At 35.5% G+C, this 72,089-nt stretch overlaps 2 protein-coding genes and 1 pseudogene across 3 annotated transcripts; 2 read left to right on the top strand and 1 right to left on the bottom strand.

The window, feature by feature from the left end:
- Positions 1 to 1,361: 1,361 nt before the first annotated feature.
- On the top strand, positions 1,362 to 3,147 carry LOC120274536 (E3 ubiquitin-protein ligase RNF115-like). Its single transcript, XM_039281077.1, has 2 exons — positions 1,362 to 1,612; positions 2,790 to 3,147. The coding sequence occupies exons 1-2, from the start codon at positions 1,407 to 1,409 to the stop codon at positions 3,109 to 3,111; spliced, it is 528 nt and encodes a 175-aa protein (XP_039137011.1). The 5' UTR covers positions 1,362 to 1,406; the 3' UTR covers positions 3,112 to 3,147.
- An 18,139-nt stretch (positions 3,148 to 21,286) lies between these two features.
- LOC120274616 lies at positions 21,287 to 23,529 on the bottom strand (annotated as a pseudogene).
- Positions 23,530 to 37,666: 14,137 nt separating this feature from the next.
- On the top strand, positions 37,667 to 39,628 carry LOC120274816 (protein indeterminate-domain 12-like). Of its 2 annotated transcripts, none has more exons than XM_039281349.1 (3): positions 37,667 to 37,906; positions 38,015 to 38,408; positions 39,067 to 39,628. In XM_039281349.1, exons 1-3 carry the CDS (start codon positions 37,849 to 37,851, stop codon positions 39,479 to 39,481), a joined length of 867 nt encoding a protein of 288 aa, XP_039137283.1. In that variant the 5' UTR covers positions 37,667 to 37,848; the 3' UTR covers positions 39,482 to 39,628. The 2 variants fall into 2 exon arrangements, with proteins under 2 accessions (XP_039137283.1, XP_039137282.1); XM_039281348.1 differs by having other exon boundaries at positions 38,009 to 38,408.
- The last annotated feature ends 32,461 nt before the right edge of the window (positions 39,629 to 72,089 follow it).

Here is a 72,089-nt window from a genome sequence, read left to right as displayed (position 1 = left end):
AAATAATTATGTATTTTATTTTTATTATTGTACAATAATTATAACTATTTCATAAAATAATATTTAGTATTCTTTTATATTTACCAATACAATTAGGGATTGTTTTGCATATTTCACACGACAACATGATCCTTATAATCATTTATCTAATCTTCCATTTGATGAAAAAGTTGGTAAAAAGTAACAAAAAAATATATATATTTTCGAAGTTTCCATTTATTTTTTCATAATGGGATGAGTGTATATATAAGGGACACGTGGAAGAAGGATAGATTAGAAGCATGGTAAATGGTGTTCTTGATGGCGTTGCTGATCCCAAATTCTTTGTGCGTTGTAATAAAGCGTTTCCATTCCATTCCATTCCATTCCATTCAAACCCGGGAACCTGCAACGAAACCAGCATTTCAGAAAAGCAAGCTACCGCGAAACTTCACAGCTTATAAAATTGCCCCTAAAAGTTAAAGGTAACTTCGAAACTGCCACTGATTGTAGTGTGACATTTTAGACCCGATATGGACTCTCAGAATCCGATTCTTTACACCCGATATCCCTTTTGGATCCGAATTCATTTGGATCAATTTTGTTTTGGAGTTTTAAATTTAAATAGGTTATTTTATCCTTATAATCCAGAGTAATTTTATTTTTGATTTTTCTTAAATAATTTTTAATATATATATATATATATATATATCTAAATATAACTGTTTTTGCCTCTGTGTTCTAAAAGCATTGTATAATATTGAAAAAATATTATATATAATATTGTTAACTAGGTCTTGATGCTTATCGTATTTATAAAAAAAATTATAACGGTAAAAATGGGTGTTTAAAAAAAATATTTACTATAAACCATTTTATTGTGGAATTAGGAATAATCGATCAACATAATTATTTTAATAATATGAAAAATTCAAATAGAAAAACAAATTTTCATGCTCTTAATATAATACAGTAATCATTTTTATATAAATAAAATTAAATAAAAAAACTTCAAAATTTTACTCTATTGGATTGATTTTTTACATTATTTTTATTTAGATTAATATTTAAAAATAAAAATAAAAATAAATAAATTCCGGTTTTATTAAATAAAATGAAATACAAGAAATAATCAAGATTAGAACCTTTCATTTAAAAACAAACAACAATAATAATTTGATTTTTATAATATTAATAATAAATAACCCTGGAAATAACCCAGTGGCATTCTCGTAAATATATCATTATCCAATTTTTATAATATTAATAATAAATAACCCTGGAAATCACCCAGTGGCATTCTCGTAAATATCTCATTATCGAAGGGCATTTATGTTAATCTAACAAAAATTTCAGCTATAAATTGATAAGCTTCATCGCGTTTCATTCACATCTATCTTTCGTTTCTTCGATTTCATCAATCAACGATGCTTCCCGGAGTCGAGCTTGCTCGCCGGAGAAGGGTTCACCACCACCACTACGACCTCCCCCGGCGAGCTCCAGCCGATCCCAAGCCGGTGAGATATGCGGCGACAGCACCGACGCCGCCCGATCGGTCGGACATGGACGAGCCTGCTCTTCTCGCCCGCGCTCGCCTCGAGGAAAAGCTCCGGCGTTTCTCCGGCCCTCCTAGGTTCGTTCCCTCCCCTTTCCACCGTCCGATCCATCCGATCCACGGTTCCGATTCTCCGATCCTATCCACTTTGTCGCTAGGGTTTGATCTAATGTTTTCATATTATGTATATATATAAATTTGAATAGAAATCTAAATATTTATACTTATTTTAGAAATTGAAATAATAATCAAACTTTTGCACTGTTTTTTTATTGCACAAATGTTAAATTTTTCCCTTTTGTATGGTTTTTTTTTTGCTTTGATTTTATCACCTGAAAGTTTTTTTTATTCATTTTGTAATTTACTTTTTAAAAAAGTATTTTTTTATTTTTTTAATAAAATTTTGTGTGAGAGATTTCTATATATTAGTGCTACTGTCTTTGGTTATATCACCAGAAAATTTTTATTTATTCCCTTTTCAAGGCCTTGTTCTAATTTCATGTAAAAAAATTTTTGATGAAACCCTAAAATTTTTGGGAAATTTCTTGTCTAGTTGTATGCTTGCCACTTGGCACCAAAAATCAGAATACATCTATTTTTATTGTGATCTGATTAATTGTTAATAAAAATTATATATTTTTCTGTGATTTAAATAAATTATCTAAAAGTTTTAAAAAGAGAGATTTTTTATTTTAATGCATCTGTGATAGTGCTTATCTCTTTGATATATCACTAATTAAGAGTTTTATTCCCTTTTTTTTTGTTTAATTGTTTGCTTTACTTCATGCAAAGGTTGAAAAACCTAAATTTGGATATATACATCATACAGAAGTTGTATTTATTCTGATTCTTTAAACTTTAAGCATGTCAAAATACACAATAAGAACTCCATTTGGAAAATTTAAATTTGTATGATTTTGTATAATACCTCATACTAAACTTTTAATCTTTAATGTATGTATATATTGAAATGCATAGTTCTAAATTTCTGTGATTTTGTATAAATAAATTATCTGAAAAATTTTAAAAGAGAGACATCGATTTGTATTTTATAGCCAACGATCTCTTTATCTAATAGCACCAGTCTCTTGCACCGGGTGTTTCCGGGGACAGGTTGAAATCTTAGCTCATAATACAGGGCGGTGACATTTCTTTAAAAAGAAAATTGCAAATTTTTTTTTTAATTTTATTTTATGACATTGGATAAAACATTATGCTAAAGTTTTAATATTTTTTTTCATGTTTGAAATTACAGATGGAAGAATAATAATAAAGCAGAAGTGAGGAATGAAAGAGTAGAAAGAGAAGCAGAAAGAAATAGTAGTGAAGATCAGAAAGTAGGAAGCACAAGTTTGGTGATGTTAAAGAGAAGAGATTCAAGAGTGAATGTTTGTGCAGTGTGTTTGGATGAAGTAGAGATGTTGAGGAGTAGTGTGCAAAGGATTTATAAGAAGAAAGAGATCATTAAGTTACCATGCTCTCATATATACCATTCTGATTGCCTCCTCCCTTGGCTTGCCAACAACTCTCATTGCCCTTGTTGTAGAACCATTGTTCCATCTTCCTTTATTCTTTGATCTTTATTTTATATAGATATATATATCTTCTGTGTTTTTTGTGGATAAACCTTACACTTGAGTGTTGTTGCTTGTATTAGTAGGTTTATCAAATTTGGGTTGGTTTCCAAATTATGTACATATTATATAAGTTTTGATAGATTTTAATATGCGAGTAAAATTATAATTAATGAAAATTTAAAAGAATTTTGTTTAGATTTTTTTTAATATTTTGTCACGTTTGTTATTTAAAAGTAAAATAGCTAAAAGTCATAGGCTCTACACCAGTCCAAACATAGGACAAGAATCTAGTAAAGAGGATAGACCTAGCTCTCACAATAATTTTTTTTAAATTTTTATTATTCAAATTAATTTCATAATTTTTATTGGTATGGTGGTTTGTAAACAAAATTTTAAATGAGTAATATTTATTTTTTTGGAAAAATTAATTGAGAAATGATGCTTTTTTAAAAAGAATAAATGAAAATTTTAACAAATGCTTGACAATCCATCAAAAATAATTCTTTTGGTAAATATAAGTTTTTAAATCAAAATTTAAATTTATTATGGCGGATCTGTTAAAATTAATGTAAAAGTATTACTTAAATAATTTATTTCCTTTATTGTATTTGAAAATTAAAATTTATTTACTACCATGATTATTCTCTGTGTTTGGTTGGTGGTTGTTGCATAATGTAGATTACAAAACCATTGTACTAAAATTACAAATTATACACTTTGATACAAATTTGGATTTTCAAATAATATCAACTAAAATAATAGTGTTGACTATGATAATAATTATTTTTATAAAAAATTATAAACAAACCATGAGTAGGATTTGAAAACATAAAATATTTTTAAATAGAGAGAAATAAAATTTTAACTATTTAGTTTTGTATTCCATCCAATCTTTTTTACTTGTCATGTTTTTTTAGTTATTTTAACTTCATTTAGAAAATTTGTGAAACATTAAATATTATTATTTTTTAAAAATTTATTTTGTATATTTAATATACTTATACAATTTTCAATAAATAATATTTAAATATATTTTTTAAAAATATATTTTTAAATAAGGGTAATTTTTGAAAATTAATATAATTTTTATAAATTTTAGATTACCAACTAATTTTAATGAAAAATTTTTCAATTCTAGTGATTTAGTTAAAATATACAAATAAAAAGAGACAGGTTGAAGTATAATATATGAATTTAAAATATATTACAGAATATATCAAATTGGATGTCAAATAATACACTAGTGAATTTTTAAAATATAGTATTGAATTTTTAGATAAAGTTTTGCATTTAGTACATGAACCAGCAAAAATTAAATTTAATTATTAGTTTGGGGAATTGAGAACTAATTAACTCACGGTTTAGGCTAATGATGAATAAATGACATTTTCTTGGTAGGGGTTGGTGGAAGGTCACATAAAGAAGTCACGGAAGAAAGAAATAAACATTTTTGTGAAAAATATTAATGCACCACCAACCAAATGGTAATTAGATGAGTACTTTTCAAATATTGAATGCATTAGTTGATGCTTTCTTGTGTTTCAAGCCAAAATTCCCTCTACCAATTCTAAATTCAACAATATTTATTCAAAACAAATAACTTGTAAAATTAATGACAACCTAATAATGCAAACCAACAAAAAAACAAGGAAATTATTTGATTAATTATATATTTTTATATTTTCCAAATAATTTAACATATTTTTATATATAACATAATAGTTTATCAAATATTGATTTATATAAAAGTTTTGAATAAAATTAAAAAATTTAAAAATATTAATTTTGATAATTACAAACTTAAATAAGTTAAAGCATATATATATACACTAATAAAATGGAGTCAACTTAACAAGTACATGTATTCTTATTTTGAGTAAATTTTAGAATTTAATCTCGAATCTTTCACAAAATAAATAAATCTTAGAATTAAATCTCGAATCTTTCACAAAATAAATATTTTACGTACCTAAAAAAATCTGACATAAATATTTATATATATATATATATATATCAGTTAATGGAGGGAGTATATCTTTTTACATGGCTTTTAGAAATATCTTCCGACCAACAAGTTTAGTGAGTTGGCTCTAAGAAATTGATGAGTTAAAAGAGATTTAAAAGAAAAAGATAAAAAAATATATGAAAATAAAATAATATGGTAAGAGTGGTGGATGATAAGCTTAAGTTTAATCTATCATGCAAAAGAAAGCAACTCCACTATTTATGCATAAATAAATATATGGCCACTGTTTATCCATGAGCCTGATCTCACCAACACCAATAAAGCAACCCACTAACATCAATCATACTTCCCACCAGCGTATGTTGTCAAAATGATAAACGCAATTTTACACATATACCCTCATAAAAGTGAATAATTGTTTATACTCATTTATTATGCCATAAAAAGTACAAGAGTTGTAGGGTTTTAAATGAATAATTATGTTTTGTGAAAAGCTTGGAGACTCTAATAATTCATTAAGCTAAATAAATGATTCTCAAATCTAATTTTGAGTTTGTAGGATAAACTACTTTAACATGAACACCACCAAACTTGACTCATAAAAATTCATGAATAGCTCGTTTACTATTACACATTAGCTACTATAGTAATTCAAACATCTTATTTACTACTACAGTTGTTATTAGAACATTTTTATTGAGCGGTCTCTAATCAAACTTTTAACACTTAAACGCTCCATAAAGAGCCATGGAGCGTTTGTTGGCTACCAAATGCTTAATTGTCGACTAATCTCACTAAATAACTAATTATTTTGTGTAAATTATTTATAATTATTTTTATTAAATAATTAATTATCATTTGTTCGATAACTATTTTTATATATTAACTAATTATATTTATTAAATACTTTTTTGTTTAAATAAACTAATTATTATTATGTATATATTTTTTAAAATATTTCAATAATATATATTTTTTTAATATGTTAACTAATGAGAAGAGATTCTATGCAATCTGGACACTAAGTCAGTCTGTATCTCCTAAAATGAGGAATTTGCTGCCCAAATATTTTTGGCCATGTCGAGCTCTAATCATCACTACTTCCATCGCTTATAATTCTATTCTTTTTACATTTTATTTTCCAAAAAGCTTTATCTAAATCCTATCTTTTACTAGATTCAATTTTTAAATCTAAGATGACTAGCGTGCCCCTCTATTGGCATGTTCTTTACGATGTCAAATGCCGCACGTCCGGACACTAGACTTGGATACTAGAGCTCCGACAATGCATCATGCTCTGTTCTTCCATCTCATGAAAGGCGTCAACGCCATCATCTCCCTTCAGCATTTAGGATACTATTCCTTAAGTTATCTTCCAGTCATTGAAGACCCCAAAATGAAGGATTCTTTGAACATCTCTCGAGGGACAACCCTCCACTCCCTTATGACTAAGAGCAATCACCAATGTGAAGATATGCCAACATCCCTTGAAGACTAATATTTTAATATGTTTTATGTATATAAATGTTTGTTTTTCTTTTAGTGTAAAAAGAGATGTGATGTTTGTTTGTTTAGTGTGTAAAATAGGCTTGTAAAACAATGTATGCACATGTGGCACAGCGCATTGTAGCATCCCGTAGATGAGTGGAGAATATATGTTCTCCCTATCGGGTTGGTTGTGCCTTTGAACTTACTTTGAACTCCGAATGATGGATTTACACTCTAGAGAACAAAATAAAGTAAAAGTTATGGTTGGGTTGGGCATGGGAGATTATAAAAACTCGGGTGATTTATTGCTAGAAAACTTGGATCTCACCGGTATTCGTGAGTCTTCACAAACACACTAAGGCCCCTTTATATGAGCAAGGAGGGGCTGGATAAGGCTCAAGGTTGCTTCGAAGGAAGCAACTGAGTGACCAACATAGACTTGACTTAGTGATGTGACAGGAGGACATATATCTCCACTATCTACAAAACGCTACATTGTTTACAAGCTCTATTTTATACATCATTTCTCTTTCATAAAGAAAAACAAACATTGTTGTTAGCGACTTCTTTTAAGATTTGTAAATTTTTGTTTTCACTTTCTACGAAATACCCAAGTGATAATGGTGCACTCAAACTCAATTTTTCTCATCTCTAGATCTCTTAATCTTACCCTCTTTTCATCTCTTCCCTTCTCAGGATCTCTCTAGCTCCTTCCCTTGGGATCATCTTAATTTGATCATCAAGCTTTTGAAATTTGCTAAATTTACAGGTAGTTCCTTTTTTTTTCATTATTACATTGATATATTAAGTTAGTTTTTAATATTTTCACTCTAATATTTTCTATTTTGGTAATATAACATTCCTATTTGAGCAAAATATTGATTTTACTTGGTATCATTTTTCTCTATTAGATTCAGTTAATCCATAATTCCTATATTATGGAGATAGAGAAAGAAGAAAGAGTTCCATTGGTATAGAATTCCAATGATATTTTTGATGAAATTAAAGTTGGAATGAATGTGCACTATGAAGGAAAAGCTTAAGATCTTTATAAACGATATGATCTGAATAAGGGGTTTATTGTTCGAAGAGGCATCAAGCGTCATAGTTTGGGTGAATCTATAAGTCAACATGATTTTTTATGCTCAAATGCAGGGTATTGTGAACATGCCAATGTTAGTGAAGTGAAGAAATTTAATTGTTTGGAGATAAGAAAGGGTTATGAATCTAAAAATTCTATTAGACTGAAAAGAAAAAGGAGAGTTTGGATAGTTTCTACTTCAATATGCATGATGATAACTCAATGAGCGTCAACTCTAGAAGAAAAGGAATCAATTTTACGATCAGAAGAACATTTTAGAGGGCATGGCAATATTCTTCCTTTCAATGGTTGTTGCATAGACCTCAAAACAAAACAAATTCATATCATTTTCTTAGAAAGGGATTGATTTGAAAAATATCAACTTTTGGCAAAAGCAAGATTGCCATACTTTCGTATGTAATTGAAAGAGAAAATGATTGGAAGCCAGTGGAATGTCACAAGCACATATGATCAAACGTAAGTGTTGAAAGACTCAAATATATATTTAGTTCAAGCTCGATCAAAATAACTGCTTAGCAGCAAATTTCTCCTTGGAGGATGGACAATCAAAATCGATTATGACTCTCTGAGATAGTCTTGTGTTTGTACAACATATCAAACAATAAACAAGTTTAACCTATGGTAGTGCTCTTCAGTTGTGGGAACTGTCATAAATCATTGGAATAATATGTTATTTGGTTGGTGCATTTTATTTTGATGAGCATCCATTGTTTTATTTCAGGTTTTCGGCTTCTATTTGAAAGACTGTAGCTTTCATGTGATACCGAAGCAGCCAAAGTACTTTTCATTGATCAAAATCAATGTTAGCACATCAGGATTAGTATTGGCTCCAAGTCATCTTATAGATTGTGTATGTGGCACATTTCCAATCATGCTAAAACATCTTGCTGACCATTTTGCACCCTGAGCTAGTTTAAAGCACACTCATCAAATGTCTTTCGACGTGAAATTGAAGCGGAATTTGACATAATTTGACCGCTATACTGAAACAGCCAACCCTGAAGATCACCCTTGGCTTAAGAGATTGTATGAACTCTGAGTAAAATGGGTGTCTTGCCTTAGCATGGATATTTCTTCAGCTAGAACAAAAATCCACCTGAGGAGTCGAGAGTTAAGGACAAAGATATTACATCAAATTAATGATTCTTCAAATGTCTCTTATTCAAGTGATATAACATTATGAGGAGGAGGTAAAGATATTTTGTTAAGAAGAGTTAATCAGACTGGCGTAAAAGTGGAGCACTAAGAAAAGTTAATGGTCGTGGCATTTTGAAAACATGCTTCCAATGTTTACACTCTTTTACTATGTTCAAGAGATGGAAGAAGAGCTGATGGATAGCATTGTCAAATTCTGTGCGAAGGGAGAAGCCATGAAATATATCAGTCAAACTCGAGGATAGCCATGAGAGAGTTTATTTTCGTGGAAGTTTTCGCTTTCAAAATGCGTCATATCTCTGTAGTTATATTATGTTTAAGACTCTCGATTGTTATGTTGTCATGCCTTACCGTACCGGCATTTGTCATGAATAATGTGAAAAGATAAGAGCTACTTAAATCATATAAATTGAAGAGATAACTAAAGAAGCAAAGTCAGTGTTTGTAAGTGATTTTAATGTTGAATTAATGAATGAAGAAAAATCAACTTGCTTCTTACAACTTAGTAAGCTAAATTACATTGGTTACAACCTTTTTGATAAAAGTTCATTGATTCCTAAATGTACTAAAATTGTAAAAGATCAAAATTGATGGATGCACTACAACTAGGAGGAGAAGGCTGAAATGATCAAATCTCTTGAAAGATGTGAAAGACTTGGAAAATTTCAGTCAAAGAATCATTCAAGATGATGTTAGTGACGATGCTAATGGGCGGGTGTGCAATTCACAATTCAGACGATGCCTGATCTGATCCCATAGGGCATGTTAGAACGTATAGGTCAAGAAGTTCTCTGAATGAAAAGTCAATTGGAGAAGAATCTAAAAGAATAAAAAGAAAAAGTAAATAGCTCCCAAAATTCAAGGAAAGACAAAAGAGAAAATTGTAATTATATTCCTTAACTTATATCTCCTTACTTACTCCCAAGTAATCTTCTAACAAAGAATTTCATAGTGCTAGGAAATCAAATTATTTTTACAAATGGGGTTCTATCGTGGTATTTCAACAAAGTTATAGTTTATTCCTTGCGCTCGAAGAAAGCCCCGTAATCCTTCCAATACAAGAATTTCTATAGTGCTAGAAATCAAATTATTTACAAATGGGGGTTCCACGGTGGTATTCCTGTCAACAAAGTTTATGTTTATTCCTATGTCAAGAGTTTCTTATCTCTCCAAACTACCATAATTAGATTTTTTATTTATTTTATTAGGTATCTTAATATATGTTTCTTTTCAATTATGATGACATGCTTCATTCTATCTTTAAAATGTAAATAGGTTAAATTTTTTGGTTCTCATCAACAATTTATTCATCTTTTACAAATATTTATGAAATGTTTTGTAATTTTCTTTAATTATATATCTCATTGTTGTAGCACTTTTTTTTTTTTGGGGTCAATGCATACAATTTAATGAAATGTTATATAGGACTTTTCTTCAAATTGGGGGTTCATTCACAAAAGCTAACATGAGTTTTAGAGAATGTTGGAAGAGAAAATCTCCATTTATTAGTTCGGTAAAAACATGGTGTTTTTACTGTCGTATAAAATTGCTTTTATGAATTGTGTGTGGAAATTTCCTAATTGCATGGTACTTTTATGTGCTCAGACCACTCACTATGTGGGTTGAACATCAACAAAAAGTGATGGAAGATCATGTGGAAGCATCCATGTATTTTTAAACCTTTATAAAGAAACCCATCATTGTTAAGTTGGTGTTGTATTAATTGTAATGCTTTGCAAATGCATATGCATAAATGAAAGATTTCAGTTTATTTTGAATTAAATTTTGTTTTTATTAATATATACACGAAGAATGGCATCGTTGCTTCACTTTGTGGGGTTTCAATCTTTGAATATATTGATATTAATGAAAAACTTTGGTTGTTGTATTGGGTTATGCTCTCAATTTATGAGCAGAATAGTGGTATGATTGTTCATGCTTATTGTTTAATGAAGAACACAATTTTCAATTTTTGTTGATGTCGGTATTGACCGCGCTTTTCACACAGATTTGTAATTGTCACAAGGATGAACATTTAAGAATTAGATATTACCAACTATCTATGAATAGAGTTAATGATCAACTAGCTGAAATTGGATCTAATGGAGTATGAGTTTCACACCAATATGAGTTATATCTAATCTGATTTAATGGAATATGAGTTGCTACAACATATGTATATAACTATCCATAGGTATTTTATAATTGATTTTCTTTTTGCTTATTACTCTCTCTCATCTCAGTAGATACTAGTATTTATAGTATAATAATTTCTTTGTTGCATTTTGATGATAGTATTAAGCTAAAGGTTTGATAGTTTCTATAGCATAAGAATTTTTGCAGCACAAGTCTTTGTGTATTATTTATTGAATCATCATTGCTACAATTTGTTCTTCATCACTGTAGCAGGTTACACTATAATTTCTAATTCTCATTGTTTTTAACTTGTATGAATAAGTTTTTCCATAGCCTTTTATGATTTAAAACTCTTATTTTTCCCTTCTATTGATATGATGGCAAAAGCTAATGTTGATTATATCCCTTTGATGACATCATTTAATAAATTCGATGTTTGATGATCTTTTATTGATTTCAACTTCTAGGTTTATTGAAAGATTTGGCACCCATGTTATTGTTGATACAAAAATGGGTGGGAAGCATGTGATTTATATTAGACAATAACACTCATCTAATCTCCAACATGTTGAAGTTAAGAAAAGGTTAAAGGAGATGGTTGATAAGAGGTTTCTTGATGCAAGTGGCCAATATGGTGTAACTCTAAAAAGCTTATGGAATGGCAAGTGTTATTTCCCATATATTTAGCCTTTCTTGTCTTTACCATTCTGAAAAGAGACAATTGCTTTTAGGAAAAGACTAGTCCAATTCTTCTTTGATTTATTAATTTCACTATCACAATAAGTAGATCCAAAGCTATTAATGATTTACCATTATCAACCTTTTGCAAAGCAACAATGAAGAAAAATTTATTATGAAATCTAGTAGATGTCTTGTTATAACGTATTGTGTTTGATATTAATGCCATGATGTTGTTCTCCACTAAATGCAAGAAAATGGTTTATTTTGCTAATCCCTACATTTGACAAGTTACAATTAGCTAGTTTGAGATAATCTTTCGTTTGCATATTAACAACAATATTCTTTTCGAGTAGATTCTTCATTCTAAATTTTTATCCATTTATCTAATTTGCTTTTGCTACTCAATATTTGTTTTTCTCAAGAAAAAGATAATAGTTCTTGTTGTATTTATCATACTATTACGAAAGTTTGATAGTTTTGGCAAGATAAGGTTTGTTGTATTTATTATAGTACTTGTATCTTTCTTTTCATGATGTAAGCTATTTGTACAAAGAATGACAAAAATTCGAGTTAGCGTTTCAACAATGTTACTAGCTTCTTCATATCAATTAGGATTATATATATTAGATGACATCATCATGGTAAAAATCATCGGCCTCAACAACTCAACATGAAGAGACAAAACACAACTGACAGATCTTTGTAAGGAGGTGAATTTGTCAAACAATCTTTCATTCATCATTGTTTATAAAGTTTATAATGCACATACAAATTTGTAAACATAAATTTAATTTTAATTTCATATGTTGTGGAGTTCCACATGATCAGAGTCACAAAACTATGAGATAATCCAATGGCAAAATTTTCATGGTTTATCAATGCCATTCTCATTGTAAGTGCAAAGGTGTTACGCCCATTATCAATTCCAACATTCACAAAAAGTGTGTGCAACCCCTGTAATACAACATCATAAAACAAAAATGAATGAACACAAGATTTAAATGGTGATGCGCCCTCAATATCTCAATTAATAAGAAGCATAAACCGCTCTAAAAATTAACTCCTTACTAAGATTCAAACAATAGGATTGCAATGGAGCAAAGAGTTAAAATGACTTTCATGCAATCTAAATGCCATAATAAGCAACATAATGCAAGCAAGTCCTCCGACGCAGTGACTCAAACATGAAGATCTAATACAAACCAAACCATACGAAATCAAAGTACTATCAACTCAAATGATAAAACACAAAAATAGAAGAACAAAAATTTGAAAAATTTAAACTTTACATACATTAACACCACCTCTAGAGAATCTTATGCATGTAGACGTCCTTGTCGATCATTGGCAACCAACATCAATGAAGTATAAACCAAAAAAAGAAAAAAAAAAAACAATAAAATCACATCTTTATGTATAACAAACTTGAAAGAAATAACATAAAAAAAATTCCAATTTTTATGTTGAAATTAGACTTGTTTATGCTAATTTAACCAGCTAGAATTTTCATATTAGTCTAAAATCATAAGAAGAACTTGAAGAACACCAAGAAAAAACCAAAAACAATATATTAAAACACAAAAAACTAGAAAAACCAAAAAAGGTCAGAAAGAAAGGTTAGATTCAACATGACCTAAATACAGCCATTGGCAGCGGTGATGTGGAGGATGGAAAGGTGGTTATAGATGGTGATCTAAAACATCAATTGTGAGTCTCTCCTATGTGCAAAGCTCCACCAGTTATAAGTTCTCTGACTAAACGATTGTGAAGATATCATGCTCATAGATCAAACGGATGCAACTCATCCTCCTGGTCCATCCTCCTCATTATCGACGACTCGTGAATGGCTCACGATGGCTAATCATACATGTGCCCAAAGGAGAAAAAATCTCAGAGTAAATAAATTAGGTTAAAATTTTAAGGAATAGGAAAAGGTTTAAACAAAAGTTAAAAAAAATAAAGAATTTAGAAATAAAAATGTGAAAGAATAAATTATGGCGGATGTGGAGTACATGGATTATTTAATAGCATGCCATAACAAAAAAAATATGATGTGGCAAATTCTCATTGGAAAGGGATACAAGCCGACTTGGTGCTTCGGTTGCATAGAATCAATCCTCATTAACTATTTTTTTTATTACCTAATTTTTAATAGATAAATATTTATTATTCATATATATATATATATATATATATGAATAATTGAATTGTTGAGTGAAATGATTTTAGGTCTCATATTATAGTATAACTATTACGAGAGATAGTCTGATAAATAAGAGTTAATGAATTGATGAAATGTCATATCCATCAAACTCTTAGATAGTTTAACCATTAAAGATGCCCTTATTGTATTACCCTGAACCTTTGGATACCTATTGAAAAATATATTCAGGGTATTACTACAGTTACAGTAAGATTTTTCTGTAGAGTAATTTTGTTGAAAAACCCCCAAGTAGAAAACTCAAGGACCTAAATGTGAAAGTTTCTAGAAGATTTTGGGTTCAAGAGTAATAGAAAAAGGATTGATATGAAATGTTTCTGAAAACTAAGGACTGAAAGGTAAGGCGAAAGGGACCTTTTTGAAATACTGTGCTATAATCCAGGGACCGTTGGACAGTTTTAAAAGACCTTTTGGCAACACTATTTCATAATTCAGGGATCATTGGTGAATTATTCAGGGACTGTTTTGTAAGACATTATATTTTCAAGGACTAACAGTAAATTTCAGCAAGAAAATTGAGAGAAAACCCCAGAATTGGATGATATTCTTCTCCCTACTCTACTAGTCACAAAGAATCCCTCGAGAGGTATGAATGAAGAAATGAGAAGAAAAAATGAGAGGTTTGACGGGTGGAGGATTTGGAGATCGTGCTTGGAGTGAGCTCACTTTGGAGGGATGGTTTGACTTGATAAGAACTTTTCTTGGTGTATTTTTCACATATGAATGTATGTATGCATGTATGTATGTATATATGGTTGATTTGATGAAGAAGATAATGGATTTGAGTAGAAAAATATGGTTGATTGTTATTGATGATGAATACTTCAAGTTGTTTTAGGAAAAACCATCAGTATTTGAGATGAATTCTGCTTTCGAATGGAGGATGAGAGTTTCGTTTCTCATCGTAGTACATCAGTAGCACCGAGATTAGGCTCGGTTTTAGCTGATTAAGTTGATGATGATGATGATGCTTAAGATGTTAATGATGATGGTTGGATTGGAATCGATCGAGTTAGCCAAGTCGATTTGGTCGGATCAAACCAAGCTCGAGTAAATTGGTTGAGTTGGGTTTGATTTGGTTGAGTTAGGGCTTTGATCAAACTCGCTGAAGAGAGCTTGATCTGGTTTTAGTCAAGTTCACTAAATGAATTGGAATTGGATTTGGATAAGAATTAGAGTTGGTTCAAGGCTGGTTGGCTAGATTGAGTTCTGGGTTTTAGTGAATTTTGAGCTTGATTCAGCTGGAATTGAGGTTGGTTCGTAGTTGGTCAAAGATGGTCTAGCCCAAAATCGAGTTGGTTTTAAGTGCAATCAAGGCTTGTTGATTATGCTAGATCAGGTTTGAACCGATTGGAGTGAGTTGGCCCAATTAGAGAGTATGTTATTATTTCTTGTATTTTCTTTTGAGTTTAATTGTGGTCATTAGCATGTTTTATTTATTTTTATTCTTTCTCATGTTAGGTGCTGATTAGGATTGGGAGGGAGTTCCAGGTCTAGTAAGAAACCCAAGGGAGACCAGGTGAGTTGGTTGTGGCTATTATTTTAAATAATTGAATAATTATTATTATTTTGAAATAATTATTTAATGGCTAGTATTTTTGGAAATAATGGTTTAATTACTTCATTTTATTATGTTTAATTGCGTATAATGTTAAAAGATACTTATATTTATTTGCCGTTGATGTGCCATGACAATCGTGATCGTATTGATACATCTGTTTTGTATAATTATACATATTTTCAAATAGTGGAAATACATGTATTTATGATTTAATTATTCAATTCATGTATTTATTTTTTTATGGTTACATATGCTTTGATTTAGAATGATTTGTGAAACCATGTGCGCATATTAAAATGTTTTACAGGTAATGTTTGTGGAATTGGTTTTCATTCTTGGTATAGGAATGGTATCATGGAATTTGGACTTTAGTAGTATTATGCATTGTTATATTTTTGGCATTGGCTTTGTGGAAAATAATGTTTATTTCTAATATGTGAATGCTTGTCCTGGATAAGGATCCTGTGATATGATTTATACAAATTGTATTATTGCTATATCTACTTGATGGTTTGGATGGTGACAGCGGGCTAAGGTCCGACTATTGCAGTATTGGGTCCCCACGGGCCAACCTTTAGAGGTGGCGTGGTGGACCTGAGTGTTGATTTGTCCCTGCTCGTGGGAGTGTAAAAGCCCCGATCGGATGTTCATCGGGATCCCGGGCTCACCTACGGGACCGATGGGCCAACGCTAGGTTATGAAGACTTTGGCGGCTCCCAACCTAGTCGTGACGACTGACTAAGTCGGGAAGAGCTTTTTAGGTCATGGATTTGAGGATGGTTTTTTATATTACCCGTTATTTTTGAATTGGATGAGTAGGGCGAGCCCGACTATCGCTCTTAGGAAGGGCAGTCTTTCACAAAAATTTGGATTTTCTGCGAAAATTGATTTGATGTTGATTTATGATGAATTTATGTTTCAAAAGCTCTTTAAAGTTTTATTTTGCTAAAGTTATGATCTTTGTGAAAGTTTGGAAGCTATCTGTGAAAATGGATCTTTATATACTTATGTATGCTACATTTGATTATTTGAAACTATTGAGCCACTATCGACCAACTGAATGTGTTGTAGTTGCAGGAGCAAGACCCTATTAGATTGCTTGTTCGAGTATAGAGCTAGTCAGGGTTGAGTCCAAGATTGCAATGGGTCCCTTTTCTTTCTTTTTGTTGGTGTCGTGATCTTGTAGCGGTTGTACCCCCAAATTTGAGGTATTATATTTGATGTATTTATGTACTTGAACCTGTAGTTGGTGTAAAGTTGTAAATTGGGATCTGTAAGTCTGATTTTGTTCTTTGACAGGGATGTCAGTTTCTAGTTAAAATGGATTTTTAACTGATGGGTGCCATATTTACCTCAGTAAAAGAGGTGGGTGTGACACTTATAGTTAAATTATTATAGCTATGTTATTGTAGGTGTTACTGTAGCTAAACAATATGAGCTTGAACTCTACATTTTCTAAACGAGCCGAGCCCAAGCTAGACAAATGAAGCTCCAAGAAGGCTCGGTTCTGGCTACCTATATTCATAAAATAGTGTCAAGCTCAGCTCAGCTCAATTATAACCCTAACAAATTCTTATATATATATATGTGTGTGTGCGCGCGCCCGCACGCGTGTATATATATTCCTCAATAGAAGTTTGAAACTACCTATATTCATAAAATTTTTGTTAGATAAATGTTGCCGCACATGCATCATACCAATAAATTATTGCGAATTCCTCTTATTACAACTATCTATGCCTTTTGGTTAGAAGCAAAATATTTTTTCTTAGAATTTTCGAATGTGTGAGATATAAATCTAATTCTATAATTCAATTTGTTTACAAAAATATTTGGTATCTGCCATTTTAATGAAATGGTTTTCCAAAATTAGGGGGTGAGAATATGCAGCTTGGAAAAGAAAATTTTTGGTATGCATTGTCATTATGTAATTTAGATCTCCACCAAAATAATATGAACAAAACGTTCATAAGATAATTGATATTGCAAATCAACTACTAGATATATTTATTGACATGCAAACCATTCAAATTAATATTTCAAGAAGTTATTCTTTTAGTGTAAATGTAAATAAACAATGTTTAAAGTGGGGTAGATTAATTGGTTCCATTGATAAAAATCTTTGAATGAGAAAGGGAGCAAGTAATCAAGATGACAATAATATGGAAGCAAGTCCATAAAAAGAGACCTAGATATAATTCATGAAACCCCAAAAGAGGCTCAAGTATCTAAAATTAGTGGAAATGATCTAGATAAATTATGTCAAAACTAGAATGATCATATTGAAAATGAAAAGATATAGTTGTCGATAACAGTTTTCCATACAATATAGCTATAAATATTTTAGAAGAAAATGAGGATTTTAAACTTGAACCTGTTGATGAATTTAGACGTAGAAAATGGTTAGCTAAAATGAAAAAACACAATCCAAGTGTAATTAAATTCATTTGTAAGATGTAAAGTTTTTGGACATATAGTCCAAATAGCTGAAGATATAAAACGTGAAATACATATGGTATTTGTACAAAAATGAAATTAGAAAAATGGAATCATAAGAATAAAGCATGACTTGTGGTACAAGTGTCTTCCTAAAGGCTTGCTACTAGTATGAAAAGGCATATTTTTCTGTGGTGGATGCAATCACTTTAAAATATTTTATTAGATTAGTAGGACAAGAGAAACTTGATATGCGTTTAATAAATATCTTTACAACTTATTTATATAATTCACTAAATAATAAAATTCATATGAAAATCCCTGAAGGATGTGAAATACTTAAATATGTATAAGTTTCCAATAAATTATATTAAATAATTGCAAAAATCTCTATACAAATTAAAGTAGTCTAAACATATATAATACAATCACTTTAGTGGATATTTGTTAAAAAAAAATTATAAAAATAACTCATTTTTTCCACGTGCCTTCTTGAAAGTGTTTGAATCTAAATTTATTAAAAATGTTGGATAAGTTGTGAATTATTTAAAGAAAGAATTTGAAACGAAAAGTGTTTGCAAAATAATAGTTTTTGTAGATGGAGTGCTTTAAAAAAAATATTTATTTTTTTATCAATTAACTTATAGAAAAAAAAATATATTTTTAAAGGGATTTTACATGGCTGAAGCACACACATTGAATACCCCAATGGTAATAAGATCACTTGATATGAATAAGAATCTATTTTGACTTGAAAAAATGATGAAGAGCTCCTTTGTTCCGGGGTACCTTTTCTTAGTGCCATTAGGCACTAATGTATCTTGATGATAATATACAATCCAATATAGCTTTTTTTTGTAAGCTTATTAGCAAGATTTAGTTCCTTCCATACATGAAAAAATTAGAATGAAAATGTAGGATATTTATCTAATTCGCATAAATCTGTATCTCAAACAAGCTATTTACTCACAAATAGGGATATAGTCATATCATATCATGACATTTAATTAAACAACTTATAGTTGCAACTTGTTGCAAATCATGCCGAAATAATTTCAATTCATGAAATAAATAGATAATATGTTTAGCTAAGATTGATAACCCAATAAATTCAAAATGTGTGATTTGGTTTTACAAAATGATATTCCAACAATACTATATGAAAAACTTTATTGAAAAGAGGTTACATTAAAAGACACAAAAACAAAATATATTTTACCAATATTGTTCGACGCATGATTTAAAAAAAATTAGTGATGTACACACGCGCATATATATATATATATATATAACAAGGGTAAAATATCTAGATAGTCATCTAATTATTTGAGTATTTCTATTTGGGTCACCAAATTATAAAAAATTTCAATTGGGTTACCCAACTTTAGAATTATAGTCAATTAGGTTATTGGTGCTTGTGTTGTTAATGGTGTGCTGATATGACGGTATATGTCACCCATTTTCTCGGCACATCAGCACTGTCACATGGCTACTAAAAACATCATTTTCCTCACCAGCACTTCCATGTAACTAATGATGCCTCGCGGAATACCATGTCACTTAACATGCCTATGTTAGCTTAGTGTGAAATAAGTGACATGTACAGCTAATGTGGTAAGAAATAGGTGACATAAATCACCATGTTAGCCCACCGTTAACGGTGTAGGTGTTCGGGTCCATTTGGATGACGAAATGGGGATGGGGATGGGAATGAAGAGAATAGAAGGGAGATGGGAATGTGGGGAATGAAGAGGATGAAAATGAGAACTTTATTTAGTTGGAAGGATAACGTTTTGGGAAGATAAAAAGTATGATGATGGGATGAGGAAATTACCTTCATACTCTTTATAATAAAAGAAATTATTTTTATGTAAAAATATTAAAATGGTTTTAATTTTTAATGTATTTCAAATGTGATTATTTATGTTAATAATATAATTAAATAGTTTAATTGTAAATTTATTTTTTTATTTGTAGGGAATGGTCAAGAGAGAGACATTGCACGCAGGTGAGAAAGAAGCTGTGAGATTTGAGGAGAAACCCCTATTCTATGATAATATGGGCCAAAATTGTAATTTCTCCCAATGGAATAACCATTCCGGCCAATATTAAGCAGAATGATATATTGGGTGGAATGGTTATTTCCTCTTTGGATGAATTGATAATCTTTTACAAATAGGAATAGATAAAGATGTCAGACAACCAAACAGAGGAATATTTTTATGTAAGTAATTAACCCTCTTTTGAGGGGATTCATTGAAGCCATCCAAACCGACGGTTAATGATCAAAATTAAATAATTGCAATGCTTTAGTTAAGTGACCAAATTAAAATTTTTTATAATTTAATAACTCAATTAGAAATACTTGTGGGGTGACTAATTAGGTACTTTACCCATTTAACAAATTCATTCAAGTGATGTTCAACAAAAACAGTGCCTACCTGTAAAAAACTGATATACAATATTGGAATGCATCAAAGATATGAACAAATATTATCATGAGAGGGAGTAAATATGAGCAATATTTCTGTTTCCTTTAATCAAAATTTTATTATATTAAGTTGTCATTGTAAGGTATTTAATAAAACAATCTACTATGCGAATTGTAAGAGGAGAATTTTTTAATCAGTAAGATTTTTCTTTTTTAATAGTTTTTACAAGGTTCTATTTCTTAGTAATGGTAATGAGGCACATCATTTATCAGTCATCACCTAAAAGGGTGTGTTACAAATATAAAATTTTATATTGATATCCAAACTTGATGAGATTAAAATTTTGGTTTTAGCGGATTTCATGATATTGATTTTATGATTTATACCAAATTTATGAGATTATCTTTTGTGATTTGAGTACTTATTCTTTAACTCTGGTCATTTTTTTTTTCCTTTACAAAAAACCCATAAATAGAGACTAAAAGACATTGTATTCACTCTCAATTACTTAAAAGCATTCTCTGCTTTTCTTAGTATTGTTTTCTCTACTTCTTATCCTTTGTTGAATTAATTTATAACACTAAAAAAATTTAAAGACTTATAGCCAATAAATCTTAAAAATGAAATTGTAGGTAACCCCAAAAAAATTCTTTCCATACCAATCTTGACTTAAACTCTTAGCCCACCCAAATAAACTTAAAAATATTAAATCCATTTATATATTCAAATTTTTCCTGCAATTGTGGTAATGTTTTTGTTGAACTAATCAACTTGATGGGAATAGGTATATAAGCAAAAAGGCTTAAGTTTTTAAGGGTATATTGATAATTTGAGGAGAATATATAAAAGAATAAAATCAAATCAAACAACATAATAACATGGAAACTAAAAATCCATCATTCCATTTCAAAGACCTAAATAATTGATGTTTTGAATTAAGAAAACAATTTCTTAGAAGAACTAATATAAAAAAATCAAAGCAAGTATACCAACATTTTCAAGAGCAGCAAAATACTTTGGCAGTTATGTACAGCAGCAACTTCTGGGAGATAACAAAATATAACCCAAACAGGCACTAAAGAAATGATCAAGTTGAAGTTAATAGTGTAGCTGAGCTAAACTTAAATTACATGGATGCAAATAGCTTATAATCATCGTACAAACTAAAGTCACATAATTCAAATCTAAATCCCAAAATGAATCTTCGGTATGCACCCTGTTTAAGAGGACATCCAAAGTATTCCAAGAGCTAAATAACAGTTCTAATGACAAAAAAAGCATATTAAATGAAAGTATAAACCGAAACGACAAAAGGAAAAGCACGAGAATATGAAAAACTAGAAAGCGCAGGAAATAAAATACCGCTCATTATACGTCCAACTTTTGGCAGTCGCCAACTACACGGAAAAGCGTCATTAACATCCAGTTCAACAAATGGACTTAAACCTCTGGCATTTTTCCCTGAATAGATATTTGTAGTTTATTGCTCTTAAAACACAGGATCCATGAGAGTACTTGATTCCTGTTGACCTGTGTTTTGTAGATACCCGGTCATCTCCATGGAGTACTTAGCGAAATCTTGGACAGAAGGTTCACCGGCTATTTTTTTCAGAAACTTGTTCATTCTCATGTGAGATCAATACACTCGACTCCTGACTTTGAGTATCTATCTTAGGCTCGACCGCTTTCTGTGTCTACCTTGAAAGTCCCTGGTTCGACTTCAACTCCTTGATTGTTTGTATTGTTCTGTGCAAACTTCTTTTTAGACCATTTCCTTTTGAATTTGCCCTTTCTTGGCTTGATACTTATTGGGGTGGCCTCACTTGGTTTTTCGGGCTCCTTCATCTTTTTTCTTTCCTGGAACCACCATGATATTCCGAGCCACCATTCATGTTCATCTCAGCACCTGCCAGAAGTAACATCATACTGAGCACATTAACTTCAAAAATTACTTTAAAGATCATGAAAGTAAAGGAAGTATGCACATACTCCGGATTGCAAGAAGAGCTGTTCGAGCTGCTTTTAATCTGCTTCTTTTTCTTTGTTCTAGCTGCACCTCCTATATATTGAATCCCCGCCAATCTCGACCGTACAAGTGAATGGAGTAGGACCAGATGGTTGTTTGCTGCATATGTGGGATGGAATTGCATAATTCATCTTTTGAGCATACTCCTGAAGAAGATTCTTGCATAATCCTGTTTCATGCTGCAAGATGATAGATCTAGCCATCAGCAAATGAAGATTGCAACTAAAGCCATTTGTTGTTTCTTTAATACTAGGAGCTAATCCACCTAACAATTTAAAGCTCATACAGATGACCAACTACATTGGCCATTGAGTGAAAGAATAAACAGTGAAAACAACTGCCTTTTAACTAGTTTAAGCAATCTCCTCGTAATTTTGTTTTCAATAGAAACTGATCTTTATTTGACATATATAACATCAAAAGGTTCCACACAACAAATGGGAATGTTAAACATATCAAGATTTAGTTTGTAGTATTAAGTAGACATATTCCTGAACCATAAAAATCCTGTTGAAGTATCAACATTTCAGTTAGATCATAAAAATTGGTCAACCATATTTCCTGATATCTAAAAGATGTATCTTATATATTCCTAAAGGAACATCTATAATTATCCTAATTATCTCCTAGTATTCAGTTTAGATAACCCCATAGTTGAACTACCAACCCAAACAATAAGACAATCAAGGGTTAATTAATCTGAACTCAATGAAGAAGAGTAAAAGCATAGGAGGTCTCCATAATGGGCTGGTGTGTGTGCCTAAGTAACCTAATGTCAAAAGTATGATAGTTGACAATAAGGATAAAATTCAAATAAATTTACCTTAGCAGAAGCATACATTATAATAACCCTAGTCAATCAGCAATGCAATTAGCTCACATATGAAATGAACTCACGAGTGTAGGGATGCATTCTGTCCTTGAAGCTCAGATTTATGTATCTCCATAAGTGCAATTTCTGCAGCTGACTGTTCTGCTGCTTTTACGGTTGTAAAACCAGGTAGAGAATCATATCTGACATTGTTAACAATCACAGTAGATTGGAAGACAGGCTCATGTGAAGGACCTTCCTTCACTGTTTCATAAACAGGGTTAAGAATGCCAGCTTTCTGTGCATACTCTTGCAAGCGACTTTTTAAACACATAGCAATCGAGCACCCTGAAATTAAACAAAGAGATGCCGCATTAAGAAGCATTTGAAACGAGAAAGCCATCAACAATGCAAGCCCAAACTAATGAAGCCCACTCTTTAGAAAGAAAGGTGTAGGAAAGGTAAGAGTACAGGGTGAACACAGCACTCGAGAAACAAATGTTAATGCTTAGCAACCTTAAAAAGGTAAATTATATATTGTGTTCTTAAAACAATAGCACTATGATGGAAAACAACTCACCGTGTCATCATATTATCATCCACTCAAAAGGACTTTGAACCAGTATCTTATATTGCTTTCTAGGATATAAAGAATTCTCATTAGGTAATGATAGTACTAAAACTCTCAATTGCTTTAAATGATTGGTTTTAACAAATATATAAACATGCATCATTCTCATGTTATCATCACACTAAGTCATAGACCCTCAACCACTTATCAGTACACCCAAGCTCTCAAAACCACCAACTTCTTAATAACACCAATCAAGGAATCAAATTTTTGAGATTTTTAGATACATCCTTAACATCATAATACTACCATGAGATCAAACAATAAAAAGACACCAACTACTAATTTTTACATTGGCAAATAGACCCATCCACATCCACATCCCCATACAACAATTTCTCCCACAGAATTCTGACACATCATACCACACCCTGAAGAATCCATGGAAAGCATAAAAGCAGCATCTTTTGGCGAATTTTTTATGCCATTTTCACACAAATAAACACTCTCAACCTCGCACCAAATTCTTTGCACTAAAAACATGAATTCTGATGTATCACTTCACACTGGCAAAGCAAACACTCACCCAAAATCCACAATCTCAGAATCTCACAAGCTCGCACAAGAACTCTTTACACTAAGATCAAAGATTAAACCTACGAGGGCAAATCACAAAACCCTATGAATCAAACATTCAAAAACGAAAACAAATAACAACACGATCAAAAGAAACAAAAGAAAGGGATAACATTTCATTACCAGCAGAGGGAGATGGGAGAAGCCGGAATCGGACTGGTGGTGGAGTTCCTCAGTGAGGGCGGGAAAGGACGGCAAGGTGTCCAGTGAAGTGATCGAACCTGGAGGCGCCGGCGGCAGGTGTCAGGGAGCGGTGGGTTGAGGGAGGGAGGGTATCGTCGGATTCCATGGAAGGTGGTGGGAGCTTGTGGAGCGAAGGGAGGGACGAGGGATCGACCTCCATCGTCGAGCAAGAAGAGCTTTGTGTTAGGGCTTATTCAGACGCAAAGTGTTGGATCTGCCTTCATTGCCTTTTTACAAATATGCCCACTTTTGTATTTACATGTGGAGATATTTGTACTAGTAATATACTTTTGTTAAAGTAAAATAATATACTACAATGTTATATATAAAAATCTAGAGCAAAAGATTATTTTGATTATATTAGATTATCAAGAAGCACAAAAATAATTAGAGTTTCAGACTCCAGTATTACATCTCTGTCTATTACTTTCTCATACAGGCATGGATGTTTGCCGATTGCTAGGGATTTAATTGTTTTATTTGTATTTGTTGACAAAAGGTAGATCATAGAAATATATATATGCAAGACATTAAAATTATATTTTAAATTATAAAAATTAGTTACCATTGTTGTAAAAGATAAAAATAAAATAAAATAGTTTTTTTTTAAAATATAAAATTGATCCAATTATTGCATAAAATAATAAAGTTATTCTTAAATTTTTTAAAATAAAAAAAATCAAATTACCAGAAAAAAAAGTTTGTTTTGTAAAATAAGAATTTAATAAGCATAAAAAGAAAGAACAAAGAAAAGAGTTGAATCCATACCACTAAAAGGATGTATGACACATGGCAAACATATATGCCTATATTAAAAAGTAATATCGATGGAGATGTAATGGACCGGAGCTAGATTTTAAAAACAACTATTTATTAATGATTTTTGATTTATTGGTATTAGGTACTATGTGTTGTTCGTGGGAGACGGTTTAAATCTTTGGATCATACAATAGCGACGATAGATATATTGAGTTATTAACTTTGTAATCGTGCATAATTCGAGCACTAATTTGCTCACATTTTCATTTAAAAAACTATTTACTGAAAGACATCATTAATTTTTGAAGATTTTTTATGGGAGAAGACCCAAAATTACTAAAGGCCAAAAACAAAAGACCAAAATGAAGCCTTTTAATTTTTGTTAATAAAAATCAAAATTTATTTTATTTTATTAATAGATATCCATGTAAAATGTTAAAAGAGTAACCATATGAAGCAATCATAAAGCTTTTTATTTATAAAGAAGGTGAACAATTTTAATTTATTATAATACATGACGCTTATGATTTTGAGGTTTCAAAAAGTTTTTTGACTTTAAAATTAATAATAATGAAGGCTATAAAACTTGAAGGCTTAAAGACATTGATCTAGTGTTTATCCTTGAGCTATCCTTACTCAACATCATTTAAAATAGCTTAACGCTTATCTTTGTAGTTTCAACATCACTAGCTTTTGGTCTAATTTTAGTATTGATAGCACTAGTTGCTACTCTAGCAAAAATAATATCTAAAATTTCAAGCAACTCTAGCAAAAATAATATCTAAAATTTCATGAAACTCATAGTAAATGAGATCATAGGGCACATCATCAAGTTTGAGAGTTTAGATGAAGATAACCTTGGGTGTTATTAATTACTATAGAGCAAAGTGAGATCATAGGGTATATACTAAATATTGTAGACAATACTGATGATGTAATTGGCAAAAATGTAGTTCATAAAGACAAATGAGTAGAATGAAAGGGAAAGAATGGAGGTTAATTGATGGTTCTCCATTTTTGTCAAAGTGGTGATGGATGTAGCCATTAATAGAGGTACTTTTGTCAGAGTAGGATGACTAGGAGTGTTGAATAGGAATGCAGGATAAGGCCTTTAAAGCATGAAAGGATTGGGAGGAGAACAAGAACATGGTCTTTTCCAACCTTCAATAATAAGGTTAGAAATTCATGACTTCAAAAAGTTTGATAATTTTCTTTTAAAAATTCTAATATATTCTAGGATCTATTATTACTTTCCTCTTGCAATATATTGGTACATATCTAGGAAAGATTAACAAGCATAATAGTACAAGAGTTCAATGAAACATTAAAGGCACAAGAATAGTTATAGAGGAACAAACCTATTATATATAGTCCCAATGGGAGAGATTTACTTTAAAATACAGGTGAGTGTATAATTTTAGATCAAGTTTGTTAAGAGGACAAAGATGTGTTGTGAATAAACAAAAATGTAATGCATCCAGGCGAATCAAAGATCACATATAATATAAATAGTAGTATGATCATAAGGCGTACATGAACTAAGTAAACATGTAAGGCTTCAAAAACTTATTTCAAAATTATAAGTATTAAATATTAATAATATAAATCAATGATCTCTGATTTCAAGAGAAAATTATTAATATATTATTCCACAATAACCAAATTGTGTAATATCCAAATGTAAAAGTTTTGACAATATAAAAAGAGACTAGCTAGGGCTATATTTGCTGATCAGTGATCGTTGTGCTCCTTGATAAATCCTCGCACAGCTTGAAAAGCAATCTACTGAGTTCACAAATATCACAAATGTAAAATTTATTTACATCATGCCAATATAGCAATATTACAGATCATTCCACCAAAATAGAGATTTCAAGTATTTATATCATATATATATATATATATATTATATAATGTGTATGAATAAATGGCAAGTGGATAAATGGCAGGGCACCGATGTGTTTGTGGCAAGATTTGTTTCGCGAATGCCAAAATCATAAGACCACGCTCAAGGAATCGGTACATCTGCTTGACGAAGCTCATTTCTCGGTATGCATTGATACGAGACCGATTAGGGACCTAGTGCCTTCTATTGATGTGGGTAACAGAGACAAGAAGTGGTGGTTGCTTACTTCGAATGGGGTATTCTCGGTGAAATCTTTCTATAACTTTCTTAATGATGGGGGTTTGCATTGTCTGATTGCTAGATGGTTCTGGCGTGGTAGGTGTCATAGGAAAGTCAATCTCTTCAATTGGCTAGTCTGAAAAAACAAGATTCTCACTCTTGAAAATTTTGAAAAAAAAAGATGCGATAAGTTAGCTATCGCAACTTGTGTCATATGTCATGGAGGAGTTGAATCTGTTGATCATCTTTTTCTCCACTGCCCATTCGCTAATTCTATGTGAGAATTTTGATCGTTTGCTTCATCTACACGATCCTCCATTGTCCATGAGTTAAATTTGGGGACTTGGCGCTCCCATGTAAGGCACGCGTGTAGGGGCAATGGGGATTGGTGGTAAAAGCTATTGTATGGAATATTTGGCTTGCCAGAAATGATCGTATTTTCAATGTTAAAGTTGTGCCTGCTTGTACCATTATGTTGAAATGTAATTGCCTGATTATTTCGTGGCATTCGATGAAGTCGGGAAGGTGTGCAGAGAAGCTTGAAGATTACATGTTTCCACTATTAGACGCAGCTTGAGTGCACTGCTTGCAAGCAGGCTAGGCTAGCATTGTTGATTTGTTGGCTGAGGAGGCAAGGGACCAGTTCTTTGGCTAGATCGTTTTGAATTTAGGGGATTGAATTTGGGTTCCAGCCTGGTATGCGTTTTCACCTTTTGTTATAGCTCTTGTAGTTGGCTTGTGTTTCGTTTTGTGCTATATGTTTGTTAGCATGTGTCTCATCTAGTGGTTAGATGTACTTCTTTCTTTTCAGTAATTGAAGTGGTTTATCCATTTTTCATCAATATATTCAAAATAGATCCAAAATATGCCTCATGATACGAATAGTTTATCTAATATATATATATATATATATATATATATATATATATATATATATATATATATATATATATATATTATAAAGAAAATAGTTTGTCAAAACTATGTTTCCCAATCTTACTATAGTTAGAGTTGTTTATTTTACCTTGGTGACATTACGGTTAAAAAAAATAATGCATATTTAGTTTATCTCGCGGTGTCTCATGTCTAAATATAAGAATTCATTTATTTTATTTTAATGGTCCGATTTATAATATAAAAATCTTTTATGGTCCATTTGATTTATAAGTGAAAATAGCACAAATAGTACAATACAGTACAAATGGTTAAGATACAATATTTATATTATATTATGTTTGATATATAATGGATAACGTAAAGTTTTGTGTTGTTTGTTGTTTGATTCACACAAGTACATGACAAAAAATTAAAAAATTACTGTGACTTCTTTTATAACATTCAATATTTGTTTTACAATAAAAATAGTTGAAAGAGTGATATTTTTAAAATTTCTCACTTTTTACTATTCATTAATAAATTATCAATTCATAATTACGCTTTTTTTTAATTTTTAAAACATATTGATTAATAATTAATTAGTAAAAAATTTTAAAGTGAACAATTGGATTTTCAAAAATAATTTACTATATTTATCCATAATTCTAGTAATCAATGTAACCTAATTAGAGGAAACCTAATACATGAATAGTAGAATCTTGCTCATTGAAGCAATGTATATCCAAAAAGTCAGAGACCTATCCTGTATTAACAGCAATATAAGCAACCTTTTTAGAAAAGCATTACAATAACCTCCAAGCATTTTGCCAGCAATACATGATCACCAAGCTAAAAACATGAGTTAAACTGTTAAACCATCCATTTAAATATGAAGACCAACAACATCAAATGTAGAGTTCAGACCAATTATAGTATGGTACATGCTAGTCAGACCAACATGACACCTCATCAAAAGCTTTCTTGACCAATATAAGTATATAACCACTCCAGCAGCAAACAGTAAAATCAAGCAACAATATATTCCATTGAATTATAATTAACATATAATACCTGTATTATCAGGTTAGACGATCAATTCTCAATCAACACGGATGTCTCTAACTAACATCACCTATTGAATTTGTCAAAAAAAAAAAAAATCAGACACTTATTGTAGCGGACCAAGACGAAGAAGTCAAGACAAAGAGTGGAGACGGAGATGCTAAGATGGCAGGCGATGGGCAAAAGGCGGGAAGACCAAAGCGCGACAGGATACCGACAAGTATGACTCGCCTCAGAGAATATGTTATGTAATAAGCATAAGAGTTTGTGCTATTAATGGGAAGTGATGTCAAGTTATGCATGGATTGTAACCTTTAACCGATGGTTAAGGAACCACGTGGCCATATCTTAGCGGTCATGATTTTGATATAAATGCAATCTATGGATATGGAGAGGAGATAGATAACTCTCTGATCCTTTTCTCATCTCTGTTCTTATCTTCTCTCCTTTCTTTATCCTTATCCCTTTTACCTCCCTTCATTATCTTCTAAGAACTTTATTTAGTGTCCGAGAATCGCCACATTGGTGCTTTCATTGAGCTTAACATGACCGACGGGGCGATGACGCGATCTCGGGCCATGGAGGAACACTTAACTGTCCTCGACGAACGTCAAGACTCCATGCTTGCTAAAATGGAGGAGCTTTGTGTCTCCATCCAGCAACATTCCACACTCTTTGAAGCAATCCAAAAATCCATCGCAACACAGCAGGCCGTGATGACAGATATGTTACTCAAACTCTCCAAAGTGGAGCGCTCCAACCCACCACCTTTACTACCATCACCCCCAGTTCCTAGTTCTCTCCCTAGCCCAACTCCTCTTGGGCATGCCGTGGGACAGACAAAGGAAGGTCCTCAACCGATGGCTCGCCTACCTAAGATGGAGGTACCCTTATTTTCTGGGGAGAACGTCCTTTCATGGATATTCCAGATTGAGCATTTTTTCGACCACCATATCACCCCGGAAGACCAGAAGATTGATATCGCGGCATTTTACATGACTGGCACCGCACTACAGTGGTTCCATTGGTTGACCTCTACCAACCAACTTACAACTTGGACGGCTTTCGTTCGTCAAGCGGAGATCCGCTTCGGACCATCCAAGTTTATTAACCATGAAGCCCGCCTCTTCAAAATTAAACAACACTCCTCTGTGACTGCTTATCTCACCGACTTTGAGTGTCTATCAACAAGAGTTACAGGATTAAGTCAAACAAGCCTGCTTAACTGTTTTCTTTCAGGATTGAGAGACGACATACAGCGCGAGTTGTATATCCTAAACCCTCAGTCGCTCCATGATGCCATTGGCATGGCTAGACTTATGGAAGACAAATGCAATGCCGCACGATTCGCATTGGGGTCACCACGCTTTTCCTCGCGCATGCCAGGTATAACGCCGGTGCAAGCAACCAGTCCACCTACTGGAAATCGTCCTTCTCCGAACATACCATCACTACCTATTAAGCGTTTAACGCCAACGGAAATGGCGGCCCGATGCGAGCGTGGTCTTTGCTACAATTGTGACGCTCCATTTACGAAAGGTCATCGATGTAACCCCTCGCAGTTCTTATGCCTCCTCGTGGGCGATGATGAGAACCTTTCTGACGACATTCTGCTACCTAAGCCACCACAACCCGGCGACGAGGGAGAACCTCCACCTGACCCAACTCCAATTAGTGATACACCTTGTATATCATTTCACGCATTAGCCGGTGTATTGGTGCCTTCCACCTTGAAGATTGCAGGGAGGGTCCATGGTAAGGAGGTGGTCGTTCTAGTGGATGGCGGCTCCACCAACAACTTCCTCCAGTCACGTTTGGCGACGCATCTGGGATTAACCATCCAACCTTCCCCCCATATGCGCGTCACGGTGGGTAATGGCGCCGAGTTACAGTGTGGGGGTGAATGTGTACAAGTTCCCCTTCAGCTTGGCGAGGCTATCTTTCCGGTCGACCTACTTCTCCTACCTGTCTTTGGTGCTGATATTGTGTTGGGAGTCCATTGGCTTGCAGGACTCGGGTCGACCATCTTCGACTATCGACAGCTATGGATGGATTTCGAATCTAATGGAGTACGTGTTCGTTTGCATGGCATGCATTCCCCTAGTAGCCTCACGTCCTCAGCTGTCTCACTCAAGCGCCATGCTCGCGGTCAACTGAATAGTCAATACTACCACCTTTCTGTCTCACTAAACTCTGACTTGGGAACAACATTATCACATTCCATAAATCACGTGGCGTCCACCACGCCTTCCTCTATCGCTGCATCTCTTCATGCATTATTGACCTCATATTCTGATATCTTTGCTACTCCGACAGGGCTTCCACCCATCCGCGAATTTGATCACCGAATACCACTACATCCCAATACTTCACCAGTGAACGTCCGACCATACCGTTACCCACACTTTCAAAAGACCGAGATCGAACGTCTGGTCGGGGAGATGCTCAAAGATGGCGTTATTCGTCCCAGCACGAGCCCGTTCTCTTCACCCGTCATCCTAGTCAAGAAGAAGGACGGATCCTGGAGGTTTTGCGTGGATTACCGCGCTCTCAATGCGGTCACTGTTCGCGACCGGTTTCCTATACCAACCGTCGAAGAACTCCTCGATGAGCTCACCGGCGCACAGATCTTCTCTAAGATGGACCTCCGCTCAGGCTACCATCAGGTGCGCATCTTTCCCCCGGACATTGACAAAATAGCATTCCGAACCCATGAAGGGCATTATGAGTTTCTCGTCATGCAGTTTGGGCTCTCCAACGCCCCCTCCACCTTCCAAGCCCTCATGAATTCTGTTTTTCGGGCCGTGATGCGACGATTCGTGTTAGTTTTCTTCGACGATGTATTAATCTACAGTCCGACTTGGGAGGAGCATCTTCAACATCTTCAAATAGTCTTTACAATGTTCCGGCAACGCCAACTCTTCGCCAAGCTGAGTAAGTGCGCCTTTGGATGCTTGCGCATTGCATATCTCGGTCATACCATTTCTGGCGAGGGAGTAACGGTAGATTCGGAGAAAGTCCAAGCTATCCAGCAGTGGCCCTTACCCACATCAGTCCGCAGTCTTCGGGGATTTCTCGGCCTCACGAGGCTATTCATGGACGCTTTGTGCAGGGTTATGCAACCATGGCTGCACCGTTGACTGACCTATTGCGAAAGAACGTTTTTGTCTGGTCAAAGGAAGCAACACACGCCTTTCAATCATTAAAGACTGCTCTCAGGACAACTCCTGTTCTTCGACTTCCCAACTTTGACCAACCATTCGAACTCCAAACTGATGCTTCGGCATTGGGCGTCGGCGCGGTCTTGTTGCAAGATGGCCATCCCCTAGCTTACTTTAGCAAAATACTCTCTTCACGTCTCCGAGCATCCTCTACATATGCGCGCGAGATGTATGCGATTACTGAAGCCGTTCGAAGATGGCGCCAATATCTCCTTGGAAGGCGATTTGTCATTCATACTGACTACCAGAGCCTACGGTCTCTCTTGCACCAAACCATACAAACACCTGATCAGTATAAGTGGCTTGTTAAGTTACTAGGCTTTGATTTTGATATATTATACAAACCAGGCTGTACCAATAAACCAGCAGATGCTCTTTCTCGTCTTCCAGACGACAATCCAACTTCTCTTTTATCCCTGGTTGTCACTCGACCATTCCCAGCCCTATGGCGTGCCCTACAACAAGCCTACAAAGATGATTCGAGTATCGCCTCATTACGGGAATCCATTCAGCATGATCCTGAAGCATACCCAGACTACACCCTCAGAAAGGATTTCATTTTTTCTCGGAACCGACTCCTCATTCCATCCAATGCGGCCCTTCAACAGTTGCTTATCGCGGAGTTTCACAATACTCCCGTAGGTGGGCATGCCGGCATCCGACGAACCTATCATCGCCTCACCAGCACGTTCTACTAGCCTGACCAAAAAAAGCATGTACGTGACTTCGTCAACTCCTGTCATACATGCCAAATGGTCAAACCCTTTAACCATGCATCCCAAGGGTTAATTCAACCTCTCCCTATACCTGGCCAGATCTGGGCATCTGCATCACTTGATTTTATCACCCATCTCCCGACGTCCACCGGCAAGACAGTTATCCTTGTTGTCGTCGACCTTCTCAGTTCACAGCTTCCCTGGTTGCCGAAGTCTTCGTTCGCGATATTGTTCGCCTTCATGGTGTCCCTACTTCTCTAATCTCTGACCGAGATCCACTATTCCTCAGCCTCTTCTGGAAAGAACTCTTTCGCTTGCAAGGGACACAGCTATCCATGAGCAGCGCCTATCACCCCCAATCCGACGGCCAAATGGAGATTTTAAACAAATACTTGGAAGACTATCTTCGCTGCTTCGTCGGCGATCATCCACGGCACTGGGTTCGGCTCCTACCATGGGCGGAGTGGCATTACAATACGGCTTGGCACTCATCCATCCAAATGTCCCCATTTGAAGCCGTGTATGGCCATGACCCTCCCTACTCTTCTAGAGTACACTCCGGATACCTCCACAATTACATCCATAAACACTCTCCTGAGTGAACGAACCCATGTCCTCACCACCTTGAAAGAAAATCTCCTTCGTTCTGAAAACCGCATGAAAAACCAAGCCAATGCCAAGCGGGTCGACATCTCCTTTCAAATAGGGGACTGGGTCTTCTTAAAACTCCAACCTTATCGACAGACATCTCTCACTCAACAAGCCACCCATAAACTCTCTAAAAGGTTCTTTGGCCCATTTAAAATACTTGAGAAAATTGGAGCTGTGGCTTACCGGTTAGAACTACCCCCCTCTGCTCAATTACATGACGTATTTCACGTCTCCAAATTAAAACGCTGTTACGGAGACCCAACGGTGCAACAGCTCCCATTTCCAGCTTCATTCCAAGATCAAAAGCCTATCTTCACACCTGTCGCGGTGTTACGATCACGTCTCGTAGCAGCCAAGGGCAAATCGGTCCACCAATACTTAGTCCAATGGGAAACCTAGTCTGCCGCCGACGCTACGTGGACCTCGAAGGAGGAGCTCCGTAAAAATTTCCCTCGCTTTCACCTTGAGGACAAGGTCTGTTCTGAAGAGGAGGCGAATGTAGCGGACCAAGACGAAGAAGTCAAGACAAAGAGTGGAGACGGAGATGCTAAGATGGCAGGCGATGGGCAAAAGGCGGGAAGACCAAAGCGCGACAGGATACCGACAAGTATGACTCGCCTCAGAGAATATGTTATGTAATAAACATAAGAGTTTGTGCTATTAATGGGAAGTGATGTCAAGTTATGCATGGATTGTAACCTTTAACCGATGGTTAAGGAACCACATGGCCATATCTTAGCGGTCATGATTTTGATATAAATGCAATCTATGGATATGGAGAGGAGATAGATAACTCTCTGATCCTTTTCTCATCTCTGTTCTTATCTTCTCTCCTTTCTTTATCCTTATCCCTTTTACCTCCCTTCATTATCTTCTAAGAACTTTATTTAGTGTCCGAGAATCGCCACACTTATCCTATATTAACAGCATATAAGCAACCTTTTTAGAGAAGTATTAACATAACCTTGCCAACAAGATGTGCTCAATAAGCTAAAAACATTAGTTAAAGAGCATCCATTTAAGTATGAAGAGTGGAGACTAATATTGTATGGTACATGCTAGTTAGACCAACATGATACCTCATAAATAGCTTTTTTTTGACTTATATAACCATTCCAGTAACAAACAATAAAATCAAACAGCAAGACATTTTATTGAAATATTCTTCCCTAGCACTGCTTTAAGAGACGTGTCACTTGTCATTTAACAACAGAACCATTATGATATATATCACCTCCACCACTTAAACATGTATCAAATTCCTAATTAATAAGAGCAACGGTTTTCCTCTCTAGAGAAGTGTAACAAAGTCCAATCTGAGCAAAACAAGGGAAAGAAATCTACAACTTCGAGCTGAACAAGAGACAAATAACATATTACTAATTAATAACATAATAACAATAACCCAAGATGAATAAAAAATATCAATATCCAATTAATGAGTGATTTATTTATTTTATTTTAATAAATAAATAAATAAATAATATCAATTTAATGTCCCACAAGGTGTTTCTCATGCTAAGAATGTATTACCATGTATATTTACTATGTTACTAGTTGGCCTCTTAACGTAGCGATATATAGATCAATTGTGTTAAAAAATTTCAGAAATTTTATTTCTCTTTTGAAATAATGGTTACAAGCATTAATATAGCAATAAAAACTCTAAAAAATGCAAAACAATTAATCCTAAAATTAAGGAATAAAATAAATATATAAATAAAATAAAATGCTATAAAAACAAAAATCTTTGACAACTTAAATCAACTACGAAATGTGATCAAAACCATTTATAAACTATAGACCCAATTAATAGTAATAGGAGTAGAAAGAATGAATCCATTACACAATCAAAATGGGCATTTGTTTAGAATCTACCATGTAAGATTATATAATTAATTTCTGCAATAGTCACTTCAAAAAACAATAATTGACAGGATTGTTTGAACAAGAGTAAAACAATCAATTACTAAGAGTACTCTATTTTTTTGTAAGGTTGTCAGACCCGGACTGACCCAACTGGTTTAACCGGAAAAACTAGAAACTGGCCATGTGGCCGACCCGGTTATACCCCATTAAATTGGGTATAAAAAAACCCGGTGTTAATCCGGTTATCGAGCGTTTCAATCAGGAACCGGTTGACCCGGCCGAGTCAATCAGGTCACAATGTTTAAATTTTTTTATAATATTTAATAATTTATTATTATTTTCTCATTAAAAACCACAAAATCATTTAAATTTAATTATTTGGGTACATAACCCAAAAAAAAAAAAAAGATAGTACCGTTTGTAGATGCCAACAATGCTCCAAATTAATTTAAAACCCATAACTTATAGAAAACGGATGAAAAAAAAACATTGGAATCAAATTATGCTATTGAGTTTTAAGTGTGTTAAGCAATGATTTATATAAAAAACACAAGAAATGAAGGGTAAACATTTAATTTTAATTAAATTAATTAAATTAAAATATGGTAAAGTCATTTAAAATTTATCCACCAAACTAATCTTTAAAAAAGTTCTCTTTTTTAGTCACATGAGTACATCAATCAATGGCTCAATCACGTTGGGTGTTGGCTAACAAAAAGAAAAAGGATTTGCAATTAAAATGCTTAAATCCCTTTTCCGAGCCATTATAAATCAACTCACGCTAGCTAGTACTCCAACCCTACCATCCAAATCATTTAATTATTAACATTTATTCGTAAAATAGATTAAATTCTTATTAATAAGAATACTTAAAAAAAAAAACGAATTCATGTGAACACATGTGTCTACTAAACAACGGTGAGATTCTTTAATAAATCTAAAATATATCACATCTTAACCTAATCGGAGTCCATGATGATCAAGGAGTCAAATTAAAAAATGAACTATATATAGTCTACCATATCTAATGAACACTTAACTAGGTTTGAGATTCCATATAAATTATATCATATTAATGATTTTGATGAAGACCATCTTCTCATAAAAATCATCTTCTTTTGAAAATAACAAAATTTAAAACAAAGAAAAGAAAAGGTTTGGTGAATGAAAGAGATGGGATTCATCAACCACATAACCTAATATATATATATATATATATACATCTTTATTTTGGTGACCACTGAAACTCATGTGCATTTATCCCTTCTCTTGCATGTTTAGCAAAAAGAATACCAACTTCTCCACAAGGAACCCCACTTCCTAAAACAGGTTTTTACTCACCACCCACTAAAAAACGGCCAAGTTATTTATATTTTTTGATTTATTTAAAAATTAATTATCTCAATTTTTTTTTATAAAAGTAGAAAAACCACGAATTGAAACTCTCAATCAAGTACTAATTCTTTTATTATAAAGATGATTATCTCAAAATTAATGTTTTAATTTAAGTTAAATAACTTTTATTGTATAAAATCTTTATAATTGTGATACATTAATAATATTTTATATTGTTAATAAACAACTTCTAGTTGATGTATTAAGAATCATCAAAATATATTTAAGACTCAATGATATATGTCATAACAAATATTTAATATAAACAAAGACCTAAAGAGAGGTGATTTAAATTTAAGTCAAAACATATAATTTTGGTAAAATCAAAGAAAGGGCAAGCATATTAATTTGCTATTTTTTCAAAAGAGTGGTAAGTAAATAATAATAATAATAATAATAATAATAATAATAATAATAATAATAATAATAATAATAATAATACCTCTTCCTAAACTTACTCTGAACTGTCCCTTCTCAAAAAGTTCACAGAGTTAAAAAGAGCATTCATTCCCTGCTTTGAAATTATCCAATGTTCTTCCTTCATTGCATGTTTCTGATCAGATCACTTGGAAACATATACCCATCTTTCCTTTTTCTTTCTCCCTTTTAAACCCCTCTTCTTCTCCTTCTTCTTCATCTTTTCAACCATTACTCAAACATGTTTCAACACTCCATGTCCATGCTCAAGAAGAAGAGAAACCAACCTGGAAACCCAGGTATATATGATCTCTACATGCAAACATGTTGTCTTTTGATTCATTGATCATTTCAGTTGATGGAATATATATATATATATATATATTTATATATGTTTGAAGATCCAGATGCTGAAGTAGTAGCAATGTCACCAAAGAGCTTGATGGCAACAAACAGATTTGTATGTGAAATATGCAACAAAGGTTTCCAAAGGGACCAGAACTTGCAGCTTCACAGAAGAGGTCACAACCTGCCATGGAAGCTCAGACAGAAGAGCAACAAGGAAGTGATGAAGAAAAAGGTTTATGTTTGTCCTGAATCAACTTGTGTGCACCATCACCCTTCAAGAGCTCTTGGTGATCTCACTGGAATCAAGAAACACTACTGCAGAAAACATGGTGAGAAGAAGTGGAAGTGTGACCGGTGTTCTAAGAGATATGCTGTTCTTTCTGATTGGAAAGCTCATCTCAAGACTTGTGGAACCAAAGAGTACACTTGTGATTGTGGAACTCTGTTCTCCAGGTGATGATTATTTATTTATTTATTTATTTATTTTTGGTTAATTTTGTTGAAATTTATGGTGTTAAAGATGTGCAGGTGAGTTGCATATACATATAATATATATATATATATATATGTGACTTGCCTGAAGATAGAAAATGAATACATTTAAAGAGATATGTCAGGTGAAATCATTCATATCTGGAAAAAGAAATAAATTCGTGCTGCCATTTCAGCAAATTCAGGGAAAATATTTAACATTTTGAAACATATATATAATAAAGTGATAGGTTCATTACAGAAGGAAGGGACAAAATTGTATGATGACATAAACATATTAGAAATTTATACATCTCTCATGATAGGACATATATAAATATGTATTTCTGCTGAATTTTATTGAAATATTTCAAAGATTTCATGATTTTGTTTAGAAATGTATCATTTCTTAAACTCCAAAACAAAACAGAAAAATATATTTCTGCATTGATCGATCACTATAGCTAGTTCAAACATTTCAGACATATATATTATCATCATTTTGTTCATAATTTTCAGCAGAAATTATAAAAAAAAATAATTAGATGAAAATATATGATCTTACTTTTGAACTGCATGATGAAAACATGAAACCCTAATTTTGTTTTTGTGATAAATGCATGCATATGCATGCATGCAGGAAGGACAGCTTCCTCACTCACAGAGCTTTCTGTGATGCACTGGCACAAGAGAGTGCAACACTGATCTCCATGAAACTACCTCATGAGCTTCCTCAACCTTCTCTTCACCATGAACTCCACTCATTGAACCCTAACCCTAAACCTAACCCTAGTCTCTCGGCCATGGCTTTGCTGCAAAAGGCAACTGCCATGCGTTCTTTCCCTTTAAATGGTTGTGATTTGACCACGTGGAGAAACGAGGACCGTCCGACCAGGGACTTCATTGGCGCCGTCGATGTTAGAGTTGGTAATGCTGCGGCGGTGGAAGCGCCGGCGCCGGCGCCGGCGGAGGATAATGTAGAGCAGCCTGTGAGCGTGGCCGTGGATCCGGTGACTCGCGGTGAGCATACGCGGTGGTTCACCACCTTCGGATGAAGAGAATTGGGTGACTATTAATAATATATAGATGTATGTATGTATGTATGTCCTTTTTTCGTTATGGTCCTCATTGTGTGTGAAAATTTGGTTTGAGTATGAGAATATATAGAACTAGTTTATTTTGAGTGATGGATTAATGTTTTTCTTCTATGAAATTTAATTATTTAAATTAAATATTAAATATTTAATTTTGAAAGTTTATAAATATTAAAATATTTTGCCACATTCATCCAAAGAAAAAAGGATTACATTTCACAAAAGTGAATAGATAAAAAACAGACACAACTACGAAAAGAAGTATAACAACTAAGAGAAAAGACAACGTAACTAACGTAAAAATGAATAACAAAGACAGAAAAAGACTTGGTGACTCTTAAAGGGACATGGGCTCCATGTTGAGTTGGTAAGAAATCAAATCAATCAGATTAATTGTTTTTTTTTACTCATTTATTTATATCGAAGTTTTTTTTTTTTTTTTTATGCATGTCATGTTTATTAGATATGTGTTTGATTTTCATGAATAGACAATGGATTTTTTAATTAAAAATAATGGGATATGTAACTTGACTGGATGAAGAAAATTTTATTTTATTTTTTTAAATTATATGTAATATCCAATGAAATACGTTATAAATTTTTTTTTATAAGAGAGTAAAGATTTTATTTTAATCAAATTTTAAACACCAGAATTTGTTCAAAGAGGGACAAATATTAATTTAAATCGTGGGTGAAGTAATTCCTGAAAAGTGGAGTGATATAGGTAATTTCATTAATTTTCAAGGGTGGCAAATAAGAACCTCGATAATTTATCATGAGTTGGTGGAGATTCTCTCTACATGTATATATTTATATTTTGACAAAAGTGATAAACGCTATCGAAGAGATAGACTAGTATGAAGGTGCACAAATTGCCGTGACTTAATGAATTTTAGAGATTTATCATATGCGATAGACTAACTAGCGAGATAATGAAGGCATGTCATTTACGCTCAAGATGATGTATCAGGGACCACAACTCAACATGGTAAATTTTTTTGTTATGCAACTTTAAAGGGTGGATAATATGATTTATCTCACAGGGAACACACAATGAGACCTAATATATATACGGGACTCAGTATACATTAAATGAATAGTTTTCTATTGTATTGGACCCATAGTGAATAGTGCGTGAACAATACTAAACGAGTTAAGTTTCAATCCCTTACACTTTTTGTGATGAGTTATTACTATATTACTGGTGGTTTCTTTGTAAACACTATTTATAAATAGCGCATAGACTCTATTTATAAATAGTACGCATTTTGGGGTGAATTATCACAATAAATAATGCTTAGACTCAATATGTAGGTGGTATATCAATAATCAACATTATCACATGGGAGTAAATAGATATATATATATATATATATATATCTTTGTACTTTAATATATTATAAATGGAAATTTAGCCAACATTTTTTTTTTATTTTTATTTACTTTCCCTCGATAGACATAGACTAAAGATTATAAGCTCAAAATATGCATGATTAAATTCAAATTTTTAAACTCAAATTTTTAAAAATTATCATTATTATTACTATTTATTTATTTTTTTTTAAATTATTACGTCTCGACATGTTCTTAGCACGTGACAACCGTCGTGATGTCCAAGAGTAGGTGGCATGTATATACACTCATCTTTTAAAAACTGCAAGATTTAGTGGTACTTTTGCTAGTTAACACTTCAAAAAATGGACAAAATTAAGTTAACTTCAAAAATAATTTAAGAAAATTGGGGATGAGTAACACAGTTACATTTACTCAGTGAGGAGTTTAAAAAAAAAATATTTCGAACTCAAGGAGATTCCTATAGTAGTTACAATAAATATAAGCTCAAATATAAACATTAGTAGATTAGATTTCAGTATATATGCACTAATAGGAGAATAGATATTCCAAGTACAAGAATAGTGACAAAAATAAATGTATAAAACTCAATAAATAGCTCTTGAATATACACATTATAGTGATAAAAAATCAATGATATAATATTTTCAAAAAAATAATTTAACCTAGGGTTGGATTTTTGAAATACAAATTATGGGCCTACCAAAGTAACTTTCGAATTGGCCATAGCCGTGGCTTAGTTTGGGGGTCTGCCAAGGCTACATTTTACATTTTACTCCTTTTTTTTTTAAATATTACCTGCTTTGGTGTTGGCTTGAGTTTACCAATGTGGTGAAGCATAGTGACTTAGAATTAAGAAGTGTCTCTCCTATCTATTAGAGTTTCTTGTGCCACCCTAAATAGAGATAACATACTCCTGATCATCCACGCCACCTCTCAATAGGTTGATCAGTGGGTAGAACCCTATACTGTAGTAGGCTAAGCCCTCGGTTCACTACTATCACCATAAAATAGAATCTCAAAATCAAAATAAAATGAGTGACGTTGTCGGCATAGGAGTAATTTTATCTTTATAATATCAATGGCATTCACACATGCAGTAATTTGTTATAAACTCGATAGCTGCAAATAATCATTTATTAAACTTAATTTTATCAAAATCGAGAACATTTCATAAACAAATTCATGAACTAATAAGCTCTTATTAAACCATCTCTCATTTGGGAAAACCTTCCTTGTACACCAAAATATTTTAAAACATTTACTTAAATACGTAATAAAATATCCGATAAAGCAAATGATTGTCCTTTAGATTATTTACGGAATTCATCTATTAATCATTTAATGGTGTAATTATCTCATTTGTTACCTATTTAGGTGTTGTTAATATTTTTAAATTGATAACAAATCCCATAGATAAGGTAATTTGTTATATTAGCCATATTTAGAATAATTATACAGAAAGGAGAGTATAAAATTCAAACTAATTACAAGGCAATACAACAAGTCAAGAAACATGTTAGGTGATGCGAATTTCAACAATCCACTCACGTTTAATAGCGATGCAAAAGTAAGATTGTAAAAAAGACATAAATAAAAGAATGAGTGAGTGAAAGAAGGAAGAAAATGGCTTGTATCAAGGGAAAAGGAGAGCTTAATTAGAAAGGAATATTTTGCAGCTTAGGTGATGTTCAAAACATGATTATAACTAAAGAAATCTTCAAGGAAACGGGCGTGCATGGAATATATATATATATATATTTCAAAAGACCCAGAAGACTTGAGAATGGGTTGTCATGCACCTTGGTTTGAAGATTTTACAGTAAGGGAATATATATATATTAGCTAAAACTAATAACATTACTCATCTACACCACAGCAGGAACTCATGACAGCAGCTATTACCAAGAATTTTTAATAACTTAACTACTAGGATTGCCAAGTAACTAACAACATAGAGTCACAAATTAAGCAATATACTATTGGAATTGCTGAATCTTTTACAAGGATCACAAGGTATCATCTAAAACAAACACCAAGTTTTCTCATGCTAGACTGTGGGATTTCAACCAAAAACATTACTAATCGAGGAGCCTTACCCAAAATTAGCTGCAACAATCAATAAAATAAAAAGAAATAATAAAAACCAACCAACTTTAACTAAGGTCTCTTCAACTAACTGCAAAGGAGGGATGATTTAGGCTCCCACAGTTCAACCATCCTAGACTGTAGAAAGAAGGCTGGTTTTAATTAGCCTTCACTTGGAGCACACTTGGCTACAATGAAAGCAAACATGATGAGGAAAATGCAAGATAAGATTCATGTTTTAAGCTTGGAGTAAGAGAAAGGTGAAGGTTTAAGAAGACAGGGAACAATGATACAAAGTAGGGCTTTCCTTAACATTGATTCGAATGGAATCCATAAGGAGAGCAACATATACTTAAGTTGAGAGTAAGAATTCAAAGGATTAGGTCTCGATTCAAGTTTCCATTTAACCTACAGGTTTTGATTCTTGTCCGTGAACATCTATCTTTGATTTGTTATTTGTTATTTACATTGCGTTTTTAACACTTTCCAAGGATAGACTACTAGTGACCTTCTTCATTCTCATTAAAGAAAATCATTTGGCCATTTTGAGTGTTGGTGATTTTGTGATACTAAGAAACTTTCTTTGGTTTGGTTCCCTACTTTGGGTCTGCCCAGTAGGTCTTTGTTTAGTATTAGGAGTTTTCAACTGTAGAATAGTGCTTGTGATAGGGTTCTACCACGGGTTGTGTGATTCGGCATCTCTTGTGCCATCTTTAGCCTAGGAATTGTTTAACAGACTGAAATCCGCACAACCAGCTCACAAATCATTTTTTGAGTTAAGATCCGCATGACTTTATGCCGCTTTTAACTCAAATCTTTTATTGGGCTGAGATCCACATAGCTCTGCGAATCAGAGACATTTTTATGCTAGTTTTAGCTTAAAACCTTTGTTGAGCTAAGATCCACACAGGCCGTGTGAAACAACACACCCTGTGCCAAACCGCACACCTTGTGCGAAATTTTCTCGCACCCTCTTCTCTTGATGTTATATGGCTAGTTTTGTAATTTTATCCCCTAAACCCTTTTATACCTCTTCTCCCTTGTTTCTCCTTATCATCTTCTTAGCTTCTCCTCTTGGATGAAAGATCTCCACTTGAATCCCTTCATCCTCATCCTTGGAAGAGGCTCCATTCATCCATCTTTCTCCTTAGGGCTGGACAAGGTATGCCATCTTCTTTCTCCTTGTTTTACTCCATATTCTTCATCCTTGCTACATTAAATCTAGAGCTTTGATTGATGCACATGTGGAGCTTGGTTGTAGCCCTATCCTTGTTTGTGAGAGGGTAGGATCATTGTTACAAGCTAGATCCTTCCATTCCTTCTACTTGTATTTCATTTCTTGAATGTTAGATCTAGGGTTTATACTTGTTGAAATTGGTGAGCTTTGTGTTAAGAGTGATGAGTACACATGCATGTATTTTATATCACTTTGTACACCCATTCGGTTATGTATTAGAATCGTATTATGGAATTCAATGCTAAATCTAGTGTGTTTCACATTCTTAGGCTTAGGACATCATTTCAAGATGATAGAGAGCCAAAAGAAACATTTTAGACCTCAACCAATGAAGTTGGAGCTCTCTCGGCATCATTTGATCAAGGACAAGGCAAACTGGGTGGCTTATAGACAGCTTATAGCTGTAAGTCCATTCCAGAGGACCTTGTGGGCATGCTTATACCCATAAGAGGGATTCAGAGCCAATTCAGAGGACCTTATGGGTAAGGCTTATGCCTATAAGGATCATCTAGAGGAACTTACGACTATAGCTAACGCCTGTAAGGGCGGTCAGAAGAAGCGGAAAAGTGAAGCTTATAGTCCATTGCTTACGGCCATATGTTGGACCATAACATAAAAAAGAAGACCTTACAGCCGTAAGTGTTTCCGTAAGGCTCACGACCATCGTCTCCAGTTCCTTTACAACCATGTCCTTACACTCGTAAGCCCCCGTAAGCAATCAGGTATAAATAGAACTTATGAAGATTTTTAGGGCATTGAATTCTTTTCTTTTGGGGTGTTTCTTGGAGGTGAATTAGAAAAGATAAGAGATGAATCTCTAGAACTAAGGGGCAATTTCAACGGGGATTCGGATCAACATTCAAGGGGATTGAAGATCGTAGCCGTCAAGGTAACCTTGGCAGCGTGCGTAGAAGCTTTCCTAGGGCTTCTCCGGTGATCCTTCATCGGCACGATTGAGAAAGGGACTTTTCATGGTTTTCATGTTTACTCCTATTGTTTGAATCTTGGATACTTGCCCCCCATTAATGGAGGGCTAATTTGTAGATGTTTGGGCATGGTTGAACTCTAAGGTTTATTTTTTGACATTGGTTGTTAGATCTTTGATGCTTTAATTATTTAATTATAATTATTTCTATTTAAATCTAATTGCGTGGTTGAATACTTGGTTGCTAAAAAAGTGAAAGCCCTAGCTATCATGTTTGGTGTGCTATGTGACAAGAAAAAATTTTCACCTAGTATAGACATGCCGTAATTTAAGAGGATAGTGAGTACACCTCTGGTTAGAGTACTTAGGAGACTTCGTCTCCCGCAATCCTTTCGAGTGGATTAGTGATAACCTCTGTGCTCTTTGCAATCATGTAGAGTGTATTTTAGGAGAAATCGCATCTCTACTTTGTATTCGGATTAGGGATAATCTCTTTCTACAAGGGGGGTTATCTACTTAAGAGATTATTATTAGCTCACAGTAAGGTTTCATAGAGTGTTAATGCAATTGTGTGAATATTCGTATCAGCTCTGCATCTAGTCAGTTACTCTTCGATTGAGATATTGGGGTCTAGTATAATTCTGGAAACCTCTTAGTTCAAATAGGATTGCATGCATAAACAACCTTTATACTGCACTTTATAACCCTAGAGAGATGTTATGCCCTGATATCGTTTTCTTTCTTGACTTCTCTCCTATTATCTTCAATATTTTCTTATATTTACTTTCTTTTGTTCACACACCCAACATTCAATCACTTAGGCTATTTTTCAGGGTTAGGGTTACTTTTAGTATTCACTTTTTTTTCCTGTGGACCGATGCTATTTTACAGCTTATAGACTTAGTAACTGGGGGATCACTTGGCAGTAAGACCTTAGATGCAGCCAAGCAGTTAATAGAAGAGATAGTCATGAATAACTACCGGTGGAACTTGAGGGGAAAGTCAGTTGTGAAGCCAGTCTAATAGGCAGCCAAGTAGTTGATAGAAGAAATAGCCATGAATAACTACCATCCAAGCATTTTAGTGAAGTTACATCACTAGCAACCCAGGTGGAATCTTTAAGCAGAAAGATCATGATAAGTGCTTGTGTATAAGTAATATGAAGTATTCTTTTCTTATATTGAGCATTACTTTTCTCAGATTTTATCGCTTATTCGTGTGTATATGTTTTCTTTTATGCATTTAGGGTTGTGGAGACAATTTTGGAAGAAAAGAAGAAAAAGTAGATCGTGGATGCATTTGTTGATGAAGTTCTTGAAATTGAACAAACGTGAAGACATAAGTTGTGCTCAAAGGCATGTGGGTGTGTGCCAACCTCCATTGTGCTCAAGCAAATATGTAAATTGGAGGGGTACCAAGGCAGTCACACTTAGTGTTTTGACTTGTGCAATACTAGTAAGATCTTTGTCGATGTGATTTCATTGAAGACACAATACGACCTACCATATGGATGTGTGCCCATTCATGTGGCCTTGATGAAAAGAGTGGATTCGGGAGCATTTTGGTGAAGGACTATAGTAGTTTACTGCAGCAAATCATTGTAGCATAATTACTGTAGCATTTAATATTCACAGCTCGCAGGAAATCAAAATTTGAAAATTCCACACGCCCATGTGGATACCCGATTCTAGCCCCTATAAATATCGTGATTTCAGACGTTTTGGGGGATCCTTTTCTCATCTTTTCCCCATCCTTAGATTCGCTCGAGGCTAGGGTTTGGAGAGCCTTTAGCTAGGTCATGGGAGTGGTTCTATGGTCTTTGACATCGTGTTCCTTCAGAAGAAAGTTATTGGAGGAGCTTTCGTCGGCATCGATTCGGCGAGGTGTGCCCTAGGCTTGACGAGAGAACCTTTGGAGAAGATGAGGCGACTCCACAAGACCATCGATATAGACTATGAGGGGGTTTTATCTATAGATAGCATGCTTTTACTTTCGATTTCATTATTGATTGTGTATTGCTCCATGGAGAGCTAAACCCCTAGTGAGTTCTTGGACTTGTAAACCCTAGGATGATTATGTTTCATTGACCTTTATTATGTTTCTTTAATTGATGTTTTAATTGAGTTCCAACCTTGAATGCTTGTTGAATTGATTTTCCCTTAGATTGACACTAGGGTTGAGAATCTATATTGGTAATCCTTGTGAATGAGTGACGCTTCATTAGGATTAGATAAAGCTAGGTTGGAGAGGATCGAGAGGGTTAGTCAGGAGGTAGCGGAACGTCCTCTTTCCCCTTTAGTGTGATTTATCCTACCTCCACGTTACAAGAGTTCTTTGCGGTCATGATAGAGTGAAGTGCTAAGAGACAAACTCCACTGGGGCTTAGTTGCATGAGCAACAGAGTGAAGTGTAGAAGTAATCCTTAGTACTGGGCTTAATTGTGACTAGGGGTCTATCGCTTGGACCAAAGGGCTAGATCTATATTAAGGAATAGGGTTTATTTCTTGGAGTCTCTAGAGCTTTAAGCAACCTTTGCACAGTGTGAGGCGTCGAGAGTATTCTTTTCTGCCGGAGCATAGTGTAGGATTAGTCACGGTTGACCTTAGGTTTGGGACCGTGTGTATTAGGATTTTCATGACTCATTAAACATCAGTTAGGAGACATAATGATTAGTCTTGCACTTGAAACAATAGTCCTAGGGTGAGCAATGTTCGGGTGCCTCATCTTTTTATCGATTGCCTCTTCTTATTTCTATTGCGTCTCTTCTTCTTTTCTTTATTTTTTTACTTACATCGATATTGTTTATACCACTCTTGAATTATCTTCACTATAGTTAAATAGCAATTCTTGTGATTCTGAGCACTATTCCTTGTGGATATAACTACCCACTCACCAGAGTACTTTATTACATCAATATCCCGTGCACTTGCGGTATGCACTCGTAAGAGATGTGTCAGATCGATAACTTTTTTACATATAAGTTAGCTGTAGTCATGGTATTTGACATGTATGGGGGAGTACATGCCTTGACAGATTGTTTCATTGTAGGAGTGGCGCACAGACCAATCGAATAGGTAGATTTTGTTGGTAGTGCCCTCCGATAGCATGGAAACCCCTGCAGTGGTACTTATAACTCTGGATGGTAGAATGCCCCCAATTTCTCTTGGGGTAATTAAGGGCAGCAGTAGCGTCCCCACTAGGATTTTCTCCTTACCGGCAGAATGATAAGAGACCTGCATTGGAGAAAGTACTTACTCGGTTTATTCAAAGCACAAATGTTAAGTTTCAGTAGTATGAAAATTGATTTCAAAGCATAGTGGCATCGATGAGAAACCAGCCGGCTGCTTTTTAAAACATAGAGAATTAGGTGGGACAGATAGTTAAACTATTGTTTGAACGCCCTCAAGTAAGTTTGCAGAGTAATATTGAAGCCAATCCCTATGAGCATCTCAAGACTATTAGTCTTTGGAATGGTAAAGAGGTAGGGATGGGTAGTAAAAGGGTGATGGAGAAGGAAAAGAGACCAGAAATTAAGATTGTTGAGAGTCCGACAAAGGAAGGAGAAGCTACTCTAAATGTCGAGAAGAGAACACCACTACTAGTGAAGGAGTATGTTCCCCGCCTCCCATATCCATCAAGGTTGAAGAATGATCATACAGATAAACAATTATAGAGGTTTCTGGATTTGTTGAAGCAATTGCACATAATGTACCATTTTTTGAAGCCTTGTCTCAAATGCCAAAGTATGCAAAGTTTCTCAAGGACCTACTAACAAACAAGCAAAAATTCGAAGAGGTATCAACGGTCACATTGAGTGAAGGGAGCTCGGTGTTGCTTTAGAATTGACTACTGAGGAAACAAAAAGATCCAGGGAGTTTTACTATCCCTTGTAACATAGGTGATTTGGTAAATGAAAAGACTCTAGCGGATCTAGGTGCTATTATTAATGTAATGCCTTACACCATGTTTAGGAAACTTGGACTTAGTGACCTTAAGTCAACTAGGATGACCTTGCATCTAGTGGACCACTATATTAGGCATCCTAAGGGAATCATAGAAGATGTATTGGTTAAGGTTGACGAATTTATCTTCCCGGTAAAATTTGTGATTTTGGATGAAGATGAAGATGTTGAAGTGCCCCTCATTCTCGGTAGGCCGTTCCTAGCCACCTTCCAAGCCCTAATCGAAGTTAGCAATGGTAGGATGACACTTAGGGTTGGAGATGAGGAAGTCATGTTCGCTTTATCCGAGGCCATGAAACATCCTTCTGCTTTTGATGATATATATTAATATCTTAATGAGACTGACTCGATTGTTGATAAATGTGTACAGAAAATTTTACTCAATGAGCCTTTCGAAGAGTCATTGGATGACCATCACATTGAAGAGACCATCCTTTTGCTTACACCAACATTGATTGAGGAAAGCATGAGCAAGAAGCATTGACGAGAGGTCACTTCCCCCAAGAAAGGTAAGAGAAAATGTTCGCTGAAGGAGGTAACACTGGACATTTATATTGCTATTGAGGAGTGTTTCTATTTTTAACTCCTTGATATGTGCATATGAGGTTGACAAACCCTTGCTTGTGTACCGCAAGTGCACGGATGTCAAAGTAATAAAATACCGAAGGGGTGGGTAGTTGAATCCATAGGGAATAGACTCTAGTAACAAATAACCTTGCTAAATAGCCAAATTATCAATCAATTTGTGAACATGTTCAAGATATTATCAAAAGACAAGAAAGTAAGCAAATGGCAAGAAGAGGAGTCAATCAATGATAGAGTCGAATACTCGGACAATTCTCTTCCTAGGATTTTAGTTCCGAGTGCAGGAATAAGATTATGATTCCATAATTGAGATCTAATGAGTCTAGGAAATCCAAAATCACATGGTCCCAAATCTAAGGTTAACCATGACTAGTCCCCTATGAGATCCCAGTAGAGAGAAAACTCTCGATGCTCACACCACGTATGATTGCTTAAAACTTTAGGGATTTGAAGTAATAAACCCTATTCCTAATCGTAACTAACCTTGGTGGAGAGAAAACTCTGGATACCTCACTCTGTATGCAATTACAAAGAACTATTGGATTGTGGATGTAGGATAAATCACACCGGAGGGGAAGAAGGACGTTCTACTACCTCTCGACTCACCCTTTCAACTATCTTCAACCTTCGCCAATCTGATCTTAATGGTGATGGTCACTTGTCAAAAGGATGATCTAAACAGGTTCTCAACCCTAGTGTCACTCTAAGAGAAAACCAAGCATTAAAGGCACAAGATTTAAATTCAAATAAATTCTCAATTAAAAAAACGTAATAAAAGTCAATGAAACAAATACATCCTAGGGTTTACATATCTAAGTACTCACTAGGGGTTTAGCTCTCCATGGAGCAATACAAAATCAAAGATGAAAGCAAGTAAATGTGCAGACAACCCATAAAGATAAACCCTTTTTGTTCCTTGATGATGGTCTCCAAGAGCCGCTCCTCCTTCTCCAAAGATTCTTCCGTCGAGCCTAGGGCACACCTCGGCAAATCGATGTCATCAACGGCTCCGCCAATAACTCTCATTCAAAGAAAATCAATGTTGAATGGCTTAGAAGTGCTCCCAAACCTTGCAAAAATCTCCTCCATACCCTAGTTGCGTTTCTTCTGCAAGATAGGAAAAAGATCCCCAAATAACTCTTCAAAGTGGCTATTTAAGCTCTCAAATCGGGAATCCACATGGTCGTGTGGAATTTTCATACCCCTATGTGGATTTTCAGCTTGACTAAAAACTGTTCAAATGAACTCCAAATTTCATTATGTTTTCTTTTGAGGCCACCCGGACCGACACACATCCTTGTGGTAAGTCATGCGGTATTTCTTGATGCATAAAAACCATGTGGAGAGCTTTTGAAATCTTCAAACAATTTGGAACATGAGCCTGTGACTGCCTTTGCACCCTTTTATATCACCAATTTACTTGAACTCTTTGGAAGTTGGCGCACACCCTAATATGTATAATCATGGCTTGTATCTTGCTCCTTAAGTTGCACAAAAGAACTCCCAAAAAAAAAATCTACATTACCTATTTTTACATTCTTTCTCCGCAACATGCTATCATAACCCTAAATGCCCAAAAGAACACAAAAACACAATAATGAGCTATAAAATCTAATGAAAACAATACTTCATGTAAGTAAAATATACTAATTAATAGGGGGATACACAAACACTTATTAAACTCCCCCACACTTAAGCTTTTTCTTGTACTCAAGAAAAATTAACACATTTAAACATCAAAGAATAGACATGGAAGTGTTTGGCCTTAGGTTCACCACAAGTGTATAAAAATAGCATTCTAAAGTGAGGAAGATATCAAACACTAAATGAAAGAAATAATGATCTAGCAAAAAATCAAATAAAAAAGAATTAAAATCCGAAAGCATGCATGTGTGTAAACTTATTCGTGTTAACCCAATGTCCACTCCTTGAAGTTCTTATTAGTGAGGAATTATCTATTGACAAAAAGAATAGGTAGTAGCTGCACACATCCTCTAAGGTAGCCCTTTTCCAAGATGCCTCCCTGGTGGCTTTCACACTTTCTAGGTGGTAGCTCTTTTTATCGGAGGTAGTAGCTTTCACTCATCCTATTAGATAGCTCTTTATCTCATTAGAGCATATCTAGTATCTGACTTATCAGAGTAGCTTCATACATCATAGGTGGTTGCTTTTTCTACCCTCTATGTATAAGCAAAACCAAAACCTTTTTTTTTAAACTCAAACAATTCAGTTACCATCCCAAGAGTACTAAACTAGAGTTTTCACGAGTTTAATTAGTAAGTAGTGTACAAGAAAGGCAATCAAAAAAAAAAAAAATTCTATGGATTTCAAGTAAAACTAGATTAAGATGACGTTCCATGTTCAAACTTCTCCTAAACTTAAGAATACAACCCTCACACCTAAGGTGAACCGTCATTGGTTACATGAGCATGAATATGGAATTCATAAGTGTAGAACATGTGTAATGTGAACTCCTCCCTCCCTCCCTCCCCCACCCCTATGCAAGCACAATAAAGATAATGACAATAAAAACAAACGTTGAAAAGTGGGAAATTAAAACAATACTCCCCTGAACTCCGAGTGCAAAAATTTCGTAGAGCCTACATCAAGGGAAGTTAAGTTCCAATGGGTTGTGAAGATCACATGGCCATGTGGAAATGCCACATGGCTATGCCAATTACTAACTCATCATCCATAAGAATCACAAGACCAACTACACGTCACACAAAATTGTGGGGGGTGGGGGTTGGGGGAGGTTCAGGTGAAGCTCATCACAAACACAGTAAAAATGAGTTTATAAAGATAACACGATGAAACAAAAACTCGAAGGTAGAATCTTTCTGAGTGAACAAGTCCAAAAAGACAAGAAAAAGAGACACTAAAATAGTAAATAAGAAGATCCAAGAGTAGGACACCTCAAGCATCAACGTCATCTACTAGTGCTGCTGGGGATGCCAGTGATGTCGGTGGTGCTCGAAGCATGAGAGATCTGGTCGAATCAGTGTCTCATGCCATCATCTACTGTAGCACGATCAGTCTCACCATCATCACTATATGATACTCTACCATGTGAGCAATCACCTCGGTATGGTTTGCTATTTGTGTCATACGCTTGGTAGTAAGATCGGTCTGGAGGACTCCCACAACATTCTCGAGCCTTCTCTAAACGATCATAGGCTCGAGGAGAAAGATGTGCGATGATGAACCTGGCTGTGCATCCTCGGCTGCTGGGGGACCTTGATCTCCATAGGTACAGGCTAAGATATGAACTTGGCTGTGCAACATCGGGCTCATCGCTCTCATCCTCAGAATCATCTGGAGAAGGCACAACCAATACATACTTGCCCGAAGCAGCCCTCTTCACTATACCCATCATGAGTAATGTATTTAAGCCTAGTGGTGAAGGAACGATGACCTTTTAGGCTACTCGAATTGCCTCTACAAGACTTATACCCCGGATGAGTCGCATGATGTATAACCCAACAAACGATACTCCCACATGTACATAATTGCCTTGATGTCACAAATAGTTGGCCAGTATGTATCCTAAGTGAATAGGAAAACTCTGCACCATGGAGTAGAGGTGGAGGAGATCCAGTCTACTCAAAACACCAATGCTATCACCCCGCCCATTCACCAACCCTAAACCCTAAGAATAGCGTGAATGTACTTGTGTGCTGGGAAAATGAGTAGGGAGGCTTTAGTAGACCTTGGCTCATACTAAACATCTCCGCTCAGCATCCTACAAACACGGCTAGGAGTTATTCTAAAGGGATAATCAGATAGAAGCTGAGCATACTCCTTTGCATGAATGAAATCCCTATTGTGTAGTCCAAGTGTAATAAAGAACTATGTTAGGCTCATGCTGTGGTACTACCAAAGTGCACGGAATCGAATCATGCCCTCCTGACTATAGTCATTGTGTGAATGATCAAAGTAAAGAACACGAGGACCTCCAATGTAAAATCACGGGTGGCTGTGTCCTTGATAGACAAGTGCCTATTCCAACCACCAACCAAAAGGAGCTCGCGTACTTGATGCCCGGGTATTACGAACTCCAACTGCTCAGGAAATGCCTCATAGATTGAACAAGGATACTTGGAAGCCAGTTTCTTAGTTCTAGGAGCCATTTCTATAAGAAGAGAAGTGAAAGAATCAATTTCGCCTTGAAAATCATGCTACAGGATGTCACACGGCCGTGTAGATGAGCCACACGGCTATGTGTTTTCACTAGATGAGAGAAATTCTCATATGGGCATCCACACGGTCATGTGGATGGCTATGTGGATTATCGGCCATGGCATAATTGCCATGGTCCGATCCACAATGGCTCTCAAACATTACTACAAACTTCCTAAGATTTCAAGAAAGAATTCCCAAGTGTTTTTACATGAAAATAGGGTGTTAAAATGGATGAATCATCACCAAAATCGACGACAAAATTCATGGCAAAGAAAAGAAGATGAAGAACCTTACCAGAGAAGATGAAGTGCAAAGCTTGGATAAAAACCGAGAAAATCTGACAAATCCTTTAGTGAGGGAATTGAATGGAGAAGAAGAAAAAACGCGATCCTTGACATGGAAGCGTTTGAAGGTGAAGGGGTGTGAAGATGAAGTGTTATAGGAGAAATGTCCTTTCCTTCATATATGATCCACATAGGGGTATGGAAAATTTACAGCCCCATTTGGATTCTTTGGATGGCCTCAACTCTTTTGAAACAAATCCACATGGTCATGTGGAATTTCCACATGGCCGTGTAGATTCTCTGGATGGCCTTAGGATTTTTGAAGTAAATCCACATGGGCATGTATAATTTCCACACTCCCATGTGGATTCTCTGGATAGAAAAGAGTATACCTAAAACCATCCACATGGCCATATGGATTCTCAGGATTACCTAAAAAGCCACAGAAGTCAATATTTTGCCCATAAATTGAATTAGAAACTGTAGAAAGTTTGGGAATTCAAGAAAAAGCTACATAAAGTGAATTTTTAAAAATAGCTCATCCAAAACTCAATTAAACACATTTAAATCAACCTGAACGTTGCCCAATACATCAATACACAAACTAGCATTAAAAGGCTGTGAAAAACACTCAACACCAACATAAATAAACAAGGTGACTACTCAATGGAATCTATTTCTAAAGAATTAAAATTAAGAACTAAAACTAAAGTAACCACTTGGGTTGCCTCCCAAGAAGCACTTGTTTTACGCCACGAGCTTGACGTACATGTTGCTCATCTTAAGGGGGTTCATGAAGCAAGAAAACTTCCTTTTCACCAATACTTACCTTGCCACCAAAGTGTGGTTTGAGTCGATGCTCTTCACTTTAAATGTACCATCTAGATTTGAGCTTTCCTGGGAATAACTGTAGGTGAGAATTGAAAAGTAAAACCTGATCTTCCACCTTCAAATCCTTCGGTACTTTAATGTGCTTATTATGCCATCTACATATCCTTTCTTTATAGATTCTGGAATTTTTATAGGCTCTCAACCTCCATTAATCCAACTCGTTAAGGTGGAGCATCCTTTGTTCCCCAGCTTCACTAAGATCAAAATTCATTACCTTAATCACCCAATATGCCTTGTGCTCAAATTCTACCGGTAAATGATAAGATTTGGCATAAAACAAATTGTAAGGTGTATTTCCTATTGGAGTTTTATATGCCATTTGATGAGCCCACATTGTGTCATCCAAACATTCCGACCAATCCCACTTTCCTTATTCTATTGATTTTGTTAAAATTCTCTTTATCTCCCTGTTAGTGACTTCTACCTGGCCACTTGTTTGAGGGTGGTATGGAGTGGCGAGGTGATGATGTATTCCATAACGTTTTAACACTTCTTTAAGCTGAGTATTGCAGAAATGGGTCCCTCAATCACTGATGATAATTTGAGGAGTTCCAAATCAGACAAAAAGTGTCATTCCCCGACCCATGGGCCCTGGGGCGCAACAACCGCCATGACGACTCGAGGGATACCCCACCACTCTACCCTCGAGTCGCAGTAAGGCCAACACCAACCTTGAAATCAACAATATTGAAACAGAAAACACTTATGCAATAAGATGCACAAAACCAATGGTATGTCTAATATGTAGAAGAAGTAACAACAACGAACCTATTAATAGAATTCAAGAAACATAGTGATCACGAATACTACAAGGTTTCAACAGAAATAATCAATATACAAAACATACAGATAGAGTGGCAAATACACTAGTAAATCCATGTTCTTATACAAAGCTACATGCTCAATAAGAAACATACATAGGATAGGAAATAGCAAGATAAAGAGAACAATACTCAACACTTCACTGTACCGCCTCGCTACTGCCTACTAAAGCCTAGAAAAAAGGGAGGGGGTGAGTAACCTAAGTCACTCAGTGAATGGGTTAGCACAGTTTTAGCAAAATAATAAAATAAACCAAAGGATTTTCGTAAACAACATTTCGCATTAAAACATGAATTTTGACATTTCACACAAGAATGGATGAACATACTACACAAGAATTAAATCAATAATTCTCATAAAAGATACATTTTGATCAAGAAATCATTTTAATAATTTAGCCTCCACGGACTTACACAAAACAAGTCATGAAATCAAAAGCATGATTTCATGAAATCAAAGTTTTCTCAAATATGAAAAGTTCAATTCAAAGGAATGAACAATAGCCTAAAAACACTCTCTAACTTAGCCACTGTCGTGACTAGGTTGAGAGCCGTCAAAGTGTTCATAACTTTGATGTTGGCCCAACGAGAGCTCATGTGGTGACTCCGAATTCTCAGTGTGTATCCATTAGGGTTTTACGCTCCACCTGAACTGGACTATAAACTAGGGTCTTCATGCCACCTCAATAGGCTAGCCGTGAGGACTGCTTACTACAGTAGGGCAGGGCTCCGCCCGGTCACCATCAAAATCTGTGGAAGCTCAATAGTACAATATAGATGTAACAAGCATGTAGTCCAAATCTAGGACACCAACCTAGGATGAAAACTCAATCCACAAGTCTCAATGGTAAAAGCTGAACAACAAGTAAACATGCTTGCAATAATCATTTTGATTTCCCAAAGCATGAAGCAATAAAAGCATAATAGTTTCGATTAACCAACAAGAGTTTTCCAAATGCAACTCAAATGCCAGGAAGAATCATCCAAATCGATCAACACAGTGAATTGAATCTGATAAAACCAAGACACGATCATAAATCACACAATGACATCATTTAAATCAAATTCTATTAAAATGTGCATCAACATAACCCCACTCATTCTTAGGTGATTTAAACCTCTAGTGTGCTAATCTTCTGTTGGTTCCTTGCCTCGAGCCTTGATCTCACCACCTAGCCGAAACACCAAATAACAAAGAAGAGTTAAGCCAAGCAAACCATAACCAATGAACCCTAGATTTCACTAATGATAAGAAACCCTAAATCGACCCAAGGTTTGGCTAAAAACTAGGTTTCAAAGTCACCAATGAAATCTTAGAGGTTGGGGCTTTACTCTAAACCAAGAAACTCAACAAATCAATCAAATCCTACTAGTGCTATCGTAACTCCAAAATCAAGGAAGAAGAAAGTCCTAAAATTACCCTAGATCAGAGTCATACAAACCAAGGAAAACACTCCTTTCAAGATCCACTAACAATAAACAAGAAGAAGAACAAATATCAAGTTCTAAATCAAACTCACAAACCAACCCTAATTCCATTCATCCAAAAGAAGAAGAAATGAGAGAATGGAAGCTTGCTTTGAGGAAACAATTTATTAATCTCTCAGCTCCAAAAACAAACCTAATAACTCCTCCAAAACCAGCCTTAAACTATAAAGAATGGTAGGGGATGAGAGGGGGAGGAAATGAGAGGGTCTTGGGAGAAGAAAGCAATGAAAAAAAAACCTTAAAACGGGCTTAAAACAACTAAAGTCACGTGAGTGCGGGCTCGTGTGCGGCAAGCAAAGTGTCCGCACACCCTAGGAAGAAAGATGTGCGGGCTGATGTGTGGCCCACACACCAGGCCACACACCCCTCTGCCTGGGGTGTGCGGCCCCCTGTGTGGATCCACAGGAGGCCGCACAGTTCCTAGGAGGAGCTGTGTGGCCTGTGCACATCCCTCACACCCCAAAAACCTTCGAAAAACACCTGAAATTCTTGCCGAGAAGCCTCGAATTGTAAAGAAGAAGAATTTAAGCAAGACATCAAATTGACAATACAAAGAAATACCAAACTACACGACTCTACACAAGAAAGAAAACCTAAAATACTACATAATAATCTCTTTAGGAATTTTATTATAGTTATAGTGTCATTTGTAGGTAGGGCTTGGGCTTCTACCCACTTAGACACATAATCCACACTTACCAGAATGTACCTATTCCCATTAGAGCTTGGAAATGATCCTATGAAATCAATTCCCCAAAAATCAAATACCTCATAAAATTGCATTGGGCTTTGAGGCATTTCATTGCGCCGAGATAGGTTTCGTGCTCTCTGACAATGATCTCAATGTAGGACAAACTGATGTGCTTCTTGAAGTAATGTTGGCTAATAAAACCCAGCAGTCAGTGGCTTTTCAACTGTTCTACTTGAACATAATGACCGCCAATAGGTCCTGAGTAATCGTGTGCAAAGATATTCCATCCTTCTTCTCATGAAACACATCTCCAGACCACATGATCTGCACAAATTCGGAAAAGAAAAGGATCCTCCCAAAAATAATTCTTTAGATCACTAAAGAACTTCTTCTTTTGTTGAAATGTAAGCCCTTGTTTAAGAATTTTCCCTGACAAATTGACACACGCTCATGTTACGTGTAACCGCAAGTATACGGTGTCGAAGTAATAAAAATACCCCGGTGAGTGGGTAGTCAAATTCACAAGGAACGAGAGTACTAGTAATAATTGATTCTTAGCTATTCAATCGGAATCAATGTAAGTGGTGAAATGCACTAATTGCAAAATAAGTCAAATAGCAAGTAAGAAGGCACAAGATGAAGTAAAGGAGTTCTCAATTAATTAAAATGGGGTAATTAGGCGATGTTCCCCCTAGGATCTAACATGAAGCTTAGATTTGCTATATGTCTCTAAACCTAGATCACAAGAGTTGAGGTTTTCCAAGAATAACCAGTCCTAGTCTCCAAGTAACTGGTACTAGTCCCCTACAGGATTCCGGTGGAGAAATTGCTCAATCTCAATACCTCATATCCCATATAACCGCAAAAGGATCTAAGGAAACCTAAGAGTGAAACCGATTCCTAGAAGTAGATCCAATACTAATTCCTGGCGAAGCATCCCTAACCCCCTGCAAGGTCTTAGTGGAGAAATCTATCAATCTCACGCCTCACACCAAATATGGTTACGTAGAGTATAGGGAATACGGAGATAGGAAACACTCAATCGGAAGGGAGAGGGGATGCTTCACTATCTCATGAATCACCCTCTCAACCCTTTTCAACCTAGATGTTCTAACTCTAATAGAGACCTCTCACATCAAAGTAACACATAAAGCAATGTAAATCAATCACAAGGATCAACAACACATACAAACAATGAAATCACAAGGTTAAAACTCAAATCAACTTGAATTAACTAGAGACAAAAGCAAACTAATACAAATAAAAGATCCTAGGGTTCACATGCCTTCTTACCCACTAGGGTTTAGCCCTCCATAAGGCAAGTTACAATACAATGTCTAATACAATGAAAAGCAATGAAAACCATGAAGGAAAACCCCCTTGAATTCGTGGAGAGTGGCCTTGATGAGTAGTCCACCGTCTTAAAGAAACCTCCTCCGAAGCTAGGTTGCTGGTGGCTTCCTCTTGCTATGACGGAGAGAAGATCAATCAAAGTTGGTGATGGATTTCCTCTAACATTGCCAAAGACCTCCTTCTTAACCCTAGCCGCCTTGCCTCCAAAGCGCTCGCCAAAAGCTCCGCAAAAAGTCCATCAAAAATAGGGCAAACGACCTATTTATAGCTCCAAACGCTCATATGGATTTTCCACGTGCCCGCATGAGCTGCAGGAATTTTCACGTCTGCGTGTGAATAACAATCTGCTACAGTAAAATTGCTACAATGATTTTCATAAATGCGATACAAACATTGTTCTCTTGAGGCCACATAATCGGGCACATGATTATGTGGTAGGCTATAAGACTTTTCTTCATCGACGCGTCTTGAAAGATCTTGAAATCCTCACAAAGAGAAGGAATGTGAAGATGTGACTGCCTTTGTGACCTTCCAAAAGGTGAATCGACTTGCATATCTATGGAAGTTGGCACACATCTCCTCATTCACAAACTCCTCTTGTGCTTTCATCCTTGATTTGCGCAAGAACTCTCAACATAGTACCTTAATAGCCTATCTTTGTTTCCTTTTGCATTTCCAATGCATTCACAACCTATATGCATAAAAGAACACCCAATACATGATATGAGACATAAACCACATATAAAATGATGCTCAATGCATGTAAGACATGTATAAAAAACATGTTCACTCAAGCACTTATCACAAATAGTTTGCAAAATCTATGAACCATGGGGTTTCACTTGATTCCACGCCCTATATCTTATACAAATGCTCCTTGGGGCAAGAGTCATTAATTTCTCGATTTGATGACTCATGTCTATCAAAGCCCTCTAATCGAGACAAATGATCTGCAGCTACATTTTTGACACCTCTCTTATCTTTAATTTTCATATCAAATTCTTGCAGAAGCAAAACCCATCGGATTAACCTAGGTTTGGCATCGGCCTTGTTCATGACATAATGAAGTGCTGAATGATCTGTAAATATAGTAACTCTGGATAAGATAAGATATGGCTTGAATTTGTCGAAAGCAAACACGACTGTTATTAACTCTTTCTCTATGGTGGTGTCGTCCTCTTGAGCACCTGTGAGAGTTTTACTAGCATAAAATATCGGTTGAAAATACCTATCTTTCCTATGTTCGAGGACTACTCCAATTGCATAGTCACTAGCATCACACATGAGCTCGAAAAGTGCCTTCCAATCTGGGGTGATCAGAATTGGTGCCTGAATCAATTTCTCCTTTAGCAGATTTAAAGAGACCAAGCAATCCTTTCCAAAATCAAAAAGAGCAGTGGAGTGATTTTGGAAAAATCCTTAATAAAATGCCGGTAGGACCCAGCATGCCCCAAAAAAATATGAATTCCTTTCACATTAGTTAAAGGAGGAAGCTTCTCTATGACTTCAATTTTTGCCTTGCCCACTTCCATTCCTTTTTGGGAAATCTTATACCAAAGAACTATGCCTTCTTGGACCATGAAATGGCATTTCTCCCAATTTAAGACACGATTTATCTCTTCACACCTCATGAGAACTCTCTCCAAGTTTTTCAACAAATGTCAAAAGATTCGCCGAACATAGAAAAATCATCCATGAACACCTCCATGATATCCTCTAGAAGATCATCGAAAATAGCAATCATGCATTACTGAAATATAGTTGGTGCATTGCACAATCCGAAGGGTATTCTCCTGTAAGCAAAGGTCTTGTATGGACAAGTGCAGGTTGCATTCTCTTGGTCTACTGGAGCGATAGGAATTTAAAAATAGCTTGACATTCCATCAAGGAAACAATAAACGTTATGCCTAGCCAACTGCTCCAACATTTGATCAATAAATGACAATGGAAAATGATCCTTTTGAGTTGCATTATTCAACCTCTTATAATCGATGCACACACGCCAACCTGTAACTATTATGGTCGGGATCAGTTTATTTGGCTCATTCTTCACCACAGTCATGCCTCCCTTCTTAGGAACTACTTGAGTAGGACTCACCCAAGCACTATCCGAGATTGGATAAATAATCCCTACATCCAATAGTTTTACAACCTTTACCTTTACAACCTCTTTCATGTTTGGATTTAGTTGACATTGAGGTTGAATCAAATATTTGTAGTTGTCATCCATTAGGATTTTATGAGTGTAAAATAAGGGATTGATGCCTTTTATATCAGAGATTTTCCAAGCAATGGCAGTTTTGTGCTTTTTCAACAAGTTTACTAGCTTATCCTTCTGAGATACAGAGAGATTCGATGCTACAATTACTGAAAGCTTTGACCCCTCAACCAAGAATACATACTCAAGATGCCCAGGTAAAGTTTTAAGCTCCAAAATCAAGTAGTTCTTCAATAGAGGATCACAACCTACTCTCCTTAGTCTATCAATCTCCTCAAATTATTCTGAGTCTTGTTCAAGAACTTCTTCAGAGCTTTCTCCTTGAGCTTATGAAACTGACTGAATTTCAACACTTTCTGAATTTTCTGTCTTACAAGTTTCATAGGGCCCTCTTGAAACTTCCACTAAAAAAACTTTATGCTTTTATCCTTCACTAAATGAATCAAACTGAGCAAGGACCTTTTCTAGATTTTCTTCTAACTGATGACTCGTGGACGCTAATTCTGATTCTTCAAACTGATTTAACACACTACTTAATCCACAATTCTGAACCTCAACATTTTCAACATTGCCAATGGATGATTAATCTAGGGAATAATTCATCAACTCATGATCCACATTTTGATTTTGCAAAAACAGCATGAAGTTGATTGCACAATAAACAAATACATATTTTGCTCTATTTTGTTGATCATTTACTCAGCAAGGGTTATCAAGAAATATACAAATGAGAACGATGGAAGAGTAGAAAATATGGAATTGAATAGATGGTGAATAGCTAAAATAGCAAAGTATAAATGCTTCTAAGATGCCTATTCCCCGGCAACGGCACCAAAAACTTAACACACCCTTGCGTCTGTACTACAAGTGCACGGGTGTCGAAGTAATAAAATACCTAAGGGCAAGAAGATGAGATAATCAATGATAAAGTCGATTACTCGGACAATTCTCCCCCTATGATTTTAGTTCCGAGTTTATGACTGAGATTACGATTCCATAATTGAGATTTAATGAGTCTGTCTTAGAAATCGAAAAGCACAAGATCCCAAATCTAAGGTCAACCATGGCTAGTCCCCTATGAGATCCCGGGGGAGAGAAAACTCTCGACGCCTTACACCATATATGACTGCTTAAGGCTCTAGGGATTAGAAGTGATAAATCCTATTCCCAAATCTTGATCATACCCTTTAGTCCAAGCAAAAGATCCCTAATCACAACTAAACCCCGGTGGAGAGAGAACTCTTGATGCCTTACTCTGTATGCAATTGTAAAGAACTCTTGGAATGTGGACATAGGATAAATCATACCGGAGGGGAAAGGGGATGTTCCACTACCTCTCGACTCACCCTCTCAACCCTCTTCAACACTTGAGTGAGCTTGCATGTGTACATTGAGGACAATGTACAACTTAAGTGTGGAGGGGAGTTTCATAATGCGCACATCTTTTCTATTGTTTTTGATTGATATATGCTCACATAGCCAATGACGGTTCACCTTAGTTGCAATGATTGTATTCTTAAGTCTAGGAGAATTGTTAACATTGAATGTTTTCATGCTCTAGTTCTTGCTTGAATTTTTAGGAATTTTTGCCCGATTTACACTTAGTGCACTACTCACTCTCTGAACTCTATTGGAAACTCATGTTCGATGTTAAAGGGACTAGTTATGTTTACTTCTTTTGCTAAATTCAAAAAAAAAAAAAATGAAAAGAAGGAACGAAACAATTTTATTGTTTATTTGTATTTGTTGGGTGGAAAGAGCTACCACCTATGAAGTATGAAGCTACTCTCACAAGTCGGATACTAGTTATGCCCTAATGAGAGAAAGAGCTATCTTATAGGATGAGTGAAAGCTACCACTCGGGTAGGGTTGTGAGGCCAAGTATGAAGGAAATAGGCCAATGTGGATCATAATGCACCTATTTTGGAGGAAATCTTGCTAAGGTTCAAACGCGAAGACATAGGTCAGGTGTGAGATGCTAGAGTGTGTGCCAACCTCCTCGCATTCGAGTGAGCACATCCATTTGGAGGGGCACAAAGGCAGTCACACTCGAGCATTCCGATTTATGCACATAAGAATGAAAGATCCACCAACATGTATATCATTGAAGAAGCAAGTGATTCACGACGTAAACGTGTGCCCGTTTGCGTTATCCCGATAAAAATATGGAATTGGGAAGCTATTCAGGTCGAAGACTGTAGCAGAGCACTGTAGCAGCACTGTTCACAGCCGACCGAGAAATCAGAGAAACAGAGAATCCACACGGGCATGTGGAAATTATCCACGGCCATGTGGAAATTCCGCACGGGCGCATGTATCGTCCACGCCCGTGGAGTCGCCCGATTCCAGCCCTATTTAAAGCCGATTCAGCCCCGATTTTGGGATTCTTTTCTCCATCTTTTCCCCAACTTGATAGAGGGCTTCGGCTAGGGTTTTTGAGGGGTATTGGCTAGGTTTTTGGAGAGGTTCTATGGCTCCGACATCGCGCGTCATTTGGAAGAAAGTTATTGGGAGAGCTTTCGTCGGCATCGATCCGGCGAGGTGTATCCTAGGCCGGACAAAGGATTTCTTGCGACGAGTAGAAGACTCTCCACAAGACCATTGATACGACCATCGAGGGGTTTTTTTTTATGGATTCATTGCTTTTACATTCGATTACTTTGATTGTACTTAGCTCCATGGAGAGCTAAACCCCTAGTGGGTACTTGGATGATTATGAACCCTAGGATGTATTTGTTTCATTGAACTTCTTTATTATGCTTTCAATAAATTGATGTTTATTGTGAGTTCCAACCTTGAATGCTTGATTGTATGAACATTTCCCCTAGAGTGACACTAGGGTTGAGAGTTCTTGTTGGTAACCTTGTGAGTGAGTGACACACCACGAGCGTTAGACAAAGCTAGGTTGGAGAGGGTTGAGAGGGTGAGTCGAGAGGTACAGGAGCGCCCCCTTTCCTCTCCGACGTGATAGATTCTACCTCCGTTCCTCGAGTTCTTTGCGGCCATAATAGAGTGAATGGTCTAAGGGATGAATCTCCGCTAGGGCTTAGTTGCGCGTGCAATGGAGTGAAGCGTTGAGGGGATCTTAGTATCTAGGGCTTAATTGTGGTTAGGGACCTTCCGCCTGGACCAAAGGGTTAGGTCTATAATTAGGAAGAGATTTATCACCTGGAATCCCTAGAGCTCATTGCAACTTTATTCGAGTGCGAGGTTGAGAGGTTATTTAATCTCTCCTCCTGGACATGAATAGAGTTAGGCATAGTTGACCTTAGATTTGGGACTATGTATGTAAGGATTTTCACGACTCACCATTGCATTGATTAGGAAGCATAATAGAGAGTTCTTGCACTTGAAGCGATTATCCTAGGTGAAGCATCATCCGAGTACCCCATCTTTATCGATTGCCTTACCTCCTCCTTACTTTTGCTCTCTTACTTGTTGCTTTTAATTGTTGAGAATTGAATCATTGTCACACTTATCATTGTTGATATTCCATATAGCTAAGAATCGAATTAAGTGTCTTTACTCCCTACTCCCTGTGTATTCGATACCCGCTCACCCGGGATTATTACTTCGACAAACCCGTGCACTTGCGGGATATACGCAAGGGGATCTTGTCATAAATCAAGCATCCAAACAACAAAAGTTCATCCCCAAGTTCACCTACATCTGGTGACCTTGGGGGTTTAGTTGTTCATAGTTATAAAACAAACAATCAAAGCTATAGAAACAACTAAACAAAGCATGAACAAACTCCCTCAAAGGTTAGAGGCCGAATGATTCTTAGATCCCTCGGAGATGAGCTTCCAAAGATGCCACTCAAGGGGTGGCTTCCCTTGTCTTCAACCTCCTACAATCAAGCCCTAGGGATGGATCTTGCTCAAAATCGGGCTTTCCTCGTCAAATCCTCCGTAGAAATGCCCTTAAACACCTTCTTCCTTAGATCGACAATGGTGGTGATGAGCTCCAAGAAGGGGTGTCTCTCTCCCAAAGAAATGCCCTAATGATGCTTATAAAGAGTGGCTTCGGGATGGCTTACAGGTGGCATCACGGTCAATATACTGGCCATAAGGATGCTTAGAAAACGGGCCCAGAATTTCAGTACTGCTGCTCTCTGAATTGCTTGTGGTTGTCTTCACGGCAGTGAGGTTGCCCGTAAGGATTTCCAGACTTAGAGATTTCACCAAGTTTTTGTGTTTCAGGCTACTACAGTGTTGCTATAGTACGGGGCCCAAAAATACTATTTTTGATGTCGATATCTCCTCAAATTGTGTCGTTAAGCTCACCTAGGCTTCCTTATGCCTGAAACACGAAATTAAACAATTAAACCATAAAAAGGGTATTGGCTCACCAACAATATACATAAACTATGTGCACAAGTATGTATAAAATACTCACATTTAGACGTTTATCAGTGCATAAGTCCTGGTGAGCACAATTCAGACATTCCTTACTTGTGTCTTACACCCGTAAGTGAGGCTGTAAGGGTCATCCATAGCACTTTATCAGTATACCTTAGACCCTTAAGACCTGTAACTTACATGGGATACAACCTAAGTTCCTTAACGGTACCTTATGCTTGTAAGCTAGGCTGTAAGAACAAGACAGATAACCTTACGGACAACAGTGTTAAGCCTCTTACAGCCATACCTTGGGTTAAAAAGGAGATGTACCCTTACGAGGAAGGCCTTACGGCCGTAAGCACCCCGTAATTGTTCATTTAGAGAAACTTACAATCGCTGCTTACGGGGTGGTGACCTTTGATCTTCATTTTAAATTCTTTCTCACTGGTTCTTGGTCGCCTGTGTATGTTTCTCCACATTCACTTCCTCTCTTCCTCCTTTGTTGTTTTTGAATGTTTTTTAACGGGGTTGGACCATTTTGAAAGCTTTTCACCTGTCGGTTTTTCTTCTTCTTCTTCTTCTTCTTCTTCTTCTTCTTCTTCTTCTTCTTCTTCTTCTTCTTCTTTGTCTCAAAGATAATTGATAAGTGCTTGTGTATTACTTATACGAAGCATTCTTTTCTTATGATGAGCATTACTTTTATCAGATTTTAGCTCTAATACATGTGTATTTTTGAACTTTTGTGCATGAAGGGTCGTGAAGCCAAATATGAAAGAAAGAAGCCAAAGTAGATCGCGATTGTACTTTGTTGATGAAGTCTTGGAGTGAACAAATGTGAAGACACAAGTTGTGATCGAAGATACGTGAATGTGTGCCAACCTCTATGCGCTCAAGGAATTACATGGTTTGGAGGGGCACAAAAGCAGTCACATTTGCATATTCCGACCTGTACAATGTTAGCAAGATCTTCACCAATATGTCATTTTATTGAAGAAGCAATGCGATATATGGCATAGACGTGTGCCCGTTTATGTTGCCTTGATGAAAAGTGTGGATTCGGGAGTATTTTGGCGGAGTATTGTACCAGGCTACTGTAACAAATCAACGTAGCAATTTACTGTAGCAGTTACTGTTCACAGCCAGCTAAAAATAAGATTTCCAGAAATCCACACGGGCATGTGGAAATTCCACACGCCCGTGTGAATGCCCGATTCTATCCTTTTATAAAGTTGTTACTTGTACCGATTTGGGGATCGATCTTTCATCCTTTCTTCTATCTTTTATCATACTTTTGGGAGGCCGGTGGCTAGGGTTTAGAGAGGCTTTGGCAAGGCTTTTGGAGTGGTTCTACGGTTTTGACACTGTATTTCTCTTGGAAGATAGTTATTGGGGGAGCTTTCGTCGGCACCGATCCGGTGAGGTGTGCCCTAGGCTTGACAAGGGAACCTTTGAAGAGGACGAGGCTACTCCACAAGACCATCGACATGAATACCGAGGGGGTTTTACTATAGATTGCATGTTTTTGCTTTTGATTCTATCATTGATTGTATCTTGCTCCATGGAGAGCTAAACCCCTAGTGGGTATTTGGATTTGTGAACCCTAGGATGTTTTTGTTTCATTAACCTTTTATTATGCTTTACTTAATTGATGTTTGTAATTGAGTTCCAATCTTGAATGCTTGTTGAATGATTTCTCCCTTAGAGTAACACTAGGGTTGAGAGTCTACATTGGTAATCCTTGTGAGTGAGTGACACACCAAGAGGGTTAGACAAAACAAGATTGGAGAGGGTCGAGAGGATGAGTCGAGATGTAGCGGAGCGTCCCTTTTCCCCTCTGGTGTGATTTATCCTACCTCCACATTCCAAGAGTTCTTCACGGTCACAATAGAGTGAAGGGTTAAGGGATGAACTCCGCTGGGGCTTAGTTACGCAAGCAACATAGTGAAGCATTAAGTGACTTTAACACCTGGGGCTTAATTGTGACTATGAATCTTTCGTTTGGACCAAAAGATTAGATCTACATATAGGAATAGGGTTTATCACTTGGAATCCCTAGAGCTTCTTGCAACTTTACACAGTATGAAGTGTTGAGACTGGTTGATTTATCTGTCTTGGCATAGTGTAGAGTTAGTCACGGTTGACCTTTGCTTTGGGACTGTGTATTTATCCAGGCTAGTTATGAAGCATAATAGTTGGTTTTGCACTTGAAGCAATAATCCTAGGAGGAACAATATCCGAGTACCCCACTCTTATCGATTGCCTTTCCTCTCATTAATTTATTGTGCCTCTTTTTCTTATTTTCTTTAATTTGTTTACATCGATCTTTATCTACACCATCATTGTTTCATCTCCACTTAGCTAAGTAGCAATCTTGGTGTTTCTATTCCTTATTCCCTGTGGATACGATACTCCACTCACCTGGGATTTATTACTTTGACAAACCCGTGCACTTGCGGGTCACACGCAAGGGGTATGTCAGTAATCTTCGTTTTTCATGATTATTGAGTCCATTGATCGAAATGTTGCATGAAAATATTTGTCTAAATGTTTAGCAATGTGTAAATGACCTTGGTCTTGCACTGGATCTTTTATCCAGGCTAGTTCCTCCCCCAGTTCCTACTCCACACCTTCCGATGAAGCCGAGGATTGATTTCTTCTTTTATTCTACTTTGCATTCTCATTTTCATCAGTTGTATTTAGTATTTCTGGCAAGGGCTGGCCTAGCTTATTTTGTACTTATTGTTAAGACTTTTAGTGGATTTCTATTTTATATTTTGTTATTTTATTTTGTTGAGCTTTAATGTTCTTTCCTTATACTTCATAGGACTTATTTGTAACACCCAACATACTCAATTATAAAGGGATGCTCACGCAGTCATTTCTTGATCTTGAGTGATGCCCAACTGCTAGGGCACCTCAACTAGACACACTGGGCTAGTTCTAGGCATCAATGAACTCTTCAAATTAAACAGGGGAAGTAATTGTATTCCACTCACCCCCTATTTTGTTTACATTGCCTTGCATGCTTATATTTACACACATTGAGAACAATGTATGAATTAAGTGTGGGGGAGGGGTTGAAGTTTCATTATTAACTCTTTTACATGTAAAGTTTGACTTATGACAGTGCATTTGTAATATTGTGGGAGTTTCTTAGTATTAGGGCGGACACATACAATTTTGTTCCATTTTGAGTTCTATTTTTTTTAGTGTGCACTCTATTCTTGGTGATTTTCCTAATTAGTGCACACAACTTTTCTATTGTAGCAACTTAGACCGTTTTGGACTTATTTTAGTTTTATTCATTGTACTTCTCATGGTTAAATTGAAAAAAAAAACATTTTTGCAAATTTCAAAGAATTTATTTTGAAAAGAAAAGAGATCAAGAACAAGTTAAGGAACGAAAAGAGCTACCCTTATTAGAAGTGTGAAGCTACTCTCGATAAGTTAGATATTATGTATGCCCTAATGAGAGAAAAAACTACCTCTTTATGTAAGTGAAAGCTACCGTATTTTGGTAAAAGATGTGGAAAGAGCTACCTCTCTTAAAGTGTGAAAGCTACTCAATGAGCGCTCGTCGGAAAGGGCTACCCCAGTAAATGTGTAAAACTACCACCTTGCAAATAAGAATTTATTTGTGAAAGTTTGTTAGTGAAGTCTTCTAGGTCAAAAGAAGTGAAGTAGAGAGTTGTAACACACACATAATGATAATCTTGAATGCAGTGTTCACTATTTTTAGAACTTGATGTTTTTACCACCCTTGTATTATTGAAACCCGAACTACTTGTGAAACTCCCAAATTCTTAAGCACCAGATGCCTTGCACTTTCTCTACTTGGTTTGTAATGTTTTATTTTTTGCTTTAAGATAAGAAAAAGCTTAAGTGTCAGGAAATTTGATGAGTGTACAACATACATGTATTTTATATCACTTTGTACACTCATTTGGCATGTATTCGAATTGTACTGTGAAATTTGATGCTAAATCTAGCGTGTTTCACATTCTCAAGTCTAGGGTAGCATTTCAAGATGAGAGAGAGAGAGCCAAAAGAAGCATTTCAGATCTCAAACGATGAAGTTGGAGCTTTCTCGGCATCATTTGAACAAAGACAAGGCAAACTGGGTGGCTTACGGGCATCTTACGGCCAACCTTACGTCCGTAAGTCAATTCCAAAGGACCTGCTGGCATGCTTATGCTCATAAGAGGGTTTCAGAGGACCTTATGGGCAAGGATTACGCTCGTAAGGACTAGAGAAGCTTATGACTATAACTTCTGCCCATAAAGGTCGTCGCAAGAAATAGGACAGTGAAGCTAACGGTCCATCGCTTACGACCACATGTTGGATCATAACACAAATAGAAGACCTTATAGACATGACTTATGGCAATAAATGTTCTCGTAAGGCTAGCAACCGTCTTCTCCAGCTCCTTTATGGCCATGTCCTTACGCCCGTAAGCAGTCAGGTACAAATAGAACTTATGAGGATTTTTAGGGCATAGAATTCTTTTCATTTGGGGATGTTCTTGGAGATGAATTTAGGGAAGATAAGAGACGAATCTCCAGCACTTAAGGTGTGATTTCAAGGCAGATTTAGATCAACATTCAAGGGGATTGAAGATTGTAGCCTTCAAGTGTTCATGGCTTTCATGTTTCCTCCTATTATTTATATCTTGGATACTTGCCCTCCATTAGTGAAGGGCTAATTTGTAGATTTTTGGGCATAGTTGAACTCTAGGGTTTATACTTTTGACATTACTTGTTGGGCGTTGGATGCTTTAATTACTTTCTTAATTGCAATCATTTCTATTTGAATCTAATTACGTGGTTGAATGCTTGTTTGCTAATGAAACAAAAGCCTCAACTATCATGTTTGGTGTCCTATGTCATGAGAATAAATTCTCACCTAGTATAGACATACCGCAATTGAAGAGGATAGTGAGTGCACCTCTGGTTAGGGTACGTTGGAGACTTCGTCTCCCATAATCTCTTTCCAAGTGGATTAGTGATAATTTTTGTGCTCTTTGCAATCACGCAGAGTGGATTTTAGGAGAAATCATATCTTTACTCTATATTTGGATTAGGGATAATCTCTCTCTACAAGGGAGGTTATCTACTTAAGAGATTATCATTAGCTCACAATAAGATTTCATAGAGTGTTAATGTGATTGCGTGAATGTCTGTATCGGCTCTGCACCTATTCAATTACTCTTTGTCTAAGAAATTGGGGTCTCGTATATTTTTGAAAATCTCTCAGTTTAAATAGGATTGAATGGATAAACAACCTTTGTCCTGCACTCTATAACCTCAAAGGGATGCTATTCCCTGACATCGCTTTCTTCCTTGATGTCTCTCATATTATTTTTTATATTTTCTTATATTTTCTTGATTTTGTTCACACACACAACATTTAATCACTTAGTCTATCTTTCAGGTTTAGGGTTACTACTAGTATTTACTTTCTTCCCTGTGGACCGACATTCTGCTTTTACACACAATTTATTATGCGATCGGCACATACACTTGTGTCCCTCAAGTGTATTTTCTTTCCTTCAATCTTGTTGGATTCATGAACCCCCATTGTGTTTAAGATCGGGTGTATAGCAGTATTACTATAGCACCGAAGAATTCTTCTCCTTTCTTGTATCTCCTTGGTCTTGAATGGAGTTGATCTCCATGGAAATTCCTTGAAATTCATTGGACTAAAGTTTGAGTCAACCTAAGTTTCTACTAGATTTGCATTACATATAGGTTTATGGTTTTCTTTTATGCATCCCTTCTTCGTGTTTTCCTTGTTGCTTATCTTCTTGTTAATTGGATTTGTGTGTGTGTGTTTTAGTTAGGTGGTGAAAGCTTGGCTTGAGGAAAGGAGCTGGTGGAAGAGTAGCATCTTTTTGGGGAAAACTAGTCTACTAAGTTTGTGAGTGGGTTATGTAGAAATGCATGGTTCTATTAGGATCTCTAAGTGATTTTAATAGTTTGATAAAATTGTTCTCAGTTTTATCATATTTAAATCAATGTTTTGATCAGTTTGAAATGAGTTATTATGTTATTTATATGAAATTCCTGGGCGTGTGAGTGGAAATGTCGTCTTCAACACATAGTTCTTCTAGCTTTAAAGTGGCTCATGCATTTGCTTATGATGTTTATAA

This window comes from Dioscorea cayenensis, chromosome 13 (genome assembly GCF_009730915.1).
Source record: "Dioscorea cayenensis subsp. rotundata cultivar TDr96_F1 chromosome 13, TDr96_F1_v2_PseudoChromosome.rev07_lg8_w22 25.fasta, whole genome shotgun sequence".
Classification (NCBI taxonomy): Eukaryota; Viridiplantae; Streptophyta; class Magnoliopsida; order Dioscoreales; family Dioscoreaceae; genus Dioscorea; species Dioscorea cayenensis.
This window is presented reverse-complemented; position numbering and strand designations above follow the sequence as displayed.

Excerpts from the sequence above, each read along its gene's own strand:
- LOC120274536 (XM_039281077.1), top strand. The coding sequence starts at position 1,407 with ATGCTTCCCGGAGTCGAGCTTGCTCGCCGGAGAAGGGTTCACCACCAC. Across the intron at positions 1,613-2,789 it reads CGTTTCTCCGGCCCTCCTAG|ATGGAAGAATAATAATAAAG; the intron begins GTTCGTTCCCTC and ends TTGAAATTACAG.
- LOC120274816 (XM_039281348.1), top strand. The coding sequence starts at position 37,849 with ATGTTTCAACACTCCATGTCCATGCTCAAGAAGAAGAGAAACCAACCT. Across the intron at positions 37,907-38,008 it reads AAACCAACCTGGAAACCCAG|ATCCAGATGCTGAAGTAGTA; the intron begins GTATATATGATC and ends ATATGTTTGAAG. Across the intron at positions 38,409-39,066 it reads TGTGGAACTCTGTTCTCCAG|GAAGGACAGCTTCCTCACTC; the intron begins GTGATGATTATT and ends GCATGCATGCAG.